The sequence below is a fragment of the Orcinus orca genome, chromosome 2, assembly GCF_937001465.1.
Source record: "Orcinus orca chromosome 2, mOrcOrc1.1, whole genome shotgun sequence".
Lineage (NCBI taxonomy): Eukaryota > Metazoa > Chordata > Mammalia > Artiodactyla > Delphinidae > Orcinus > Orcinus orca.
Genome location: NC_064560.1, coordinates 139,158,305 through 139,228,918, shown reverse-complemented (window position 1 = coordinate 139,228,918; position 70,614 = coordinate 139,158,305). Strand labels below are relative to the sequence as shown.

At 39.8% G+C, this 70,614-nt stretch overlaps 1 long non-coding RNA gene across 2 annotated transcripts; it reads right to left on the bottom strand.

Annotated features, from left to right (window-relative positions):
- Positions 1–11,652: 11,652 nt before the first annotated feature.
- Positions 11,653–45,756, bottom strand: LOC125963495 (uncharacterized). 2 transcript variants are annotated; one of them, XR_007475529.1, is made up of 3 exons: positions 45,619–45,756; positions 27,981–28,120; positions 11,653–11,756 (listed from the first exon to the last, which is right to left on the bottom strand). It is a non-coding gene; the product is annotated as an uncharacterized LOC125963495 (long non-coding RNA). The 2 variants fall into 2 exon arrangements; XR_007475530.1 differs by lacking the exon at positions 11,653–11,756 and adding an exon at positions 20,470–20,557.
- Positions 45,757–70,614: the final 24,858 nt, after the last annotated feature.

Sequence of the window (70,614 nt, the reverse complement as noted above, 5' to 3'; positions counted from 1 at the left end):
CTGACAGGTTTGCGAAGCAAGGGCCAGGTAGTTACAGTAAGAGATGGTCTTCTCCCCCCAACTGCTCTATTAATTATCCATGTGGGCAGGAATTGTTTCTCTTGAGCAGTTACTGATACAGATATTCAAACAGTTAATGAAACTCCATCTGTATAGGGGCTTCCAAGTGGGAGTGCAGGCTGAATTCATTAGTTTCAGACGTGAGGCTTTCTTTTTTTTTTTTGTAAAGCCAGGAGAAAACCCACAGTCCAAACAAACAGCGTTTGTAAAGTCCTGAAAAGACACTGCTACTGGAAATGAGGAGGGAGAAAAAGGAATAAATGCTTTCCAGCAAAGCCTACTTTCTTTAAAATGAAAAACAATGGTAAAGGTTTCCATATGTAATTAAAACCTCATTCTGAAGTTACCATTGCCACTGGCTCCCAAAGGACTCAATTAACAGGAAACTGCAAAGAATATGGTATTTCTTTGAGATGCTTTAAGAAATACTACCAGGAAGACAATAGGTTGGATAGTAGCTTCTACCTCCAAATGATAAGCAATTATGGTTCCTTCCAGGGTAGAAGAAAAGGGAGCAACGCTAAGAAAAGTAGGTTTGTAACGTGAAATTAGATTTTCAAGGGTGCATATTTATCACTAGACCTATACTGAAATTCAGGCTGAAAATGATACGTTCGTACAAAGTCCAAACTTAAGAAAATTCTTTAAAAATAAACCACAATCCCTCCCGTCCCCCGCCGTTCAGAATATTTCACCTGAGAAAGGAAAAGCGCTCACTCCACGCACACTTGACTGAGGTCTCCTTACCCAGACAGAGGCTTCCTTACAACTGAAGATGGTACCCAGTTCTGGTGACCATCTCGCCCCCGGAAGGCGGTTTCCAGGTGTCCCGGATACTATCAGGCTTAATTTCAGAGTACTGAATGAGGCTTCCATATGTGTGTAGCGATGGTAAAAAGAAGAGACAACTTCTGTCACTCTGCATGTTAGTGAAGTTGACAACCAAGCCAGGCAGCCATCTGTGACTTGCTTAAGCCCTGCTTCAGGTGGCTGCCTCTTTGAGTTGCTAAAAATTGGATCTTAGAAATTCAGTATCTGAAACAAGCCGCTGCATAGCCAGGGTACGGACAGACTGGAGGCTCGCCTACCCTGCCGAAACCGGACCACCATCCACACCTGGGAAGAGGCAACAGCAGCATTGCTGTTAGAGCTAATGAGCGAAAGCCGGGACACCTGGGATGAAAAAAATTAAATTATAAATAAATAAGTACCAGCAAACTACCTGTTCGTCTCTACCTGGGAGGACCTTAGGAAGGCTAAACAGCGCCTTCATTTCTGGGCTTTCCCTTTGAAAAGGGAAGCAGACACTGGGAATCATTCCTTCTTTTCTTACAGGCTTTTTTTTTTTTTTTCTTGGTCCTTAATGGAGATCTTGAACTGCAGAGCCGCCGTGTCAGAACTCAGATGGTTAACATTCACTTCTTGCTGTTTTATTGCATATTACTGTGAGCGCCTGAGCAGCGGGAGCAGATTCGGGCAATTACAATCAAGTCAGGGCGCACGCCGCGGCGGAGCAACACGAGCATGATGAGGATACTGATGAGGCACTTATCGAAAACTCCACATCATCCACGCGCATCAGCCACAACATGTCACCCCAAATGAGGCATCAGCTGCCTTCAAAAGGCTCATTGCACAGTGTTTACCGCTTCCCTCGGACCCACTTTTGATTTTATGGTCAGAGCTGGGTTCAAACAGCAGCTGTCTGGCAAAGGCAGGTCTGCGGCTTCTAGCAGCTTCCCCGAGAGTCCTGGGGCTTTGTCTGGGGAGATTTGGGGAGCAGGTCCTGGAAGGGGACGTGGGAAGGCAGAGAAGTTTCCAGGTCCGTTTCTCTCGAAGAGGAATCCCTTTCCCAGAAGGGGCCCTTGATTAATTTCAAGCACTAGCACACAGTGCTGGCATAATGGGGGTGGGGGGAGGGAAGCCAAAGAAGGAGACTTTTACAGATCTCCTTAAAATAGTAACAGGGTGGGTGGGACCTCTCACGCAGACAGAAGTCCTAGAAAGGTCAATCAATCCATTTGGGAAAGACAGGTCCACCCAGGAGAACCGTTCAGGTGGTGACAATTTTTACTTTGTTCATTATCAACTCATTCTTGGGTGGTTTTGGGGGGAGGGGGCGTTTATTAGTAATTTATAGGGAAGCCTTTATTTCAAAAACACTGTTTTCTGCTATGGAGGAAGTAGGTATATTCCTAGTAACACTCCTTAAACTATTCTTGGTCACTTTGGGTTAATGCAACTTGCAGCTAAATACTTGGGGGAATGTATTTGTTTACACTGGAAAAAAAAGAACATGAAAAAATCATTGCCATCTATTTTTCAATCTATGTCATTCCTGGTAGGGAGAGACATCAGGCTGATACATTTTTGTACATTTTTTAAACGGTTGCATGAGTCAATGTTGTTTATTTTGAAGCTAAATGCTCTTGACTTTGCAAATACTCCTCCTCCGGTAAAACATTTTCCAGTTAGAGCTAGATCAGTTGAACCAATACCAATAAAAGCCACCCAGACTTTCCATGTTTTACTCTTTTGGAGACTTTTCAGCACAACCGCACCTCCACACCCACTAGCGTGTGCCATCTCAGTCACCCAAAGCAGTGGGAAGAAACGGCAGCACATGGCTTCCAGCCTGGTATGGGGCAGGCATGGAACAAACGCGGGCTTCCTTTCCCCCAAACCAATGATCTGTCCTGGAGACGGCACCACGTGGAGAACAAGGTTCAGCAAGGTGCTGCGGGGACATTAGGTAGGTTCAGAAGGCAGTGTGGACATGGGGCAGGCCACCAGGCAGAGCCACCAGGCAGAGCCACAGACTGACGAAGGTCCAGGGTCCTAGGACCCAAAAGCAACCCTAATGTACCTGACACTGGTCTAAAATATCCTTCTGTACTGGGTCCTGGGTGTCGGGAACTCTTCCTTTTCAGTTTAATCACAACCATTGCTACTTTCTTTTCACTGTTTTCGTCTGTGATTCTAAAGCAGTTGGCATTAGGTTTTGAATGGGATTTTAACATCTTTACAAAGAGTGGGGAACCAAACTAAATACTGAGTTTGAAGAACTCTGATAATTATGAAAAAGTAATTTACTTTTCCTGGTAAGCCATTTTACCCACTCTTCAAAGTTAACATAAACCAGAGTTCCCAGAAAGTTCAGGAAAGGGGCTCCTTAACCTCCACTCTGTCTCAGAGGTTGTGCTGGTTTTCTTTCCTTCTGGGTCCCTTTGTCTTCTAAACCTTCTGAAACTCCTTTCATGCCCCTCATCCAGTGATATTCCAATTTGGCCCTTTCTACCCGAGCTCTTTGCTAGTTTCTGGGGGTCGTAAGTTTAAGCCCACAGGTTTGGGTTCCAAACTTGTATTCAAGGGAAAACCCCATTAGACACCGTCAAGGATGGTGACCACCAAGCTCAGAGCAGCGCTCAGCTTTGTTAGCGCCAGGGGAGCCAAGGTAAAAGAAGCCAAATGTGAGCCTCATTTCCCTTTATCGTCTCAGCCCCTCGGCCTCCAGCGGGAAAGAGGAGGCTTGATGTCCCAAGAACCTGTGTTTATTAGATGATGCTAAATGAGTACTAAAGGGAATACAAGCTCTAAATGCGTAAAAGAAAATGGGTGGTTTCCATGGGATAATGGAGAATTTTGGAAGGTTAGATTTAAAATTAACTCAAGAATCTTAGGTTCATCTTAGTCCTTCCAGATTTCACCTAGGACTGATTTTCACCCTGTCCTGTCTTACCAAACTTTCAGTTAGCCTTTCTTTTTAGAGCTCTTCTAGCAGGTGACGCGTATCGATGACATAGTGAGAAAATGAGTATCTAGAGGTCGGCAGTAGATTATGGAGAGGATTCATTAAGCCATCAGATGCATTTGTATGGACTTTAGCAACCTTCTCACCATCAACAATGCCTGCCTTGGTCTTTGGTTCTAGGGGTTGCAAACACTTAACAATTCTTCAGTAAATTTTAATATCATTGGTTGTATATATGTGTATGTTTTAAATTTTTATGTGTTGATACCTTTCTATGTCTAGAGGGGTAGGGGGAGGCAGGAGAAGGACTGCAAATTAAAATGCAGCATGATACATTCTAGGCTGTTATCCAAACCAAATGAAAAGGAATTACTCATGTAGCGAATTCAGAGGGAGTCACTGGTCAGATGGCTATTGAGTCTCCTAGTTTTTGACCTCTGGTTTAGTAATCTAGAGAAAAACAGTCCTACAGGATCCTTGCTGGGAGCTCCATAGAAGATCCAGGCAAGAAAGATGCGGTTTGCATGTGTGTATATGCATGCAGCGTGCATGTCTGGAATGCGTGTGTGTGTGTGTGTGTGTGTGTGTGTGTGTGTGTTATCTCTTTGTGGGGTCATCATCTAACGCTCTTTGTGATGCACATTCTAAATTAGGCAAAAGAGATGCATCTTTCAAATGCAGATCATGTTTGCATTAGAAGAGCAGTGAGAACACTTGTCAGTTTCAGAACATTTATGTGCTAGAAGTACTGTTAGCAGAAGAGCAGTTTAGATAAATTCAAGACTTTTTTTGCTGATCACAAACATTAAGCTTCACACCTGAAGCCCTCAACCCCCCGCTGTGCTCTAATCCTAGCACCATTCACCCTTAGAGACGCAGAGTGCTGTGCCTGGGCTCTCAAACCTTTGATTGCCCTTACTTCGAATGCCACCACCTGCAAAAATGCCTTTTGATTCCCTTTGAGCCTCTTGAGAAGGAAGTAAAAATGATAATTCATGACAAACATTAATTAATTGTTTACAAGATGATCTTTTCTTTTTCCAACTTCTGTTCAGCAGACATGTTGAACTGCAAGATTCCACTCCTGACGCCAGAATTTGTCAAGAGGCCTGCATTGTTGTTTCTCACTGAGGCATAGGACCGACTGCGGGCCATTGTTTCTCCAGCTCAAGAGGGCCTGCCTGGTTCTTGTTGGAAGAATGGGGGTGACATGCGTGAGTTCCCAAGTATAAAAGAACTCCCGGTTCTAGAAAGGAACAGGAGTTTAGCCACTAATGCAGAGTAAATAAACATTTTTCACCACCTCTTGCTCCATGTGATTTTTTTTTAAAGGTCAAGAGATGCCATTACAGTATTTTAAAAGCTTCAAATTATGTTTAAAGAACGTATCACTAAACTCACAGAAAACTTATCAGAATTTGGGAACCCACTGTGATTGTTTGGTCCTTGAGTTTTATCATTACTGGAAGGCGGATTGTAAAAGGAATGCAGATGCCCCATTGTTTCTAATATCCTGCAATTTGCACAAAGTGAATGTGGCTCAAGTTCTTCCCCATTTCCCTCAAAATATGGAAAATCTGGAGACCATTCAATTTCAAATTTTCCTGTGGACCACATTGCAGGTCACACATTCTAGACAGATAAGAATAAGCCTTTGGGGACCTTTCATGATGAACATGTTCAAAATGCAAAGAATGGATCATGTTCCTCTGAAACCTCCAATTGTGTGTGTGAAAGAGAGAGAGAGAGGAGTAAAAGGCAGGGGGAGATTTCTCATTCAAATGAAAGAATAAAAAGCTTACTTCAAGGAAGTATAGAGTAACAGCAGAAAGACTTCCTCAGCATCTGAGGTTTTCAGATTTCAAATTAGGAGCCCTTAGATCACGGCTGCTAGGCTAAAAATCAATTCTATATTTTCTGAGTTAATGCTAAGGATTGCACTTAACAGACACGGAGACTAATAAGGTATGCAGAAGGAGTAAAAGTCGCACACACACACGCACAGATTCAGGCCTTAGTCTTGGCCATGATCCAGCACAATGATGTTTCAACCAGATTTGAAAAAAAATCAATAACATCTGTGGTATAATGGTTAATTAAAGCAGCTCTTCAGCGGAGCTCAGGAGGAGAGGCTCGGCCTGAAATTCAGACAGCTGAAGCCTGATTATCAGGAAAGAATGCTTTTTTAGCTCTGAGTGGGTAGGCCAAAAGCTGCAATGTGCCGAAATGGGGAGAGAAATTGCTTTTATTTTAACTTTCTTTAAGTAATCAATACATGCTTTTCACCTGTATTAGGACACTGCTCAGCTTCAAAGCCTGTTACTCCACTTCAGCATAAATTCTAGCTACTGTCTTTTGAACCTTAGGTTTAAAAAGGAGCCCCATCCCCTGTAAAGCAAAAGCAAAAGAAGCAAAAGCAAAGAATATGCAGGTGTGGTTATATGTCCTTGAGAGCAGCTAAAGCTCAGGCTCTAGGATGGTTCGAAGTGTTTAATCCATAAGCTATGAGCAAAGCTGACCTGACCTTGGGGTATACAGAGGTCGTAGCCAAAGTACTAAGGTGGTACAGCAGAATGACTAAAAATCCTCAAGGCAATTGTGAAGGGCAGGGTCAAATTTCCCCCTTCTTTTTGTCTTCTTATTGTTTTGAGTTCTGTGCTAGGGATGTTTACCTTTTGAAGGACAAAGGTCAAAGAATCAACAATGATGCCTCCTGGCCATAGATGGCAAGGTCAGCAGGTGACTTCCCTAAGAAAAAAACATTAGTAACATCCCACCTACTATTTTCTTGGCCCCTTGCTTTGCCTTCTATTTCGGATATTGTTCCTGGACAGCAGAATCTGCGTCTTCACATCACTGGCAAATTTTGAGAAGCACTTGGTGAAACCATATTGCTCTCTCTAGATGACGGAAATCCTCACACGAATACCAGTGAATAATACAGTTTGTCAATCGGTCATTTATTTTTTCATTCAAGTTTTTATCAGTGCCAAGCATGTACCCACTACTGTGCAGGGTGTCAAGGTTCCAAAGGCAAATAAGAGATGGTTCTTGACCTACAAAGCTCATTGCCTGTCTGAGGGATGTGTGCTTGTGAACAAATAATTGCAAACTCATTGGAAAAAGAGCTCGAATAGAAGGGTCAACAAGAGCTAAGAATTTTGAAACTCTCTCCTGTCAACTGAGCTCAGGAAGGGGCAGAGTGAGGGTTTGGGAGCTTCAGCGGGGAGTGACACTGGAGCAGAATCTTGGAGGATGAGGAAGAATTTCCAGGCAGACAAGGGAAAATGAAAGGCAGGGAAGGCATTCAGAATTATGGATACTTTGTGAATTGTCAGGATTAGTTTGGAAGAATCTATATAGAAGAAGTGATACAAATGTCTTATAAAATCTTCATAATTAATCTTTATATTTTACATTGGCTCTCCCCATGTTAAGAACTATCAGGATCAGAGATTCCAACAGCATCCTTTAAAGCTATCACAACCTATTAGTTCTTTTTTTCTTTCATCTGACCATACTCCCTCAGTGGAGGTTGGGAAATTCATTGGTATCTTCTCTTCTCTAAATGCACTTAACCCCTTTGGCTTTTCCTCAGGGCTCCAGTTTTTCATCCTATGACTTTTCCTTTTAACCCTTCCCTGAGTCCTTTCCAGACTCCCTTTCCCCACAATTTCAAAATGTGAACTAGCTTTAAAGGCATCAAGGAGCTGCCCTGCCCATCAGTACATTGTATAGTAAAGTATACTTGAGAAGAACTAGTAATAATGTCTACCACTTTTCATCTTTAAAATGTTGGTCTCTGGGGGCTTCCCTGGTGGCGCAGTGGTTGAGGGTCCGCCTGCCAATGCGGGGAACGTGGGTTCGTGCCGCGGAGCGGCTGGGCCCGTGAGCCATGGCCGCTGAGCCTGCGCGTCCGGAGCCTGTGCTCCGCAGCGGGAGAGGCCGCAGCGGTGAGAGGCCCGCATACCGCAAAAACAAAAACAAACAAAAAAATGTTGGTCTCTGGGTAAAATCTTGCTCCTCCATTTACCGTGTGATCTTGGGCAAGACACATGAATTCTTTGGGTTTCAGTTTCCCCATCTGAAACGTGGGTATAAGTCAATAACTAACTCATAAAATTGTTGTGTAGATTTAATGAACTAATAATCGTAAAGTGACTAGAATAGTGCCTGGCACAGAAGAATTGATAGATTAGTGATCGTTAAATAAATCAGTTCCCAGCACTTTAGCACATGGTTCTCTGACCAAGCTTATTTTTGTCATAATTTTGCTTGTCCATTTTTTGTCTCAAATGCTCCTTACCAGGTATGCAATTCAAACCTTCTCTACTTTGATATGGATCAAATCTCCACTATCACTCTGAATTTGATTTTGGTCTTTTAATATATTATCAACTCATCTTTAGAGCCAGTTATTTACTCCTAATTTTTATTCTATTCTCCGTCTTTTAAAATAATTTTCAAATTATGTTGCCAGCTTTTCTTGCCGGCAAAGGAGTGACATTTGCCTTCACATTTCTCTGGATAACTTCTATGATTTTATTATCTGAGGACTGACTCTACCTTCTTGTATTTGTCTTTCTGATTTGGCTGTTATGCTATTCCTTGGTAAACTGGTATAATTTCCAACTTTTACAGCCATTTATTTAGCACCACATCTTTGTTTTTGGAATAAGGCAAGTGTAAGTAATTAAATACAATTTAAAGTGCATATGTCTTGAGCACCTATCAATTTAGGCACCAGACTCTCTGTTGTGAATACAGAAATATGACGAGTGTTGGTTAGGATTTATTTCAGCTGCTAATAACAGAAACTTGACTATGTGTCTCAGCATTCCAATGTATTCTCCTGTGTAAAATACGGTGGGATTTAGGCAGCCCAGACAATGGGAACTCCAAAAACTCATCAGGGACCCAGAATCTTTCTTTCTCTATTTTGGTCTTCACCCTCAAGGTCATCTCATGGTCCAAGATAGTTGCTGAAACATTCGCTACTACATCTGTATCCCAGGCAGCAGGATGAAAAACGGAAGCAAAGACTCCTTCCGCTTAAGAAGTCTTCCCAGAACCCCCACTTAACAATCCTCCTCGCATCTTTTGCCAGAGTCTAGTCACATAGCTAACCGCATGGAGGCTGGGAGACGCAGACTTTATTCTGGTGTCACTCGTTCAGCCAAAAATTCATGTTCAAGTAACCAGATGAGGCCCAAGACGAAGCCACGCGTGCTAAGACCCACGTCAGCAAACCAAAACTTAACTAAGTTTCTTTGCTCAGCTCTCCCAGGAAAGGAGGGCTCAGGTCAACGAATCAGTGCTCACCTCTCAGCACAAGTCACCAGGCTCAGCTCCAAGACTTCCCTTTGCTCCGTGTAAGGCGCCAACCTTGCAATAACCAATCCTCTCTGCCTCCTATGACTTCCCTGTTCCTGTTCCCTTCTGCCTATAAAAGCCTTTCCTTTTGTACAGCTCCTCCAAGCTCCTTTCCATGTGCTAGAGTGCACACTGCCCAATTCATGAATCACTGAATAAAGCCATTAAGACCCTTAGAATTTACTCAGTTGAATCTTGTTCTTTAGCAGTCAGGATTTTGATGCTAAGAAAGAAGGGGAGAATGAATTTCAGTGTTCAACGAGCAGCCTCTGTCACAAAATGGTCTCTGGCAATGAGGAGCTCAAAGTTTAGTGGCACTGATAAACACACAAATAAATTATTGTGAGACAGTGAAATGAGTGCTAATCCATTTTATGTGAAGTTATTTGTATCTTTTAATTTCCATTCACTGATAAAGGTTCACTCTAATAGAAAGTGTTCCTTACTTCTTCCCACCATCAGCTTTCCGCCAGCCCCTGCCTTCCTCCAGGCTGAGCCAGGCACAGTGAAATGTGGTTTGATCTGATTTCCCAAAGGACAGTCTCCATGGATTTGGGGGGGAGCTAAAGGGTAGGGAGTAGGCCTGGGTTATTTTTACAGAGAGTGATTGACTGGGGAGGCGCTCAACAGGTGCTGGTAGAATGATCTCTTGTACTTAAAAAAGTGATTTTCTAGCTCCTCCTGCCTTCTTTGCTACTGAAGAAAAATGTCCACCTCAGACCATTTCTACCAATGCAGAATGATTTTCCCAAAGTTCTCATCTCATGCCGTTGACCCAATAGCTTTGGGCATATCCTTTAACCTCTCTGGCCTGAATTCTCCTAATATTCCTATCTTGAAGTTTTGAGCATGGAGAAAAATAAGAATGCTATTACAAAAAGATTAATTTTATGTTTTTCTAAAGACTTCATAAATCACGAATTGATTCTAGGATTTCTTTTTCATTTGGCAAGGAAAAGTGATATAAATATGTGTAATGCAGATATTTTTAATACAAAAAATACACACACACACCAATGAAGATCACATGAACCAAGAGATATGAAAAATGCCTTGAAAATGATATTAAGTAGTATTATATAAACATAAACATGAAGGGTTATATTAAGTTTGTTATATTAATAACATTTTCACTAGGATTTCCAAAGAGAATGAAGGTGATAACTTCTGTTCTTGTAGTTAGGGAGGAAACATATATGAAACCACTGGGGAATTTTCAATGCAGAATACAACGAATTTATATTGTGCAGAGAGGATGCTCATAAATGCTCAGGATGCATTTTAGTTGAAAATTCAAGCAATACCTATGATGGAGTACAATTCATTCATTCAATAATGGTTATTTGTAGGAAATAATGGGAAAACAGTAACAAGGAGTATGAAGCTAGAATGAATTAAATAGTGTGACAAAAGTGTTACTGACACAGCACAAAATCTTGCTGCTTGAATATTCAAAGCCTGCAGATCAATTAAACTATCACTAAATTCAGTTCACTTCTAAGTGAAACTCATTTAACTTTTATTTTCTGGATTCATTTCATTTAGGAGAATACTAAAATAGACTCACAACCACTCAGCTAGCAACATCATCAGCTAAGTGCTACCTATTACAGAGAATTGCAACCTTTTATCAGGGTTTCTTTTTTTTGTTTTGTTTTTTTGGCAGTACGCGGGCCTCTCACTGCTGTGGCCTCTCCCGTCGCAGAGCACGGGCTCTGGACAGGCAGGCCCAGCGGCCATGGCTCACAGGCCCAGCCGCTCCGCGGCACGTGGGATCCCCCCTGACCGGGGCACGAACCCGCGTCCCCTGCATCGGCAGACAGACTCCCAACCACTGTGCCACCAGGGAAGCCCCATCAGGGTTTTTTAATTTCATTGGTTTTGAGTTTTTTCTTTGTTTGGTTGGTTTTTGTTTTTGTCTTTGAGATTTAACCATCGTGCACTAAATATAGCATCAGAAGAACTAATATTGATGCCCAGCACTTTTCACCTTACAAAGTCTTTTATGCACGTTAAATTAATTCAATTAACATTTAGCAAGGCAGGTTCTATATAAAATAATTTCCATTTTACAGATAGGAGAACAAGATACAATTACTTAACTCAAAGCAATATTCACTCAAAAGAAAGGTGAGGGTTCAGGTGGTTATAGTCACAATGAGATGAAAGAAACTCTTCAATTCCCAAAATGTGTTCTGGATGATGTGCCTCTTATTTCTGAAATGCTCTTTTACCATTAGACTACATATAGAATCAAACTGAATAAAAAGGAATTTGTCTTACCTGGACTAAGGTGCTGCTGGGCTGTGTCTAACTCAACATCAGTTATCCTTGAGCATCATAAATATGTTCTCACTTAGGACCATCTGTCTTTTTTATCATTTCGTCTCTAGCTCTCTTTACATATCATCATATGTAAAATTTTCAGAATAGTTTCATACTTACTTTTTAACCGTACATACTTACCTCCCATGCTTACATGAAATAAAGGATGTGAGTGTTTGAAAACTCAAGAGACTCCATTTCAATTGTCTTCTGCATAGTACACTCTGATGTATTCACTCCCAACCTCCTGAAAGACAGAGAAAGAAAATCTCACACTTGACTGAAAAACTAACAACTCATTGCCAGCATCTTGGAGAAATTTTTTACTAACTAGAAGACTGAGAAAGTTGTAATAATAATAAAAAAATCAGCATATGATATTTCTCAAAAAGAGAACAGCCCCTTCCTACCTATGGCCAACATTTCTGACTGGCTTGTATGACAGCTATATTTCCAAGTTCCTTCTCCCTTGCCCCAGAAAGACTTGTTTTCCAGACACACCAGTGCAGCCTCCTCCTCCTGCGTCATGCCTTGAATGGGTAGGTGAGAGAGCTGCCATCTTAAGACCATGTGGGGACATGCATGTGGATAAAATGCCAACACTCAAAGGATGGCAGAGCAGAAAGTTAGAAAGTTGTTAACAGTTGAACTGCCAGGACAATCCTGAAACTGCCTACCTCTGAACATGATGGGTAAATGCATGTTGTTATAGTCTATTCACCTGTTAGATTTTCTGTTACTTGCAGCTGAAAGCATTCCTAACTCAAATACCAAACACAAAATGGTGAGGAAGTACATGGTCTCATCATGGCTCTCTCCTCTCTGGCTTGGGACAAAGACATAACTGGGCAGCTTTCCACTACTGTCTAGGTGCTGCATTTTAAAATAAATCATTTTTATTCTCTGATGACAAAAGTAATTAGTGTGTCTTGTAGAAAATACATAAAGTCAAGAAATACACAAAGGAAAGATGAAATCATCTAAAATCTCACCACTTAGAGATAAATAATATTTTAATTTTTATAAATAATATTATTTTAAAAATAATATTTATAATTTTAAAAATATATAATTATTTTAATATTTTAGTATATATATTTTTTAATTGTTAAAAATTAGAAGTATATATTTCTAGCTTGCCTCTATGAACTTACAGGTTTGTAAACCATACACAAATATGTACACAGGTTATTTTACAAAATGGAATCACTAGAATATAATCTATGCAATTGTATTTTTTCTTTTAATATATGTTGAATGTATTTCCATGCTAATAAACATCTGTCTGCATGGATATATATTTGGCTGTATAGAGTTTCATTGTATGCTGATACCAAAATTTATTTTATCATTTGAAATTTCAGATATTAAAAAATAGCTTTTAACATTTGATTATATATGTATGTTATAAATATACATTTGCTTATATATGTATTCCTTGGGACAAAAACATAAATATATGTTCCTTTCTATGCATAAGTACACATATATCCTTTTAAATTTTTTAACAAATTTGGGATAATGATGTACAGGTAGGTTTGATATCTTTCTCTACTTTTCTATATATAATTAATTATTCCTATTTAGTTAAATATTTACCTATTACATTATTTTAATGGCTATATGATATTTTACTATCTAGGGATATTAGCATTTATTTAATCAGCATCCTACTATTAGTCATGTGGACTATTTCCAAATTTTGTTATGAAACAATCATCAACTCAAAACAAAATTATTTGTCCAAGATTATTTTCTTAAGGTACATTCCTGAAAGTAGAATTACTGGGGTCAAAAAAGACCATTTACATTTTTAAGCATTTAATGTGTATTTTGAAATGGTCTTCCAAAACCACTGGAATAATTTGTACTCCTGCTAACAGCATAAGAGAGTATTCATTTCCCTGAAACTAGAATGCATTTGGAAGAAGCCAAAATATTGTCCCGCATTGAGCCCATATTTCCTCAACTATTTACATTTAGAAGGTGCCTTTGCAAGAAACCAATAAGAAAGAAACAAAGTGAGGGTTTTGAAAAGGATGAGCAGTGGTACACAGGGTCCTGGTAAGGGCACTCCCTACCTATAAGCAGTTAGGCTACAGCAGAGCTGGGGAAGTGGGTGTATCAGAACTTGCTGCAGAGTGTAGATTTCCGCAGGTTTCACAGGTTTGAAGCGTCAGCAAATCAGGCTACAGGGTGGTGGAAGATGCCATGTAAGTGTATCATGGCCAAAATAGGGCCACTACTTTGAATGATATCCAAAACACTCTTCCCAGCCTGTGCATCCTCAAATTTAAAAAAAGACAGGATATTCTACAGAGATGAAAAAATAAGAGCAACCTCAGATTTCTGCTCTTCAAAGTAAATGCCAAAATTATACATAGTGAGAGGGGACAAGGTTATGGTCCAATCAGGTTATACTCAGTGAGAACCAAGTAGTTGTTCATATGTGAAACTGATAGAGATTATGATGTGGTATAATGCAGTGCTGCTCTAGTAGTAGTACATCCCAAATTCTATGAGCATGCATTATACTTTATAATATATGCCTAGAATCATCTTTATCAATGAGAACTTCCTATATGAACTCTATCATGATTCCTACCAAACAAACAGATTTTTTAAAAAACCAATAAAATTATAAAGTTCTAATTTTAAAAAGTCTATTGAGGAACCAAGCTAGACATGATACCTGAAAGCAAGAGGCATTACTGTAGTTCACCAGTGCTGGGGGCCACTGGAGGAACTGGAGCTGGATTCTTTGGAGGCTCAGTCTAATTCTCTTTATAAATCAAAGCTTCATGGGAGGAGTTTAGGCTGAGCCCCAAGACGCTGGATCCATGCTTCTGAGCTCTCGCCTGGTTGGCAGGGGTCCCTTTCCACCAGAAGATTGTATATAGCTCCTAGCCAAGGCTGATTTACCCAGTCAGCATAGTAGGCAGCACAGTAGGGCCTTGGGCTCACCGTACTTTAGGGACCCGCAAAAATACTAATTTCTTTTAAAATTAGAAAAAAAAACCACCCCAATTGGTTCATATTTATACCCATGGAGTCATAACATTTTTAATTTTTACTTTTTTTAATGGAGAAAGCTACTCACAAAAGTGCAAGTGTATAAAGCCCATGACAGTCATCGTAAAGCTAGAGAAATAAGCCCTGGTCAGCCAGGCAAAAGCTGCAGCTCCCCAGGCTCAGCCTAGCTCCCAACCTCAGCAATCCTCCTCTTCCCTGAGTTGACAGCTGCAGGGTCAGTCCCACTCCTATTTCAAATACCAATTCCTCTTTCAGCCACAGGAAGGGCTGGGCCCTGAGAAGAGGACCCTAATAAGGAAGAACCTAAGGATACTGAAAACTCAGACCTCAACTACCCTGTGAAGTACTTTAATGTTCCAAGTGAAAGCCAAGTCCTTCAACAGGTAGTGGCACTGCTGTATAACACTGGTATTGAGGGCAAGTATTAGGTCTTGGGATTCTTCAGAACTTCATATAGTATAGACTTGATAAATATTAGATGGCTGGCAGTCTGGCTCACTGGCTGGATATATGGCTGGATGGATGGATTGATGGGTGGGTGGATGGGTGGATGGATGGATGGATGGATGGATGGATGGATGGATGGATGGATGGTTGGATGGGAGTGATAAGGATCAGAAGCCATCTTCAGAGGCCTGAACTCTTAAAGACTTAAGACAGGGGTTAGCAAACATTTCCTGAATCACATAGTAAATATTTTAGGCTTTGTATTCTCTATGGTCTCTGTTGCAACCATGTAACTCTGCTGCTATAGCACGAAAGCAACCATAGACAATATGTAAATGAACGGTGTGACTCTTCCACTGAACGCTGAAAGTTGAATTTCATACAATTTTCACTTGTCACAAAATATTACTCTTTTGATTTTTTTCAACTATTTAAAGATAGAAGGACCATTCTTAGCTAACAGGCCACACAAAAAGAGGCAGTGGGCCAAAGCTGGCCCACAGGCTGTAGCTTGTGGACCTCTGACCTGACCAATAGAACACGGCTGACCATGAAAGACTTGCTCCAAATGAAAAGGCCATAGTTGCTACTGAGGAACCAGTCATTGGAGCTGCCCTGTCCATCACTCTAACAGGGCTTGGGAATGTCATCCAAACCTGCCTAGGCCACTGAATTAAGCTTTATGCTCTCTTCATTACCCAGGTTAAAACTTTTATCCATCATTCTACAGAGGTTCCTGGCCTTTACACAAAGCTTCTGGCCTTTATCATTCTAAGAACCCTGAACCAAGCAGACCAAATTGATGTGATGTTCTATCATTTCAAACTCAACATGTTTAAAAATGAAACCCATTACCTTTCCTTCAAAGTGAGCTCCCCATATTTTCTAAGAAACCCAGGTTCAAAGCCTTAGACATCTTCGAATCTTCCTTTTTCACCCCCCAGATCTGTTTTTTCCTCCAAGCTACAAATTTGACCACCCCCTACCCCAGGACTAGGACAGGATCTGGAGGAAAAAGAACAGTCATGGGTTCTAGGTCCAAATCTTCAATGAACTGGCCAGTGAACTCTGAGTTCTCACTGACTTCAAGCTCACTTTAAAGATGCTTTAGGAATGCAGAGAAGGGAGGGCTGCATCCTCGTGAACTAGGAGTGTTCAGGAAACATGAACACTTGCATGGACCTTGAAGAAATGGTAAACATCTAAGTTGGTAGCTGCTGAATGGCATTCATCTATGGCAGCGGTCTCTAACTTTTTTGGCACCAGGGACTGGTTTTGTGGAAGGCAGTTTTTTCATGGACTGGGGGTGGGGAGATAGGGGAAGGTTCAGGTAGTAATGGGAGCGATGGGGAGCGGCTGTAAATACAGATGAAGCTCCGCTTGCTTGCCTGCCACTCACCTCCTGCTGCGTGGCCGGATTCCTAACAGGCCTGGAGGCCTGAGAGTTGGGAACCCCTGATCTACGGGATGGTCAGCCTTCTAATTATCTGGTTTATTGCTCTTACTCATCTTCCTTTGTCAATACCTAGTCTTCCTACATTGGATCTTGACATTACCTATGACATTATCTATGTATCTATGTATTCTAAGAAAGGCACTTTAAAAATGAAGTCTTTCACCACCACTTATTCACTAAATACTAGACTTTAAGAATATCTCCTTTTCATTGAAAAGGAACATTCAGTTCTCTGGATATTGTAGCCTGTCTGAAATGAAGGAGAACAGACTGACAGCAAAAAGAGGTAATTTAGCCAGAATTCCTGTGCTCTGTACTTGAACTATAAGCAGGGTCTTCATAAGGACCTTGTGCACTTTTAAACTTTAATAACTCAGGTTGTGCGTGTTAGAGAAACAATCTGTAAACGGTACTCAAAAGTAAATGTATTAAAGTTTAGGACAACTATATTATGCAATTGCATGCAATATGTACTCATTTCAGATCCTGTGATAAATGAAATATGGTAGAATTGAAGTTCATGACAGCTCTAAGAAGAAAATGGAATTTGCCTTTAAATTCCATTTACAGTTTACTATCATGTCTACCTCATATGCTTTTGAAGTTAAAAGTTTAATAACGGCACAGAGACTTTATAAAGAGCCTGTACTTGAATTCAGCGATAAGTATAGTTAGAGAGAACATCACACCATCTCTTAGCAAAGATAATATCCCTGCTTACTTTGGTGGCTTTTAAAACAGCTTCAGAAATAGAAAGTATGGTGAGTCTCTGCAGTTAGTACAACTCAGTAAACAAGAATAAAACAGAATCTCTGAAACCGGAGTCTAGTTCCAAGCTTTGCCAACAGCTCAGCCGAGTGATTCAGGAAAATTAGTTCTCTCTCCTGTCCTTCAAGGTTTTTCATCCTATGCTAAAAATAGGGTTACATGGGCCACCAATTCATGGTCACATGGCTTTTATAAGCCTGTGTGTGTGTGTGCGTGTGTGTGTGTACACAAGGAAAGGAGGTACCCTTTATATTCTCCCAGTTAAAATACTATTCCAATGTATCTCAGTAGAGGTCAAAACACTGTGAAAAAGCACAAAACAGATGGAGTGTTACTATTTTCTACTTGTTCCCCAAACTGGGGGTTGCAAAATCAAAGCCCGCAAGTCCACCCAAAAAATCTGGGCGTGTGTATTTGAGAGGGTGAACAGGAATGAGGTTTCTCTTGAAGTTCTTGCTGAATACATAGTGCCAAGAGCTGGGACAGAGTTACACAATTTGCAGATTGCTTTGGCTGGTCTCCATGTGCTTTGCAAAGTGATTCATTTCCTGTATTTGGTCAAGATAGAGAAAAATTGGGCACACACAAATTTGATGCGGTTTTTGATTGGGATATTTTATCGGATAAGTAGGTAAGATTTCATGATAGGGATGGAGAGCATTTTACCTCTTAAAACCAAGGCTGGCTGGAGCAAACGGTGTAATCTAAGGGTGCGCATATTCCCAGCCTCCCCTTGGGGAAATGTTTTTTCTTCCTCGTTGCTTCCTAGCCTTCCCAGAGGGGCATCGAGGGTTGTTCTGCTCAATCACAAGCTTCTTCATAAGGGAATCTGATAAACATCTTCACACTGAGTTGAAAGTTGCTATTAACTCCCCTAGGGGTATTGCATTTTAACAGAAGCCAAGTTCAAGAAATAAACCTCTAATTGAATGATTTCAGGCAACCCTGGAGTTGGAGAGGTATTTAGGGCAAGTGAATGCAAAGAGGCAGGGTGGCTTCTGAGGGCCCTGAGATTCTGGAATGGGCACCCTCCTCCCCGTCCCCTCTGCCCTCAGCCGTCAGGCTTTCCCTCACGTCGGCCAAGGGTTGCATGCAGAGTTTTCAAGATAATCTGGAAATGCAGATTTGGGGGTGACCTGATGGGCTTCAATATTTGGAAAAATGGGATGACATTGCTCCTCTGGAGTTTTTTCTTGTCAGTATTTGGTGAAGGCTGAGGCAACCTGAAAAGTTGGAAAAGCACTTAATACTTAAATCACTGTTGACACCAGAACAGGCAGTGGGCTTGGCCTCTTAGTTCCAAGGCTGAAACACAAGGGACCGTTGGCTCAGTAAAGACAGGATTTACGTCACTTAATAGAACTTAGTCAAACACAGAAGTATTCTAAAAATTTTTTTTAAATTTTATTTATTTTATTTTTGGCTGCATTGGGTCTTCATTGCTGTGCGTGGGCCCTCTCTAGTTGCGGCGAGCGGGGGCCACTCCTCGCTGTGGTGTGCAGGCCTCTCACCGTGGTCGCCTCTCCTGCTGCGGAGCACAGGGTCTAGGTGCACGGGCTTCAGTAGCTGTGGCACGTGGGTTCAGCTGCTCCGCAGCATGTGGGATCTTCCTGGACCAGGGCTCGAACCTGCATCCCCTGCATTGGCAGGCAGACTGTTAACCACTGCGCCACCAGGGAAGCCCAGAAGTATTCTATATTGGACTATTTTGTTTGCTTATGAAAAACATACATTAGTTTATTCATTCAAAAATTGCTGATAGAGCATTTAGCCTACATCATGCACTGTTCTTGGCTTTGGGCAGGGCTGATCGTCAGCTGGAACCCACTGGTACAGCGTCCTGACAATCATGGGCTCTGACTGGCAGGGACCTGCTGTGCCATCCCAGCGGTGACACAGTTTGAAAATCATCCTTCATGTTCAACATACAGAGGTAAATGAAACAAACACGGTCCTTTCCTCATGGAAAATACAGGCTTGGTAGTAACAAGAAAGAGCTCTCAGATGCTTTCTTCTTCTCATTTCAATTCATTTTTCTCATTTCAACTTGGAAGGTATGAATTGGAAAAAGTCACGTCTGCTAGTCCTGGCTCTAAAAGATTTTGTCGAAGGTTCTCCAAGATTTGGTGTAGAATATCTTTTCAAAGTAGAGATTTTAGACTCCTGAAATACGTTGCTGCCTCCATCCCATTCTGGTTCTTCATTGGGAAAATGTTTCCAAAAATGTTATATAGGTTATTATATTGTTATTCAATTTGTGGTAATGGATTTGCACACTCACTCTAAACTCTCTTGCTTGGTCTATCTTCGATGCAATTGCCCCTCTTCATGAACAGGACAGGTAGCCAGAGTGTCTCAGACAAAAAAGTCCCAGTTTAAACACAGTGTCAATCAAAAGTGCAACAGCCAAAGCTCTTCTTCCAGCCCTCCGCTGCCATTTGGGAGAAAGAGAACACCTACTGCATCACCTCGGCCGCATGTGGTCTTGCCCTCACAGGGAAAAGCTTTCAGAATGCTCAGGGCAGCATTTACGGCATTCAGAAAAAAATTTTTTTAAATAAATTTATTTATTTTTGGCTGCGTTGGGTCTTCATTGCTGCACGCAGGCTTTCTCTAGTTGCGGCGAGTGGGGGCTGCTCTTCGTTGCAGTGCGTGGGCTTCTCATCACGGTGGCGCCTCTTGTTGCAGAGCATGGGCTCTAGGCATGTGGGCTTCAGTAGTTGTGGTGCGCAGGCTCAGTAGTTGTGCCTCGCGGGCTGTAGAGCACAGGCTCAGTAGTTGTGGTGCATGGGCTTAGCTGCTCCATGGCATGTGGGATCTTCCCAGACCAGGGCTTAAACCTGTGTCCCCTGCATTGGCAGGCAGATTCTTAACCACTGTGCCACCAGGGAAGTTCCAGAAAATTTTTAAGTTTTAAATAAATTCAAGGTGCTAATTAGTAATCTTTTGGTTTATTTTTTATTTATGCTGGTAAACCTAAAGGCTTTTATAGGTTTGAGTGGGAAGGCGTTTGAGTAATGCTCAGAAAATGGAGATCTCATCTAGGCTCCCCCAACAACACTGGTGTCACACATTCTAATTCTTCTACCTAATGTCTCCGAACTTCAGTTTCTTTGTCTACAAAACAATAAAGACAGAAAAACAGAGACCATAGTAATAATGTGCATCACTGACGATAAACTCCTAATCGACAGGAAAAGCCTCTCCACACCAACATGCCCAGCTGCTCTCATGCAGCCACGAAGGAGAGACTCACCCAGACAGGGGTGAAGGCAGCGCACCTTGGCTCAGCTTTTCCTCTTTTTCTGGATTCCTCCCGGGGCATTTAGCGAACATCAACACTCCTTCCACATAGTATGCAAAGGGATTAAGGAAGAAACCACATTGCGATTATACTACTTAACTGGAAAAATATACTTGAACTAATTTGGTGTATCGCTTTAAGGAAATGTTTAGAAATACCAGGATCTCTTAGTTCTTAAACCAAATGCAGCACATCCACAAAAGAGGGAAGAAAGCAGAGCTTGTGCCCAGGTGCACCTGAGCCATCTGGCTGCCTTCAGCTTTGGAAAGCCCATCTCCCCCCAACACGTCTCAGGGTTATCATGGACTTGGATGAAATAACATATGCTGAAGCAGGCTGCTCACTCTCACTTTGCAAATACGAAGTATTGTTATGACTCCACCATACCTATAGCACAGCTAAGATCATAAAACAACTCTGATTTGGTGCCTAGAATGACTTTCCTGTTTTTTATATATATATATATATATATATTTTTTTTTTTTTTTTTTTGCTGTACACGGGCCTCTCACTGTTGTGGCCTCTCCCGTTGCGGAGCACAGGCTCAGTGGCCATGGCTCACGGGCCCAGCCGCTCTGCGGCATGTGGGCTCTTCCCAGACCGGGGCACAAACCTGTGTCCCCTGCATCGGCAGGCAGACTCTCAACCACTGTGCCACCAGGGAAGCCCTCCTGTTATATACTGAACCAGATGTATATGTGCTGGTACAGGAAGTCTTGAATTAGCACTTTTATTTTCATGGAGTAGTACTGAGTTTGCAATAGATTAGGAAAACTCAAGAAATCTTTTCATTTCTCTAGTACTTTCAGTTTCACATATATGTCTCAGAATTTGAGGATGCCCTACAATCCCCCATACCTTGTTTACACCCTTTCTAAAATCTTTTTAGTTGTGGTCTTCCAGCCTGGATAGTGGTCCTTGGAAGATGGGAAATCATACCGCCTGAGAGGTCCATTCTATCTAAATGTAGTTCTGACTGTCAGAAAGTGTTCCTCTGTGCTCTAAGTTAAAACCTGCCTCCTTGAAACTATTTTTAAGAATGTTAGGTGGGGCTTCCCTGGTGGCGTAGTGGTTAAGAATCTGCCTGCCAATGCAGGGGACATGGGTTTGAGCCCTGGTCCGTGAAGATCCCACATGCCACAGAGCAGCTAAGCCCGTGAGCCACAACTACTGAGCCTGCGAGCCACAATTACTGAAGCCCGCGTGCCTAGAGCCCGTGCTCCGCAACAAGAGAAGCCACCACAATGAGAAGCCCTCACGCAGCAAAAGCACCAACGCAGCGAAATATAAATAAATAAAATTTATAAAAAAAGAAAAAGGTTAGGTGATAAAATGTATTTTTTCTGATAATAGTCATTCACACTTCTTAAAAGTTTAGAAAATGTAAAGAAAATATAAAAAAGGAAATAAAAACTACTCATTATCCCAACACTCCAAGATAACCACTATTCTTTTCTCTGTCTTAGTGCTCTCTTTCACACCCTCTCTGAATGACATCATCTCACATATGCAATGTTCAATCCTGCTTTTCAAAAAATTTGACAAGGTATCTTAAGTAATTTCTTTGAAAACATGATTTTTTTCCCATGTCACTACAAAAATTTTCACTGGAAATTTGAAAGTTGAAAGAATTTTATGGTGGACAGCCATATACCCAGCACTAAGATCCCACCATCAACACTTTACAATGTTAGCTTTATCACATATTTAGTCACCTACTCACCCCTCTAACCATCCATTAATCCATTTTATCTTTTTGATGCATTTCAAACATTGCAGGTATCAATACACTTCCTTCAAAATACTTCAACGTTCATATGTTAAACTAAAGTTCAATATTAGTTAATACTTTATTTCAAGGTAAAATTTACATACAATGACATACACAAACCTTAAGTGCACATGCATTGAGTTTTGACAAAAGCAACACCTGTGTAACCCAAGCCCTTATCAAGGTATAGAACATCATCCATACCCCAGAAAGTTCTTTGATGTTCCTTTCAATCACCCCCTCCCCTCACCCCCTCCGCGACCCTGTTTTGCTGAGTCTTATTGCCTTGTCTTGAACTTCATATCGTTGGAATCATACAGTATGTGCTCTTCTGTGTAAGGTTCATTTCTTTCAGCATAATGCTTTTGAAATTTACCCATTTTGCTACAAGTGTACACACACAAATAGACAATCAGTTGTTTGTACCTTTTTACTGTTAGTCACTGTTCCATTGTACAAATATACCCACTTATCCATTTTCCTATTGAGGGGCACCTGGGCTGAGACCAGTTTTTGACCACTATGAATAAATCTGCTATAAACATTCTTATACAACTAATTTTGCAAAAAGTTTTTATTTCTCAGGAGTAAATACCTAAGAGTGGAAGTTCTCCATCTAAGGTAGGGATATATTTAGTTTTTAAGAAACGGCCAAACTTTGTCCCAGCTGGTTGTACCATTTTATGTTTCTAGTAGCGACGCGTGAGAGTTCCAATTGTTCTACATCCTGTCAGCATTTAAGGTGTTTCCTCATGCTTTTAATTTTAATTGCTCTGATCACTTATGATAATGAGCATTTTTTCATAGGCTTATTGGCTGTTCATATTTTTCTTTTTGTGAAGTGTCTTCTGGAATCTTTTACCCATTTTTAATTGAGTTATCTTTTTATTGTTGAGTTTAGTAGGAGTTCTTTGTATATCCTGGCTAGCAGTCTTTTGTCAGACATATGTTTTGTGAATATTTTTTCCTGGTGTCTGACTTCATTTTCTTAATGGAGTTGAAAACACAACTGTTTAATAGTTGCAAAAAATTCAATTCTATGAATTTGCATAATTCATTTCACCATTTCTCTACTGTTGTATAAATTTTTTTTCCATTTTGTTTTTAAATAATATTATGATAAACATTTTTGTACATCCTTATAGATTTCAAACATAAACTCTTTGTCACATTTGTTAAAAGTCTTTTCCCGTCATGTGCCAACTGTATTTCCATAATTTTAGAGTTTTGAACTCTAAAAATGCTGTGAGCAGAGGCTTTCCATTTAGACAAGTCTAAACCCAATAAATTGGCTAGCGACTTGAGCAAAATAAGTTCTCTGAACCTGGATTTCCTCATCTTCATGGGATTGTTGTAAAGGTAAAATGAGTTATAGAATTATAGTGCTTGACATAATGTCTAGAATACAGTATGTGCTTAATAAATGTTAGATATCTTTATGATGATTTCTACTGTTGCTTTTGTAGTTTTTAGCATTTTGTTTTGTTTGTTTTACCAATTCCAAGATCAATGAAATATTCACTTATATCTTCTTCTAGTTTTTGGTTTCTTAAAAAATTTTAATTCATCAACCCACTTCATACAATCTTCAAAAATTATTGTTTTTGTCTTCTCCATTTCCATAGTCACAGATCATTTTATGAATCATTTAATTGATTTGATACTGATTGGCTAGAACTATCTGAACAATGGCATATTAGTCAAGCACTGCTGTGTAACAAATTACCCCAGAACTTAGCAACTTAAAGCAACAAACATTTATTATCTCAGTTTCTGAGGGTCAGGAATCCAGGAGCAGATAGTTGGGTAGTTGTGACCCCGGGTGTCTCATGAGCTTGCAGTTGGGATGTCAGCTAGGGCTGCAAGTCATCCGAAGGCTTGACTGGACTGTAGAATCTGCTTCTAAGATGAGTCTCAAAGAATTTATGGACATATTTAAGACCATTAAAAGTGGTGGATAGTGTTAATAGTAAGCATTCTTTCTGACTCCTATCTTTTATAAAAGTATTTCTAGAATTTTTGTCATGTCCTGTAGTTTGACAGAGACATTCTCTATCATGTTAAACACAAAATCTTCCATTCCTATATTTCTAATATTTTCCTTTTGTGAATGGATGATTTTATCAGGTTCTTTTTTGACACAATCATGCTGTTTTCTTCTTTAACCTGTGCATGTGACAAGTAGCACTGATCAGTTTCCTAATGTGACACCATTCATGTATTTTCAAAATAAACAGCACTGGATTAAACAATCCTTAAACATACTGCTGGCTTTGATTTGCTGGCATTTCAGTCACGAATTTTGATCTGACATTGATATGTGAATCCATACGGAGGGTCACCTATTTTGTTTTACATACATATCTTTTAAGCAGCATGTAATTAAAATTTGATATTTGTCATATTGTCAGTACAATATATGCTTTAGTTATTAATATTTTCTGTGGCTTTAGGCCAGGATTTATATTAAAAATCATTTTTTTGAAATATTTTTCTTTCCTAAAATATTTTCTGTATTTTGTTCATTTCAAAAAAAAAATCACATTTTCATTGATCATTTAAACTTAACTGTTTAAATGGTCCACATGTTTACCTCTCGTCATTTCATAGCACAATTTCTCCTATTTTTAAGCTATTTTTGATTCACATTTTGTTAGTTGTAGTTCATTTTCAAGCAAACTTTTCGAAAAGGATGATTCATGTCTAGACATTGCTTGGCAGCACGGTGAGGTGCTCTCTGGGTCAGTGAGCTCTGAAGGGCCATAACAGCTTGGGGCCCATAACGCAAGGCTTTATCTTATCAATGGGTAACAACTGTCAAGTGAGGCTTTGTAGGGTATGTAGGAAGGTTCTAAATGGTTTAACTTTTGCTAGTTTGGGCAATTTTTAAAATAACTGGAGAGCATTATGCTAAATGAAATAAGTCAGACAGAGAAAGACAAATACTGTATGTTATCACTTATATAGAGAATCTAAAAAATACAAAAAACTAGTGAATATAACAAAAAACTAGTGAATATAACAAAAAAGAAGCAGAGTCACAGATATAGAGAACAGACTAGTGGTTGCCAATGGGGAAAGGGAAGGAGGGAGGGGAAATATAGGAGTGGGGAGTTAAAAGGTACAAACTGCTACATATAAAATAAGCTACAAGGAGGTATTGTACAGCACGGAGAGTATGGCCAATATTTTGTCATAAGAAAAATGGTGTGTAACCTTTAAAAGTTATGAATTGCTGTACTGTACACCTGTAACTTGTATAATATTACTGTACATCTACTATACTTCAATTAAAAAATAAAAATAAAATAAAATAAAATAACTGGATGTGTAAAAATCTGAGCTTGGTGCCAGCAGGCTTTTGAGCTAACAGGTCAAACTTTTGAAATAAACAACCTAGGGGCCAATATACAGAGACCATCTTCAGCTCATTTATGTAACATCTTTTAGTGATTTTTCTGAACTAATTTTGTAAAGTCTGTATTCTTCATCACGTGTGGCCACTGAAGTCTCTGCTCAGTTGCTTAGTGGTCGAGCTAATGACTGGACAGAGATTTCCTTAAGGGTCTGGAAAAAAACAAATCTCCAGCTTTTGCTTTATTTATTTGCTTTATTTCTTTTGCTTTCTTTCTTCTGGGTTGTTATTGTTGTTCATTATTGTGTTTTTGCTTCTACTTTCCCACTCCTGTCTCCTTTGGTGATTATTTTTCATCTCTCCAACCTCTATATACCACAGGGTGGGAGGGCTCAGTCCTTGGACTATTTCTCTATCCACACTCACTGTGTTAGTGATATCGATTTTTATGGCTTCACATATCACCTTCATGCTGACAACTTCCCAACTTACATCTCCAGCCTAGATTCCTCCCCTCCATTTGACATTTGTATATCCAACTGCTGACTTGACATGTCCACCTGGGTAACTAATAAGCAACTCGCACCAAACTCTCTCCCTTATCCCCTCCTCTCACCCAGGCTTCCCCATTTCAGTGAATGTCAGCTCTATTCTTCCAGTTACTCAGATCAAAAATTTGACATCATCCTTGGCTCCTCTCTTCTTCTTGTATCATAGTCAATATGTGAACTATCAGTTGACCCTGACCTTCAGGATTTATTCAGAATCCTGTCAGTTTTCACTACCTCCATTGATATTTCCCTGGTCCAGGCTACCACTATCTTTCATCTTGACTATTTCATCAACCTCCTAACTAATCTCCCTGGCTCTGCCCATGCTTTCTCCCTCCAAAATCTATTCTCAATAAAACAGCCAGAGCAACCCTTTAAAAATCATATCAAGGCACTCCTCTGTCCCAAACCTCTCAATGGTTTTCCATCCTTCTCAGTAAAAGCCAAAATTCTTTGAATGATCTGCAAGGTCTACATGGTCTAGTATTCCATTACACTGCTAATCTCATTTCCCAAATCCCCCTTTTCACACTCTGCTCCAGCCACACCTACCTCCTGGATGATCCCGGGACACCCCAGGCAGACTTGAACTTGCTGTTTCCTCTGCCTGGAAATGGTGCCCTGGATACCATCATGGCTACTTCCAATCTTAGCTTAATATTAACTTATCAGTGAGGCTTTCCCTGGCCATCTTTTGAGAAAGTGACCTTCTTCTTCCCTTTCCAGGTGCTCTTCATCCTTCGTCTCCTCTTTATTTTCCTTTGTTGTTCTTATCACCATCTAAAATACTACAGATTTTTGTGTTTATTTTCAGTCTCCCCAATCCAAAATTTAAGCTCCAAGAGAGCAAGGATCTCTATTTTGTTTACTGCTCTAGCTTTACTGTCTAGAAGAGTCCCATGTAAATATTACAGGTACTTAATAAATAACTGTTCTAAAACTGGCTTTCAAAGCACATATCTGTAAGAGAGTTGGATTTTAGAAAATAAAACCACCTCCTACCTCACCCTAACCCATGTCAGTCAGCCTCCTTTCTCTTCAGCTTTCCAGGCAACATAACTTATTTAATGTGTGCAGGTTAGTCTTTGATTTCAGCAAAAAGCAGGTGCCCAGCCTTTGTACTGCCTGGTCCCTGTTATGAGGATGTATTTAGATAGCTTGAAGATATACTATTTTGCTTGTATTTATATACATCTATACATATAATCATTTTTTTAAGTTCACTGGCACTAATTTCCTACTTTTCAAATAACACCTTAAAATTTTTAAAAAGGTAAACTAATAAACATTTATTTTAGAAAATTTTGGAAATCAAAGAAAATATAAGAAAAAAATCACTCAATCTCACTATGCAAGTACAACCATTGTTAGCATTTTATATTTCCTTATAGTCGTTTATCTACCCAAAGCATTTTTTTTTCACGTAATCATACCTATAACTAATGTCTACATTTTTCACTTGAATATATCACAGGTGAAGGTTACATTTTCCAAGTACTGTGAAGTAACTACAACAATTTTGAGGGACTTAAACACTAGATTGGCAAACATTCAGCTAACCATTCTTTTGGAGGAAATCTGGATTGAGCAAAGTGTTTTCCCAGAAGCTGTCTCTCTAGGACAGCTGCTTAAGCCAAAGACGCTAATAATTACATTGAAATCCATACTGGATGGTCTTGTAAAAGGGTATCTGGTTTGCCATTAAATATTATAATTGCATTAACTTCATGTTTCCGGGAGTTGGAGCACTAAGGCTGACGGGTTCCCACTCTTTACCCACACCTACCTGTAACTGTGGCTTTGCAGGGACGGGGGCCTGCCTCTTGAAGGTGAGTTAAGAGGGGACTCTCCAGCTGTCATGAGTGGAATTACAGGTTGTCTTCAAGGGGCCGGATGTTGTTAAAGTGAATCTGTCTGTCGTTTCTCCTGAAAGTTTGCGATCAGTTTAGTTAGTCCTGAGAATATTAATAGTCTCTTTCTTGATTCTAACTGAGTGACTAGTACCTAAGCAAAATAGCCATTAAGAGCTATGGAAATGTAATTGCTCCACCAACTGGTCAGCTATAATATTTTATGACAGCAATAGAAAGGAAAATAATGTTGTTTACCTATGGGAGAATTTATTAAAAAGTAACTACACCTAAAAATAGGAGCAGGTTTTTAAAAGTAAGTTATTCTTTGAAACCCATAATTGTAAAATCAATTGCTTTTTTTCTTCATGCTGATGAATATATTTTATAAAACTTATTTTCCTTTGCAAGTTATATTCCAAATTCCAATGTTTATTAAATCCACATTCTTGCTCCTTGTGTGAGCTAGCGACTGAGGGACACTTCCCAAGATTATTTAATATTAAAAGGGAATGGTTCTGAAGAACCTAGGGGTAGGACAGGAATAAAGACCCCAGACGTAGAGAATGGACTTGAGGACATGGGGAGGGGTAAGGGTAAGCTGGAACGAAGTGAGAGAGTGGCATAGACATATATACACTACCAAACGTAAAATAGGTAGCTAGTGGGAAGCAGCCACATAGCACAGGGAGATCAGCTCGGTGCCTTGTGACCACCTAGAGGGGTGGGATAGGGAGGGTGGGAGGGAGACACAAGAGGGAGGAGATATGGGTATATATGTATATGTATGGCTGATTCACTTTGTTATAAAGCAGAAACTAACACACCATTGTAGAGCAATTATACTCCAATAAAGATGTTAAAAAAATAAAATTAAAAAAAAGTAAAAGGGAAGCCTTAATTAACCCCAAAGTATACCGAATTAATTAATTAGTTAATCTAAAAGTCAAAGCAAGCTCCTCCTAACAGTTTAGATACATGTGTAGTCTTTACAGACACTGCTCACGGCAAATGTTCTTCATTTACAATTTAAAAGAAGGCATATTTCTGATAATTGTCTTTTTATCTCTCTATTAATTTTGTTCTCAGCCCTTTAAGTCACTAAGCCTCTTGTGTGGGAAGGAAATAATCCAAAAGGTGTTCGTTTCCTGGAGCTCATCCCAAGACCTTGACCTACTGTCAGCACTGTGACAATCCCCCATAAGGGGTGAGCTGCTCAAAGATGACTGCACTGGGATGCAGGAACCTGGGAGACTGGTTTCTCCTTTGCCATTGGCCTCCTGTGTGGATTTGGGAGCCTATGGAACTCTTCTAGGCCTGAGTTTCCTTATCCATAACTTGGGGCCCTACTACAAATCACCCTACTTCCTATACAAAACAGTCTATGACGTCGTCTTGTCCATGAGTTGCAATTACACTTATGAATGAAAAAGCATTCAATTCCACATGAAATGTGGATGCTTTAGAGCTATGTAATGAGCACTGATTATTAAAGAATTTATGTCAAATATCGTAGTAATGTGAGGAATGGTTATATTTATGTGTGAACGGTGGAATGCATAGTGCACGTGCGCACGTGCACACACACCCCCATTTACACAGGCCATCCTTCCCCCAACTCACTTCCCGCAATGCTGACAATGAATTACAGTATACTATTTTTTTTTTTCCTGCAAATTTTTGGTTACAAGAGAGTGTAACTGAAGGTGGTGGTGGTGTTTCAGGGTATCTAGGACACTATGATATTTATCTGGAAAATAGAAGGCGATAAAATGTCACTTAAATATGAGGCAGTAAGTAAATTGCTATGTCTAGGAGTCAGATGGGAACAGTCACTAAAGAAGAATAAACCTGGATAAACCAAGAGTTAGAATAAAGGTAACTGTCCAAACACAAAGCGATTAGACCTTGAAAAATGTTATTTCGTAACAGTGGAGTGTCTTAGATAGCAGAGGAGAATTCAGGAAGGCCCAAGGCCCCAGTTTCTTCCTATCCTTTTGTTGCCCAACTTATTCCCCACAGAACATGAGTTTCACCTCTCCCCACCCACACTCTCCCTCACGCCCTCTTGTAGTTTCAATGTACTGGCCCGGACTCATCCTACACCTCATTTTGCTCTCAAGCTTCCCTGCACAATGCACTCTTGGCACTCTTTCAGGCTTCAGCTGAACACATATAAATCAGGCTGCTTCCATTTTCCACATTTATCTCTCACCACCTGAGGACCCTCGCCTGCCTGCTCCTTGGCAGCCGCTGGCTCGGGGTGAATACCAGGGCCACGGCGTGAATGATTGCTTCGCTTTCTTGCTCAGTTCTGGGACATTTCTAATGTTCCCACAGGGCTCAGCTTGCCTTCTCTCAGTGTTTTGCCACAGGGTAAAATGTTAAGCAGACATATTTCAGGAACTGCCTTTGTAGAAACCAGCACTGAGGAAGGCATGAAGCCCACTGCAAACTGCCTCAGAAGCCCGCTTCTCAGGGGCCAGTGCGGTCTAGGTGTAGTTGCCCTGCTTCTCTCTGAGCCCACGCTGGCCAGTGGGAAGGTGTGCTTATGCTTTTTATGCTTCTAGGTGTGTCTGTATATTCTTATCTGAGCTTCGCCCTTCAAAGTAGTCACTCCAGAAGATTATACATGTATTCTCATGATGCTAAGCATATTTTTGAAATTCCTCTTTGGTAATTTTGGAGAACGAATTTATATCAAGAAAACCATGATCAGTTTACAGCTGTACCCCTTTTCAAAGCTAGTCTTACTCAACTGAGCTGGCCTCTGCATGAATTTCTTATTTCATAAAAAAATTCTAATTTCTCAGAAGATATTCAAAAGGAAGTGCTACAGGCTTTGAATACAATTCCAAGAAAGGGGTTCCAAAAGTTTGCCGACATTTACAGTACCTAGGTCTCCAGGGATACCGCTTTAAATCATTTGGCTAGGTTAAGTCTGGGATATTTATTTTAAGAAAATCAAGCAAACCGCAATATTTGGTTTCCTGGTAGAGGGTCTCTTTTCTCCAAGGAGTGTCACACATCTTGGAAAAACCTCCCAGTTTTTTCATTGTCTCAGAATTCCTTACACTGAAATTTGATCACCAAGTAAAATGGAAGTTTATTTCTAATCAGGTTGGTTCATTTTTTAATTTGTTCAGGAACTTGACCTTTGAACTTTTGCAACTTGAACTGAACATTCATCTCGCGTTTACTCTGCCAGGTATTACGAGAGACATAGAAATGAAAGTGGCCATTCTCCTTCCTTCTTTTTGATGCTGGGTGAACTGCTATTCATCCTTTGGGACTCAGTTCAAATGTCACTTCCTTTCAATTTTTTCATACTACACAGGAGAAAATTACAGAAATATCTTAAAAGGATAAAATTAATATATGATTAATGTCACAGTGATTATAGGAAAATAATTAGTACTGTGGATGATTAAATGTTGCTTACCCCCGACCCCACTTCAAAACTAGTGTTCTCTATCAATGCATGTACAGTGGAAGAAAGGCATTATTTCCATAAAGAACTATTTTATCCAGAGGCTACAGGGCCAGGTGATGTTTCTTAAATATAACATTTAAAATGTTTCTTAAATAAAACAGTAATGGGGGCTTCCCTGGTGGCGCAGTGGTTGAGAGTCCGCCTGCCGATGCACGGGACACGGGTTCGTGCCCTGGTCCGGGAAGATCCCACGTGCCGCGGAGCGGCTGGGCCCGTGAGCCATGGCCGCTGAGCCTGCGCGTCCGGAGCCTGTGCTCCGCAACGGGAGAGGCCACAACAGTGAGAGGCCCGCGTACCGCAAAAAAAAAAAAAAAAAAAAACCCAAAAAAAAACCAAACAAAAAAACCCAGTAATGAGCTGTATAATAACGTTGGTTTTGTTCATTAGCCAGAATAAGTGGGATATTCCAAAATGACAGCAGTTGGCTGATAGTGTAAATTTATCTCAACAATAATTTTTCCAACATTTGATTACTAAAATTTTCAAACATAAAACAAAGTTTTAACATTTTTACAATGAACACCCATTTACCCACCATCTGGATTTTACCATTAACATATTTCTATAGTTTCCTTATCATGTATCAATTTATTACCCATTCCTCAAACCATTTTACTTTTTTGAAGCATTTCAAAGTAAATTGCAGGCATTAGTACACTTGCCTCTAAATACTTCAGCATGCATGTCATTAACTGAAGTTCAATATTTATGTTTTTTTCTTTTGAATTAAAATTTATACATGATCAAATGCACAAATCTTAAATGTACATGCACTGAATTTTGACAAATGCAGACACGTGCATAACCCAAACCCCTATCAACATATAAAATACTGACCCTTCCTGCAGAAAGTTCCCTCATGTTCCTTCCTCCTTAACCTCTGCCTGCATCCCTAAAGATTAGTTTTCAACATGAAGTTTAAAAAGAAATTCAATGTAATTTTAATAGCAATATATGCCTCTCCTCTTAATAATAAGGTTCCTAAAATATTTACATCAAACATGATGGGTCTTGCTTGGAATTTATTAAAGTAAGAGACTTTAAAGTTTCACTTGGTATTTTTGGTGGTGTTTGTCAAGGAAGAACAAGATTAGCTTAGTGGTTTCTGTCATCTTCTTTGCAAGATTATCTACCAAGTAAAATATACTGTCCCCATACTGCACCATGTCTATTGACTTTATTTGTAAAAATGATTGAGTGAATTCCCTGGTGGTCCAGTAGTTAGGACTTCGTGCTTTCAATGCTGAGGGCCTGGGTTTGATCCCTGGTCCAGGATCTAAGATCCCACAAGCCGCATAGCACAGCCGAAAAAAAAAAGATTGACCCTGGATCTTTGTGGTGTAGCTGTTTGGGGGCCTCCCATAGTTACCTCCCCGTTGCTTGGGGGCCACGAGGGGAAAGTGAAGCTATCATATCCCTTATCCCGTTCTTCCTTGGGATGGCCCATGCATCTCTGCCAGCACCAGGATTTTTGCCTTCTTCCCTCATTCTTGGAAGGGAAGGAGAGGACAACACAAGGAGAATTGCCTCTCGGTTGGGTTATATGAAAGGTTCTAGGAAAGGGAAGGGCTAACATCAAGAAAGCTTCTCTAGCTGAAATGGAATGAGGGAAGGAGAGGTGAGTGTGTGCCTTGGTGTGATTTGGGGCAGGTGAAACAAAGGTGAGGAAGGTGAAGGTGGCCACAGCAAAGGAGCAGAAAAGAAAAGGGAAAGAAAAAGATGAACGCTGAGAAAACCTTTGGCGAGAATTCCTAGTTGTCTCTTTACAAAGTTATCTTTCAGTAGACGATGTTCAGCCCTGAGGGCTGCTAACTGCTGGGCTCTGACTCCTAAGATGCCTCCCAGTGATCTCTGTGTTCGTCCCCTTTGTGCAGGACAAACCCACTGAAGCCGGGAACTCTGGTTTCTCCTGCCACCCTCAGGGAGATGGGGTGACCTGACTGACTGAGACACAGAGCAGGACAGATAAACAAAGGAGTTGAAGCTTCCTAGCAGTGCTTGGAGCTCTAACACTGGAATGGTTTGCCTTTATGGTTGCAGGAAAAGTTGCTTAGAATGAGCAAAAATATAGAATCCTCTTATACCCCCATTTTCTATATCTTAGCTGTAACACGTATACCAGTTCTAATGTAGAAAAGCAATTTCTAACTGAGCTTTGAATTGTTTGCCTTTGTAACCATTCTGTATAGACGACACCATGAATACAGACACTCATAGAAAATGTCAACATCTGAATATACAATGGTATAACTCTTCAAGGAACTTATTCTTTATTTATAAATTGCTTAGGTTCATTCATGTGCCAATTCTAATTTCTACTTTTTCAAAGATGAGAGAGACTCAGGAACAGAGATGTTACTCGAAGTCATGAAACTCCCAAGCCAGACAAATTCAGAAACCCACTCTCTTGGATTTCCACTACTTACTCAACCTCTGCCTATTGAAAATACAATAGATCTGCCCCTGCCTGAGGCACAATCATTGAAAATGAACCCTTTCCTTTGATATTTGCCAAAATGATCCATGATAGGAAATGTTACACAGAGCTCAGCAAGGCTCGCCTCAGCTCACCATCTCCAACCCAGTCCCCGCTGCAAAAAAACCATGCCTTCCCAGCAAGCCTTCTCCTATCTCCTTTCCTGCCCTCTATTTCAGACTTCCCGACAAGTCATCGGAAGGAACTCACACCTCCCCACACCCAAGTCCAGAGCTCTAGAAGGCTCCTGAGCAGTGCAGGGCTTATGAAAGCAACCAAGCTTCTACTGAAAGCAGCAGGGTGGGCTCACTGCCTGGAATGGATGAAGAGCTCAATGAGAATATGAGGAATGAATGAATGAATAAATGAGATCCACTGGGCACGTAAAAAAGAAACACAGACAATCTGTGCTATCAAAGGGCTTATAGTCTGTTTGGGGAGATAGAAAACACTAACTGAATGGCTGAAGAATACTTACACAGAATAACTTTCTTTCCAACACGTATAAACTAATTTAGTACCAACTTGGTCCAGTAAGGCCAGTGAGCAATACCAGAGTTAGATGAAGTCGATCATGAAAGATGGTCTAGGGGAAGGGGATTTTGAGTTGGGTTTGAAGGTGGAGAGTTATAATAATTGGGAGCAGAAAGAGAGGAATAAAAGAAAGCAGGAGTAAAATGTTCAAAGGCTTAGGAAGAACATATTTGCTTACCGGAGCAAAAATTTCATTAAGGAATAATGAAAAGTGAGGGTGACAAGATGAGTGACAGAAAGAATAATGATGTATGTCTTGAAAAATCTTGAATATGCCTCTGACAGCTCATAAGTTGGGGAGAATCTTGTGGAAACATTGTCTGAGGAAAGAAAAAGTTGCTATTGTGTTGGTTATCAGTAAGGAGGCAAGCTTAGGGGTGGAGAACCAGGTGGCAGCCTCTGGAATATGGTGAGTGGCAGGGGCGAGGTCCAGAGCAAAGAAATGGAGCTGGGAATGGAAAGGAGGTTCCGCTTCTAGTCACTGAAGACAGATAGGGGTTAATTTAAACCAGACCTGAAAAATACCTCTGACCTCCAGTTTCTATCACTTTAAAACTTGAAGCTTCCAGGAGAATAGACACAGTGATGTGGAGTTTTTCTCTCTGCTTACCAGACCTTTCTCAACCCGTCAAGAAAAGGACTTGCATAGACTTGTGTCTGATTTTAACCAATCCACTTTCATCTTGCATGAGAAGTTTCCTTTTGGAGTCAACCTATACACATTCTTTTTGGAATCCTTTCTTTTTCTGTTTTTTCTTTCTGTTTCTTGATCAAGATTTTCAAACTGGCATTTAATAAACTCAGATAATTTTAGATTTTAACATACTGAAACTTACTGAAATAACCATTTAGAACAAGACCGTATGAGTAGTTACTTAAACCAAACCAGCGTGATCAGAAAGGTTTGAAGTTATCTTTGATTATGGGCTTGTAATAATGTTTGATTCTGGCAGTGTTACTTAGTAGTTTGGGGTCAACCAACTTGGACTTGAATCCTGGCTGCACCACCTACTGGCCATGTGACCCTACTCACCTCTCTAAGCCTCAGTTTCTTTGTCAGTAAAATGGAGAATAATAATGCTCACCTAATGGGGCGGTAGTTCTTCAGGTGTGGTCCCCAGGCCAGCAGCAGTACATCTACACCTGGGAACTTGTTAGAAATTCAGATTCTCAGGCCACACACCAAATTTACTGAATCAGAACCTCTGCAGGCAGGGTCCAGCAATCTGTATTTTAATAGCCCTCCAGGTGATTCTGCTGCTAGTGAAAATTTGAGAACAACTATGATAGGGTAGTCATTACATATTTATAGCGGTTATAATAAGTAAACACGGTAACACACCTAAAGTGTTTGGTGCAGGTTTGGCATAGATTCAGTGCTCCATCATTGCCAGAGATGATCACAGAGGTGGTAGGGGTAACTACCTTCACGATGCAGGTTAAGAAGGTCCTTTGACGCTGGGCCACCAGTGGGAACACTGTTCTCGGAAAAGGGAACACTTATCCAGGCACCTCACAGGTAACCAAGCAAATGCTTGATTGTTTTCTAAAATTACTCAAACATGAATCTGGCCACAACTTCTGTATAGACACAGTCATATCAACTTCTGTCTGTTGATGGTTTAGCATGTTCTCTGAACACAAGCTAATTCGAAATTCCAGAAAACAAAATTAAAATAAATCAGTTACACTGACTTTCACTGGTGATTCCAGGTCACCACTCTATCCTTGACCTCCTCTAACATCTATTGTCAATTTAGGTTGCTTATTATTGTTAGGACTTTGAGAAACCTTGATTTGCCTGTTTCCATGGTGGTGGATAAAAGCTTAGCTTCTCTCTCTTTTTTTTTTTTTTTCAATAAAACTTCCTTTAGTCCATTGTGGACAGCATTCCTGCAGGAAGGGTCGAAGGCAACCCTGGTTTCTGCATGAGGGATCAAGGCAACAAAGTATAGACAGCTTCTGTGGCTTCTCGGTCCACTTATTCAGAAAACAGTTTCGAGCTTCTACAATGTTCCAGGCCTGGTGCTATGGTGAACAAAACAGCCCCTCATGAGACTGACAAGTGGGGGAGAGAGATATTAATCAAATAGTCATATAACTAGGTTAAAATTAGAACTGTGATCAATTCTGTGAAGAAGAGATGTATGGTATTATGAGAGCCTGCAGTTGGGATTAGTCCCAATTCTTGGGATGGGGAAGGTTTTCCTGAGGAAGTGAGTTAGAGTTGAGATCTAGGATAGTCAGGATTCAAAGATGGATCCATGACCTTGGCTCCCTGGTGTTGTACTTTCATAAACTCCTCCCCTTCAGTGTGGGCAGAACCTATGACTCGCTTATAACCAATAGAATATGGCAAAGGTGATGGGAAGTTAGTCCTGTGATTAAGTTGTAGCATATATTAGAGAGGTAGCAGTGAAAATAAAGAGAAACATGAAACTGAGAAACATTCAGAAGGCAAAACTGATAGGACTATGTGAAGGTTTAGAGAGGAGGGTATGGAAGAGGGAAGGAGCAAAAATAATTCTTTGGTTTTTATGTTGGTCATTCTTGAGCATGGGTAACATTGAAAGATGGTCAGATCTTTCATTGAAAGATGGTCAAAGATCATGATTTTTGTTTGGGTATGTTGAGTCTGAGACGTAAAAAAGATATCAATTGGTTGTATGTAGTAGTTCAGAGCTCAGAGCAAAGATCTGGGCAGAAGAGATATATTAGGGATCTCCTTAGCAACTAAAGCATTAGTGGATATGAACTTTCTTGCCCAGGGAGAGAGATAAAGGAAGAAGAAAAGGGGCCTCTACTCAAACCTGGAGGGACTCCTCCAGTTAATAAAGACCTGGTAAATAAACCAAGAAGACTAGTTATCCATTCTCCCTACTTGATTAACCTGGAAGCACTTGTACTCTTCGTCTTTCACTTTTGTTGTAACCCACCCAGTTCTAATAGTGTCCAGGGCACATAGCAGGCACTGGTCAAATATTTCCTGAATTGGATTATTACCTTGCTGTTCAAGAAAGGGTGGAATGAATATATGAACCCGGTTCCTCCAAACACATAAACAAATGAGCAGAGTACAGGATACTGTTTCATTTCTTAGAAGGTAAACATACAGCTACGTGACTAAAATAGTTCAAAAGCCATTTCAGTAGTTTCTGTTGCTGAAATATGTTTAATCAAATGTTTAATCTCTTGGAGATTTGAGAACCGATAACAAAACGGGAGTTTTTGGCAGTACATCGCAATCAGGAGTTAATTATTGTCCATGGCTTTGGTGCTCCTCGCCTCAGGTTTTTCAAAAGGTGAACTCGCAGTGGAAAAGATGTCAGGGACTATTTGTTTACTTATTCAAAAAATGCATAAAGAACTTACTGCATTCCTAATCGGTTCTTTACCAAAAACTACCAGCTGCGTACTGGATTTTGGGTTAAAACATACTGATGCCTCATCAGATGCCAACTGAATGATATAATCCTAACAAACCAACTAAATCCAGACGCCTCAGAAAGCAACCCTAGGTAACACATGCTCCTAAATCATTATGCCACCCTTTAGAGCACTTGTGGTCGTGAACCTCCAAGAATGTGCTTACATTAGTTTCCTAGGGCTGCTGTAATCAATTACCACACACTGTGTGGCTTAATACAACAGAAATTTATTTACTCAACAATTGTGGCGTCCAGAAGTCTGAAATCAAGGACTGGGCTTGATGAGTATGGGCAGGACTGAGCTTCCTCTGAAGGATCTAGGGGAGAATCCTTCCCTGCCTCTTCCAGCTTCCAGTGGCCCCAGGTGTTCCTTGGCTTGTGGCAGCAAAATTCTGATCTCTGTCTCTGTCTTCACATGGCATTCTCCTCTGTGTCTTCTTTTCTGTCTTTTATAAGGTCACTTGTCACTGGGTTTAGGGCCCGCCCGGATAATCCAGGATGATCTCATCTGGAGATCCTATCTGTGAAGACCTTTATTCCAAGTAAGGTCACATTCTGAGGTTCTGTGGGGGAGGGTTTACCATTCAATTCACTACACCACTAAAACTTCCTAAGAGCCCATGAAGTAAGCAAGCTCAGTTACTCCCATACTGAAGGAAAAATACCAGGCTTTCCAGAATGTAGTTTAAAATTATCTAGAGTAATAATCCAGCAATCCCACTCCTGGGCACATATCCGGACAAAACTGTAACTTGAAAAGATACATGCACCCCTATGTTCATAGAAGTACTGTTTGCAATAGCCAAGACAAGACATGGAAACAACCTAAATGTCCAACAACAGATGAATGGATAAAGAAGATGTGGTATAGATATACAATAGAATACTATTCAGCCCTTAAAAAAGAATGAAATAATGCCATTTGCAGCAACGTGGATGGACCTAGAGATTATCATACTAAGTAAAGAAAGTCAGAAAGAGAGAGACAAATACCATATGATATCACTTATATGTGGAATCTAAAATGTGACACAAATGAACTTATCTACGAAACAGAAACAGACTCATAGATATAGAGAACAGACTTGAGGCTGCCAAGGGGGAGGGAGGTGGGGGAGGAATGGATTGAGAGTTTGGGATTAGCAGATGTAAACTATTATATATAGAATGGATAAACAACAAGGTCCTACTGTATAGCACAGGGAACTATATTCAATATCCTGTAATAAACCATAATGGAAAAGAAAAAAATTATCTAAAGTAACAGGGAGCTTGACTCTGGACTTTCTGAAAGACCTACCTGAAAATATAATTTTCTGATGTCAGGTAAGGAGCTATCATAGGAAGTCCCTTCAAGAGTGGGATCTGGTGTCTCCTAAGGGGCCTTCTGATCAAAGATATCTTCAGGGACTTGGAAGCCCACCATTACATTAGCATCACTCCTTAAGCGTCTCCTTAGACACAGGCACAGACTAACTAAGCCTGCAAAAATACATGCTCGTGAAAGATGATACTTTAGTTGGCTAATGCATTAGTGGAGACTAATTTAATTGATTAATTTATCTCCCCAAATCAGTTAACTTACTACCAAATAATAAACTATACATTTGGGACAATCTAGTTCATGCTATCACTAATATATTTTTTTTTTTTTTTTTTTTTTTTTTTTTGCGGTACGCGGGCCTCTCACTGCTGCAGCCTCTCCTGTTGCGGAGCACAGGCTCCGCACGCGCAGGCTCAGCAGCCATGGCTCATGGGCCCAGCCACTCCACGGTATGTGGGATTTTCCCAGACTGGGGCACGAACCCGTGTCCCCTGCATCAGCAGGCGGACTCTCAACCACTGTGCCACCAGGGAAGCCCACTAATAATTTTTTAATGAGATGTAAAATCTAGTCAAGACTAGCTCCATTTATAAATTTCTCATGTCTTTGAGACCCACTCACTTCTTCCTACAGTACTGTCTCCCCAACAATTAGTTTTTGCCAGAGAAAGAGCTTTGTGGTGGCCTGAAGGGGTAAGCCTATGATCCCCATTACGAGCATAGGCTCATAGGGTGAGCCTATGCCTGTGATCCCTGAGAAGCCAAATTACCTACTGGCCTGCCATTGAACCTGCACTTGGGGCACACCTGTCATCCTGTGTAGACCAACTGACAGCATGATGACTTAGCAGGCAGCTTTCAAAATAACCTGTGGGGTCAGAGGGAGAAGAATTGGCCTGAACTTGTTCTTCAGTGACTCACAACCTTTATGGTAACATCACAGCCCAGTTTGGAAGCAACAAAGTTCAGGTCTACAAAACACACCTCCATGCCCCATCTAATTGTGAAGAAGAGATAAGAGTATGCAGATCATTGCTGAAAACACCAGTTATGGGACAGTTAGTTGCCGCAGAGGACAGGAGAAAGAATAAAACTTTCAAGCCATTATGAATGACATTGCTTGCAAACTAAGTATAATTAGGTGTCTTGGCTCCTGTGGATTGCACATATCAGTAAGCATTTACACCAGGGTTGGGGGGCGAGGGAAATAAGTCACCACTCTGAGTGATGGTACAGAAGGTTAGATTACAGGAGAGCAGAGTGTGGGACCTTAAACGTGGGTTAAGAGCATAATCTTTTTGATCCCAGTCCAATGGGACTGGTCATGCCATCCGCCTACATGGAAGGCTGAATGCAATAATGGCTTCAATGAGCTGAGAGCTCCATGAAAGACTGACATAATTTGTACTGCAAAGGCATATTAACTGTGATCTGCTCAGTGCCTGGAGAGTGTAGGGCAGGGACGATGCTGCACTCCACCATTGTGTTGAACTTCCGGGGGCTCCTGCTCTCATCATGTCACTCTTTGGTCAAGGAATACCAAGCTCTTCCATTAATTGCTGTTAATGTTATTAATCCACAAAATTCTAAAAGCACAAAGAAAAAAATATCACCTCCAAATCCCAGCACCCAGAGAAAACCATTGATCCACATTACATTTTGGCAGATGTTTTTCTGCTCCTTTGAAAAGCAGAAATGTATCCATTTCAAAGCAACACACAAATAAATGGAAATTTGGGGTCACTTTTCATTCTTTCATTCATTCCACGATGCTTAATGAGCACTTACTGTATGCTAACCATAAAAGAAACTAAGACGACAAAGATGAGTAAAACCGTGTCATTTCCTTGATGTATTCCCCAGTCTAAAGAGAAAGATGGGGGCTTCCCTGGTGGTGCAGTGGTTAAGAATCCACCTGCCAATGCAGGGGACACGGGTTTGAGCCCTGGTCCGGGAAGATCCCCCATGCCGCAGAGCAACTAAGCCCATGCGCCACAACTACTGAGCCTGCGCTCTAGAGCCCGTGAGCCACAACCACTGAAGCCCACATGCCTAGAGCCCATGCTCTGCAACAAGAGAAGCCACCACGATGAGAAGCCCATGCGCCACAACGAAGAGCAGCCCCCGCTCGCCGCAACTAGAGAAAGCCCGCATGCAGCAATGAAGACCCAATGCAGCCCAAAATAAATAAATAAAATAAATTTTAAAAAAATAAAGAGAAAGATGGACACAGAGGTTGATGGACTCCTATGTGAGTCTCAGGAATCAGAGATGCTAAAACTCAAGTCTTCAGAGTCCTTTTCTAGGGGCCTCTTTTCCTGATAACATTCTATAAGGTCATACATGTGCTCCTGAGCACAGGACATTACTCCATCTCTGTTCCTGCACACCCCTAGTGTGAACAGCTAAATTATGACAAATGTTACCTTAAGTCAGAGCAAAAACCCTGACGAGCCATGGGGCAAAGCCAGCCAGGGAAGGAGGGGAAGAGACTTTAATTTTAGGTGAAAGCAAACAGCCCCAGAGGTCCTTCAGGGTAAAAGAAAGCCTTAGAGAAGATGATAATCAAATTTTACACCTACTGAGCATTTACTATGTGCTGGGTGCAGTGCTAAAGGCTTTTGACACAAAATCTCATTTAAGCTTCAGAAGGTAAGGATGGGGTTGTTATTAGAATTCTTGCTTAGATGAAATTGTTGAGGTTAGAGAGGTTGAATAATTTTCCCAAGATCATCCAGCTAAGATGTGGCAAACTTTGCCTTGAGTCCCAAATCAGTGCTCTTAACCTCAGGAAACTCACAAATGTGAAGCTGGAAGCCAGTCGAGAGCAGCAGCACCAGTGTGGAGGAAACAGCAGGAGCTTCAGAATTACACAAACGACTTCACATTCAGATTCTACTCCTTCCTTGGGGTGATCCCCTAGCCTCTTTGCGGATTAGTTTTCCCATTTCTGTGCAGACAGCCATATCTTATTTATCAAGGGACCTCAATATCTAGCACTGTGTTAGCTGCCCTGTAGCATATGTCCTCCAAAACTGTGTTGAATGAACGCCAGATTAACACAGGAACTCAGGCAGGACAAGAATACTTATTTTCATTGGGCTGCAGTGAGGAGTGCCTAATGCGAATGAAGGAACTCACCTGGCGCCTGCTCAGGGTAAATACCCTGTAAGTGTCGGCCTCGTTATCCTACAATGAAGGCTTGGCTTGGGGGAGGGTGAACGGAACCAGTGGGCTGCTTCTCCCCTTAATCTGAAACCTCAGTGAATTCCTCCCCTTAAGACATATTCCCGAATGTGTGAGCCACTGAGAGAAGTAAAAGAGAGAGAACTAGACAGGAACAAACTCCGTTTGGGAGCCTGGCATAAATTATCATACTGTGATGAATTTCCTAGACTATAAAGACTTGCTTTGATGCACGTGCATGGTGTCACTAGTTCCCTAAAGCATTTTCAGAGCTTTAGGGAAAATGACTTAGAGAAAGACCTTTCTGATTCTTGCTTCATCCATAGGAAAGGAAAAAAAATACACGCTAGAGAAATCCTCAGTGGAAACCGCATTTTCACCAAGCATAATAGAAACATTTTAAAGATAAATTTCTCCTGATTGCTGTGGTCTTTTATCTGGCAACTCAGAGAAGGGTGTTAACACTGATAAACAGATTTCTTTGCAGTTCAGTAAAATATCAGAGACAGTATAGAAAGAACGAGCACACTTATGTTGTCTAAAATAAGATCTGGCTTTTGTAAAGTGTGGTCTACTCAACATATCACTGTTTATCTCCTACAAGGCTGATTTAGTTGTTTTCTCACCTGTTCACAATCATCTCATAGAAAACCCTCATTTTTCATTCGAATTTGGCCTGAAATCCGGCAGTAGCTCAACTGGACTTCAGGGCGGAGGCCCTCCCTGGCCTATGAGCCCCTTCTGATATCCAGTCACCGGCTGCTTTACCTTTAAAACAAGGTCATTGGTATAAACAACTACCACGGTAGCCAAATTCAACTCCTCCTCTACATGGTGGTTTCCAAGTAAGCTGCTGGTAAGTCACTTTCAGAGGACCTGAATCTCTTCTTTATGCCCAGGAGAGTTTGTTCCTTTCTCCTTCCTCTTTCCTCATCCCTGCCTGATCACATAGAGGAAAAGAATGGCCCTCCTCTACTCCTCACTCAGAATGCGCATCAGACAAAGTCAGAAGGCCAAATCCTCCTCGGGGGGGGGGGGGGGGGGGGGGGCTGTCCCCAACTCTGCTGAAAGCCCACTTCTTGTGGCAATTCATTGGCTGTTTCCACACGCCACTCCCCAGGACAAATTCCACCTGGAGGACTTAGGGACAAAAAGGTTACTTCTCTTAAAGAACCAAAACAGTGTTTATGATTAGCCAAGGAGGGCTGTGTACTTCATAGGGTTTCTCTCTTTGGCTGCTGGAAAGCTCAGAGCTGGAAACTGTATTTGGTTTTGGCCAGGTTTTCTTGACAGAAATTTCTCTTCAACTACCACTTCATGTTTGTTTGTTGTCTTCTAGCTTCTATTAATGAGCCTCTGTTTTATTAGAACTCCATTTCTAGTGTAACTTGCCTCAATTTCTTTTCGAGAAGCAGATGAACTATGAATAAATGAACATTTTAAAAGAGGCTGTCATCATTCTAATCATGCTGGTCCTCTCACCTGAGCAACAGGAAAAGTAACCCAGGAAAAATAATTTAGAATCATCTTCCCAATGAGCGATTTCTACCTAGAAATTTTGGCCTCACCAAGACCAAAATAAAGAGGATAACTCATTCATTGATATAGAAAAGTTCTCATCATTAATACCCATTTATTTATAGGCTCAAAACAAATTCATTACGCTGCCTCCTCTCCTTCCCTGCCCCCGCCACTTAAAAAAATAGTGGAGAGTAAAAAGCAGCCCATTTTAGATGGGTAAACCGAGTCACAGAAGTGAAAATAATCAGACTAAGAAAATATACTAAGTTATAGGACAGGTAACAACCGGAGATGCTATAGTCTATGAAATCTGTGGAGACAAAACTAGCTCAAAGTCTGCAGCCTGGAGCCTTACAACCACACCCAACACAAATAATTTAAACTGGGCGACTTACAAAGTTAGGTTTCATTCCTCCTCTATAGGGATTTCTCTATAAAAATGACAAGATTTCAAATCTTTTACATTTTTTCGGAGAGGAGGATATCTGTTCTTGTTTATGATTTAATAAAATAATCCTAATTAGAACTTTTCTGCTTAGGGGAGGGGAAGAAAATTTGCTTTTGATAAATCAAAACCAGATAATGTGATTCACTAAAAATATCCACCAAATTAATTAAGTTCAACACATAAAGAAGTACAAACAGTGTGAAAAAGTTTAATCAGAGAAATCAAGGCAGAGGTCAGCATATGCAAAATCGATTTACAACCCAATGACCGCATCTGCAATCCATAAGTGTTGCCAGTGTAAATGCCATTTAAAAGAAATACACATATACATTATACTAACCTCCTCAGGGATGGGGGGAATTCTGAAGTAGGTAAACTGAGGCAGTTTTGGAGGCAGTAGATGAGTAGGATACACTCCTCTACTCCTGTTATCTAACCTACAGAACCATCCTGCCCCTTTCAGCTTAACTTCCACCAGACATTAGAACTGACACAGCTAAAATCATGGTGCTTGAACTCACAGACAGGGAGAAGAGACTTGTGGTTGCGAAGGTGAGGGGAAGGGATGGACTGGGAGTTTGGGATTAGCAGGTGCAAACTATTATATATAGAATGGATAAACAATAAGGGTCTACCGTATAGCACAGGGAACTATGTGCACTTTCCTGTGATAAACCATAATGGAAAAGAACATGAAAAAGAATGTATGTATAACTGAATCACTTTGCTGTACAGCAGAAATTAACACAACATTGTAAATCAATGATACTTCAATAAAACAATTTTTAAAAGTCATGGTGCTTGATTTTGTCAATAGGAATCAATATAGCCCAGAACCACGTTAGGGGAGGTGAACCATGTATGTTCCTGACGTAGAGCGGGGTTTAAGGCAGTGTCACCACCAACCCAGCAGCATTCTCCCTTTATTTGTGCCTACATATTTGAAAAAAGGGGTGGTGGGGGGACATACTCCAGTTTACTTTTTTAAAACTAAATAACATTGCCTTGTGGCTCTCATATTGTATCCATTACACATTTCACTTCAAAACCTCATCTGCCCTAAACCCTCTTCAATGCGCTTTAAGTAGCACAGCCAAAGGAAAGGAATTTTCTATTTAACTAGAGCACTGACATTCTGTTACACAATTCGATCTTGTCTATTTACCTGCTCTCAGAAACACAAGACACTAAACACAAAATGCTGAATGTGTTGAGTCTGCAGTGCCATAGGTGTCTGAATTCATCTGTAGCTTCCCTCTTGCTCATCAGTGTAATTGTTGCCATGTTATTCCATTTTTTGATTAGTCTAGTCCCTCAAGCTCAATGCTTTTTTCTGGCCCAATGTTCTTCTGCTGGTTGTCATGGTGACTGAATTGTTAGCGAGGAGAAAGGCTCTGTTGTCTGTCATTGTTCTGTTGTGGTTTAGGTAACACAGGAGGCAACACAAGTGAAGTGGATGGACCTTTTTTGCTCTGCATCATTTCATAGTATTGAAAAATCTCACATAAAAAAGGAGCAAATAGGCCCAACCAAAGAAATAACCAAGCTCCTTCTAAAGGAAAGTGCACATCATTATAAAGAGGCAAAATGGCACTAATGATGAACTGAGTAATCTGTGAAAAATGCTGCTGAATATTACATTTATTACTAGAACAATCACTGCAACTTAAACATCACATACAATACTTACCATTTTGCAATTTAGAGTAAATATAGTTTTTAACTATACAATTGTAGCATCAACTCTTTGATTCTCAAGCCTCTGCTACTTTAACCTTATGTTCTGTTTAACCCAAAGATAGCATGTTGGAAGTTAGGACTGAAGCCAAATGAAGAGTTGGGCAAATTTTCTTTTGGTGGTAAGGTAACGTTAGGGTCAATTTCTACTTTGGGAATGTGGAAATAATTTTTTAAAGATTAGAGCTGACTACAAAGGAGAACTTTTAATTCAAATGGTAAAAAATGTTTTTGAAATTAACCAAAATGAATATAAACCTTCCTCAATTTAATTTTTAATTTTCCAGATTTTTCAACCAGTAAATGGAGAAATATAGCATAGATATGTGATAAGTGAAAGGATATATCATAGACAATGACCAAATTAATAATAGTTCCTATTAAAAAACTGCTCTTAATCTTCTTTCATCATTGCATTGGTAGACATATATCTGCCCTAATCAGCAATTATTTTCATTAGTACTGGTATAATTTTTTTCACTGTGAACTTTTTCATTTGTTTTATTTGATTTTGAAATGATCTAATTTAATTTTTATTTAACTATTTCATTTCATTTTTAATGATACAAAGTTTTAAGTAGGTAATATTTTGTAAAATATAACTTAAAAAAGATTAAAAGGTTTAGTATGACCAATCTCCCTCCCACCCCTGAAATCTATCTAGTTCTCTTTTAATCCTCCACAGCTGTTGTTGTTAGATTCTTTTGTAGTTTTCCAGAATTTCTTTATGCAAATATTAGAAAATACTGACGGAGATTCTTATTTTATCTCTTGCATACACAAATGGTAGCTTGTTATTCACACTGTTCTGCACTTTTCACTTAACACTATATATCTGATTGTCTTTCTGTATCAGAACATAAGAGATCTTCCCCCTTCTTCTTTTTACAATAGCATAGTATTCCATTGTATGGGTGTTCTATAATTTATTTAATCAGTCTCTGTTGATGGACATTTACAGTATTCTCAATATTTTGCTTTTATAATAAATAACCTTGTGTAGTTGTCATTTTATGTATGCAAATTTATGTGAAAGATAGAATCCCAGAAGTGAAATTTCTAGGTTAAAAAGTATAGTTCCATTTGTAACTTTGATGAATATTGTCAAATTGCCTCTGTAGGAGTTGTTCCAATGTACACTCCCATCAACACTGTACAAACGTACCTGTTTACTCATACCTTCCCAACAAAAGGTAATGTTAAACTTTCGAAATTCTGCCAATCTGATAGGCAAAAAATAGTGCCACTCTACAGTTTTAATTTAAATATCTGTTATTAGTGAGGTCAAATATCTTTTCGTATGTTTCAGAACCAATTGTATTTATTTTCCCGTTAATCCTCTCTTGAGATACTTTGCCCATATTTATATCAGGGTATTGATATTTTTCTTATGGATTTCTAGGAGCTCTTTATATTTTTGTGAAATTTATGCTCTATTGTGTTATGAGTTACAAACATTTTCCCCAACTTGTTGTCTTTTGACTCTGCATATGGTGTTTCTTCCATTCAGAAGTTCTGGTTTATATGTGGTCATACAAATCTTTTATGGCTTCTGCTGGTCTTTTCTCTCCCATCCCCAAGTCAAGGCTGTAAAGAAACCCTCCCATGCATTTTTGTAGTACTTCTCTGGTCCCTTTCCTTTTTTCTTTTCTTTTCTTTTCTTTTTTTTTTTTAATCTTCACCCTAACTTTATCCTTGATCATAGTATGAGGGACAGATCCAACTTTAGATATTTTCAGATGGCTATCCAGTTATCAACAATAAATCTCCGACCACCAACACACACTGATTTGAGATGCTTCCTTTACCAGATGTTTAAGTATATTGGGTTTTTGGTTCATTTCTGGACTTCCTTTTCTGTTACCTTGGTCTATGTGTCTGTTCATACACGGAGCCCTAGCACATTTAACATAACAAATATACAGTCGACAATATACTACAAGAACTGTACTTAGTCTGTAAATGCTCTTAATTATATCTGTATTTTTACACTGCAAAATGTATCTTTGTATTTAGAAACTGCTCAAACTCACTATCTAAACATAAATTCTTTCCTTGACTACCCCAGGAAGTAAATCCATTACTATGTTATACCAAACTTTGATTGTCACTCAAGTTCTGGGAAAATACAGCTGAAACATCATCAGTTTTTCAACAAAGACTAAAATTCAAGAATAGATGCGTGGTAAACACACTACTGTATATAGAATGGATAACCAACAAGGACCTACTGTAGAGCACAGGGAAGTCTACTCACTATTTATAATAACCTATAAGGGAAAAGAATCTGGAAAAAAATATGTGTGTGTATAACTGAATCACTTGGCTGTACACCTGAAACTAACACAACATTGTAAATCAACTATATTTCAATAATAATAATTAAAAAAAGAATAGATGTGGCAGAGGGCTGTTTTCCCTTTGTGAATATGCCTTTAAAGCACATTCTGTAGTGTGTGGGGTGTTCATAAATCTCGGCGCACTTTCATTCAGCACCTCATGGTGGTTTACAGCCACAGAAATCTGCAAAACATGCCGCTCTTGCTTTCTAAGGGTGCTCCACGACGACTTTAAAGCCTAGCCATTAAAGAGCGTTTGAAAGGGTACTTACTATTTAGTACGCTGTAAACATATATTTTGATTTTCTTTCATACTGTTTAATGATATAACATTCAGCAAGGATCTGTGGAAACCAGCTAGCAATCACAACAGACACACTCCAAGGAGGAGTACCAGCCCTTCCCAGACTGTGCTTCTCTGCCCGCCACAGCACGAGGGCTGCAGCCGATTTCATCATCGTGCCAAATATTCACAAGCTTGTCGTCTGTTATTGGTTTAATGTAGTGCATTCACACAGCAGACTGAAGTTGATTTTCAGTAAAGGTCTATAAATAATGCTCTTTGGCTGTGATCTTGAGGCTTTCGAGATCATTTTTCCCGCTTCCACCCCTCCTTCTTACCGAGCATTTCACCACTGGGGAGAAGATTAATGTCTTCCCAACAAAAGATGACTTTTGGAGAAGGATCTACCCAATAATCAGAAGTGGCAAGTGAAAGAGGGAAGGTGGTGACCTCTCTCAGTGACATGAACAAGAAGAAACTGGAGGGGCCTTTTCCTTTGCTTAGAAGGTGCCCAAACCACTCATGGCAGTAAGCGTTTGGCTACTGGTCACTTCTCCGAGGCCCACTATAAAAGGTGAGCAAATCTCAAAGTGCTCCCCGTCTCCTCCTCAATTAGTTCAGATGGCGACTGACCTTCAAAGATATCCATTGTGGGGGTGTTTTCCTGGTGATGATGCTGTGAAAATCCTCTTCTTTTCGAAGGGCTTTCTTTCTATTCTCTCCCCACGGCAGTTTTTGAAAATTTGTTAAAACGCGCACATGCACATCAACCTCTCAGGCTATCCAGGAGCTCTCTAGGTGAGTGGGAACAAACGGCAGCCTATCCAAGACATGCACCCAGGACAACCACACCATTTTGATCACTTCAGGGTCTCACTGCACTGTTAGGAATTTTTTTTTTTTTTTTAAGTACAGAACGAGAGAGTAGGTTGAGACCAAGGTATTTGTTTGTTTGTTTAAGCAAAAAGTTTTCGGTCCAACTGTTTTCCAAATTGGCAAGGGAGATTTCCTACTGAACCAGTAGCTGCAGAGAAATAGATGAAAAAAGCTAGAGTGTCTAGACCTTCAGGGCATCTGTGCATTGGTTACAGGCCTGAACTGAATAGCGGATACTGGAAACCAACAGGAGAAGAAATTGGTGGAAAAGATAATCTCAAGGGTTTAAGAGAACCCTGGATGATTCAGGACTGTTGGACAGTCTGGTATTAGTCACAGCACCCAAGTCATGGAAAGACTCACCGTAACAACAGAAACCTCCCGCAGATAGACGCACATCTCATTGACCCCACGTGGTGAAAGAAATCAGGTACACCTCAGTTTTGGGTTAAGCGCTTGCCCCATTTCAAGCATCTTAACTTCCCAATGATATCCTTTTTCTGGGGACTCTTATTTATTTATTTATTTTTTGCACTATGCGGGCCTCTCACTGTTGTGGCCTCTCCCGTTGCGGAGCACAGGCTCCGGACGCGCAGGCTCAGCGGCCATGGCTCACGGGCCCAGCTGCTCCGCGGCATGTGGGATCTTCCCGGACAGGGGCACGAACCCGTATCCCCTGCATCGGCAGGCGGACTGTCAACCACTGCGCCACCAGGGAAGCCCTGGGGACTCTTATTTTAAAACGCTCTTTAAATTAGGTATAAATACAGAAGAAAACAAAAGCTACATTATACTTTAGTATAATTTCTGGCAGAGAAAAAATAAACAGCTGTTTCTATTGTATCTTTTCTGCCTCATCACAAGAGAGTCATGCCGAGAGTTATGCTGGGGCCAGGATTTAATGGCCATGCCAGGAATTGGAAGCAGCACCTGTGGACCAGAATTTAAATCCCACGGATGGTTTCTCTAGATGCTTTCATAGAGCATGAATGAGGATGTAATTTAAAAATAAGCCCTGCATTCTATTTAAAAAGATAAGAAGGAGCTGGATGTGTGTAAATGTTTGGATTAAATATGACCAAAGACTGAACTGTATTTAAATGGCTTGGCACTTTGAAAATGATGGAATCAGGCTTCATAATGGTACAAAACGGAACTAAATTTGCAATATAGGTGCATACTGAAAAAAAAGGGCAGACAAGTGGTGCTGAGAATCTAAGTGAGACGGGACCAAAGAATGAAACATATTGAGTTTAATGATTGACCTTATCAGAGGCTTTCTGCTCTGACAGTGAAGATGTGAATTATCCTATTATTATTAGCAGACAGATCATCTTATTAATGCACCCTAGCCTTTCACAGTTTTATTTAACTTTAAATTAAATTGAATGATTTCAGTAACATTCTCCCATCCCTTAAAGGAAACAGAAGCTGATGCCCCCCAATATTTTCTGTGTAGCTTTATATATTTTTTCTTTCCAGAGACACACTTCCAGTGCCACACTCTAATGCTTTGGCTTTCATTTGGATATAGCTGAGGTGTCTGGAAGTTTCTCTGTAAATTCCTTCAAATCCAGAGAAGCTAAAAGAGACTTTAGGAGGCTGTGCTCCTCTTAGTGACTCCACATGAACAGCATCTTTGGAATTCTGATTCTGACATCGTCAGCCACTTGACAGGCCCCGCTACAAGGAGCAGCAGATGAACCATCACCAAATGTTTTCTGAATTCATCCCTAGTACAACGCTCCCCTTAAACCAGAATTAGGCAGTGAAGTAATATTTGTTTAGAAACACTTACCAGGCACCTGCTTAATACTATAAATGCTATCCTGTCAGAGCCTTCACACACAAAGGAAATATTTCACTGGAAGGTCAATATCTGCAACCACTGAGAGGAACGGAGCTATTTCAAACTCACCGACAAAGGCTTCTGTCTCAGCCCCCATTCCACTCTTTTTTTTTTTTTCTTTTTGGTTTTGTTTCCTTTCAGCATATTTCAGGAACTAATCAGCTTTATAAAAGGTACCACTGTTAATCTACTGTTTGTCTTGGTCTTCATTGCAGCTCCTTAAAAGATAGAGTGCAAACAAAGCGAGAATTAAGGTCATTCCATTTAAATCCTTCAGAGAGGAAGACAAGGGCTAAGTTATTGCTGAGGACTGCAGAGAGGAGGGCTGGAGGAATCCAGGACAAAAAAAAAAAACCCTCATTGTTTATTATTTGCCAGTCTCAGAGCAGCCCCCATTCCCATATTTGTGAAGGGATTACCCTTCCATCTTCAGAGATTAATGGGAAGCCCAGACAAGTCCCCAGACCACAGTTACTGTGCTCCAAAGCACATTCTCCGGGAAGGTGGACCTCAAAGTGCACTCACTCGGGGCGGGGGTGGGGGGGGCATGAGTGAGACACGGCTCACACCCTAGAGCCTGATGTGATTCTTTCTCCACTTGCTAGAGATGCGTAAGCAAACATAACTGTCAAGGGGATTCCACGCTCATACAGACGCAAGCCCGCATCTTAGAAGGTGGTAGCTACGGACATGAAAATCTTAGCGTGTGTCAGATTTAAAACACAGAGGGAAACAAAAAATAAAAATCATAATCTGTGCAAAAGCGTCACAGAGGCGTGTGATACTGGCCCCTTTCTTTCTTCTACAATCCCAACTGCAACACTACTTACTACCCATGTTTTGAGACAAATCAGTTGAAGTGTACTTGAATTTCTTTATTTGTTGTTGCTGTAGCTGTTCATTAAGCGTAACTAAAATACATGAGTCTCAACATTTTTTAATGTGGCAATGGGTTGATCTGTAAAAGTGAATGGTGCACCATAAAGTGTTGCCTTTAAAGTAAGATCAGGAAGCAGAAATTGACATCTGTGGCCAACAGAGATGCAGTCTTGATTCCCAGTCTCTAGTAAGGTTTCACATTAGTACTAATAATAATTATTAGTACTAATCATTAGTACTAATGATTGTTAATGTTCATCAAGCATTTACAATGTGTCATGCAGTGTGCTAAGCACTTATATGATCTCACTTAATCCTAACATCAACATCATGAGGTTATTATCCCCATTTTACAGATGAGAAAAACCAAAGCTCATTGCAATTGAGTCACTCATAACTTCACTTAAGCCCAAGGTCACACAGGTAATCAGTAGCAAAGCCAGCCTTTAGGCTTACGTTGTCTGACTCCGGATCTTCTCTTCTTGTTGCTATCCTACTGCCCTGCTTCAAAGCAGCATTTCTTAGCTTGAGTTTAGAGAATACTCAGTGATTGTTCAAGACACAAGGCCATTTTTTCAGATGAACAAATTCTGCTCAGAGAGAATAAGAGTGTCACCTTTAGTCAAGTATGAGATGAGAAGAGGCTGTCTTCATTTTGGCTTCAAACTTTGTCCTCAGCTCCCAGAAGAATTTAGCTACTCACACAATACAATGACAACTTTGGTGATGCTTTGTTGAAAGTCATATGAACAGATCTTCTGAAAGGAGTAATGATCCTTCCTTAAGGGATATCTTACCTCCCCCAGTTACCGCACACACACACACACACACACACACACACACACACACACACACACACACAGTGTCAGGCAGGACGAGATCTGTTTACAAAACCCTTGGCATATGGTGAGTCTGCCTGGTTTTCTGCAGTGTTTGATTATGACTGGCCTAGTTAATTCATTTCATTGTATGTTCACCCCTCTTTGGAAACCGAACAGGATTAAACTGCATTTTTAAAGCCTTAGCAAATCACCATGTGATTTAAATTAGAATAAAGATAAACATTCAGATCGTTTTTTTGAGGAAATTCTGACAGCATTCCCGGCCCAACAAGATTTTGTCCAAAGACTCTTACATTTTCTCTTGGTCATTGGGATGCCCAGTTCTAAGTACACTGAACACTCGGTAATAAATGTAGAAACCATAATCAAAAACTAGCCAGAGTGAAATCCATATGTGAAAGTGTTATTTCCTCAAGCATAATCCTAAAACCCCATTTAGCAAATAATTCACCTTTTTCTTCCTCCAAACTCTATCTTACAAGCTAGGCCAATGTGGACTGAGTCATATTCATGTATTTAATAACTTCCTTTCCTCTGAGGAAAGTGCTAGAAATATATTTTTAAGTCAGTAATAGTAAACGAATAGGTCCTGGAACTAAGGGATATTTGCAATATTTGCAACTAAGCTAAGGGATATTTGCAATTATTTTTAAGTCTGTTGTACCGAGCTATTCAATCATTTCTAGCCTGACTATTTTCTCAGTCTCATCTGCAACATAGGTTATAATACTACTGTCCCTTCCAAATAAAATAAATGAATAAAATAAGTAGAGAGAATTAAGAAGGTGTTCTCATTTGTGGAATCTTTGGCAATACTATATTTGAAAAGCTTTGAATCATAGATGCCATTTAACTTTACTAATTTCAGGGCATGGTGTTTTGTTTAGAACCTTTGGATGCTTGTTTCATGTGGCACAAGTTTTTAGCATTTTAATATGATGAGCATCAAGTTTTTGAGGATGAGAAACCAGAGCCCACCATTGAAACAAGCATGTTTCATCCCTTTTTATTTTCAAATATAACTCTACACATTCTGCCATGAGTTTATGGTGATGACAACTTGATCCAACATTCCACAGTCAACAAGGAAGTTAGTCCTCATTTTGCAGTGAAATTTATCAATCTAGTGATTAGATGAGCTTCCAGGGCTTTCTTGCTGGACAGGCAGTCACCTCTGGAAGTAAGCTGAACATAAAATAAAATATATTGCCATGATAATATAATAGCTTCCTTTAACGGACAATTTCATTGCTGAAGAAAACAAAAAATTCTTCTACCCCCATCCGAAAGAAAGGAAAAGAAAGAACAACAAAATACAGTAAATTGAACTTCTTTCGATGATTCCCGGGCATCAATGTTATTTAGACATCACGTTTAGGAAATTTTGTATTGTCAGAAAATGCCTACTTAAAAAAAATTTTTTTTAAAGAAATTGTCCCCAAGGGGGAACAAACACACAGAATGCAGACAAACACCAATTTGGGGTGGGGGAAAACACTGAGAAATATTGAATTGGTGCTTTAAAGTATCAACATTTATTTCTTCAAAATAAAGCTTAAAAATGCATCATTATACATCAAGCTGACAGTGGTTTGGGGGTTGTTTTTGTTTCTTTGTGTGTTTTTTTTTAAGAAAATTGGCTAAATTTTAGAGGTGCGTGAGATCTAGATATAGAATATTGAAGATGAAGTTAGATTATTTTTTTTAATTGAAGTGCAGTTGATTTACAATGCTGTGTTAGTTTCAGGTGTACAGCAAAGCAATTCAGTTATACATACATGTATATCTATTTTTTCAGATTCTCTTCCCTTATAGGTTATTACAAAATATTAAGTATAGTTCCCTGTGCTATACAGTAGGTCCTTGTTCGTTATCTATTTTATATATAGTAGTGTGTATATGTTAATCCCAAATGACATTGTTTTATTATTGAAAGATTTACAAAGTACAGAATGGTTACTTAACAATTAATCACCACACAGCTGTATTTTGTTTGCTTTGTGAAGGAGAGCCAATTGGCCACATGTAAATGATTTCCTAAGTATCTCTCCAGAGAAGTGTGGATCAAGATGGCAGACCAAACACATGCATCTACTCCTGGCCGCAACCCCTGAAATATCTAAACAACAGATATTTTAACAGAATACATTCATTAGCATACTAAAATATAAAAGAAATTTTTGTCAGCAGACAAGATATTCTGAAGAATCCTAGAAAATAGAAAAGCAAAGGAGATGGATGGTATTGACTAAGAACAGGATCTGAGGGAAAGAACCACAGCCCAAACCAGGAGTAGGAGAGAAGTACAAATTCAGAGAAGTCTCACTCTTAAGAGGAGGCCCTGGAGGGGACTTGAGGGTTCACTAAAGAACTGCCCTTGGAACAGCAGAGGCTGGCAGGTGTCCCTTTTCTCCTTGTTTATGCAGAGCTGTTGGCAGGAGCTGCTTTTAACCCCTGGCTAAACCCTCCGAACATCTCTCTTAAGAAATATCCTGACTGTGGGCTTCCTGTGTGGGTGCAAGGCACTGAAAAAGGAGGAAGGTGGAATGTAAGCAACTCCAGACCTTTAGAACAGGCGGGGAAGGGGAAGGTGTAATGGGGAGGTAAATGCATCGCTTGCCTCAGCATCAGAACTTGGCCCTCCTCATTTTGGCCATGGGGAGTGGTTGAAGGGGCCGCCCATAGCCTGCTGCTCGAAGCCTGTGCACCTCAAACAAAGCTTGCCAGTCTTGGTCAGCCCCCCAGGCAGGGGAAACAGGTGGATACTTCTTCAGAGGAGACCTGTATTAGCTGCCTATATTAATGAACCTAGTCTTTCCATCATTATTTATGTTAAATAAACAACTGAGATTTACCAGATACTGAAGGAAAACTAATAGCATTTAACAACAGAAACAATGATGAAGAGATTCCCTGAGGATTAAAGATAATTAAAGGAATGAAAGAAAACAGAAAAAATCATTCTGATGAAAATCTTCAAAAAGACTTAAAAGGCGATTGCACCCATAAGACGAAAATCGGATACTACCCAGTACAATAAGAGCAAAAAGAAAAATATTTTTAACACAACGTTGTAAATCAACTATACTCCAATAAAAAAAATTTTTTTTAATACAACAACAAAAAAAAGTATTTTTAAAAATGAGGTACAGCTCCTGAAAGGAAGAGACAGACTGTCAGTAGACATACAATCTTCTACCTAGACAATGTAAGGGAGTCAATTGAAATGTTCTTAAAATTAACAATAATGTTTAGTACAGCAGCTGATATAAGATCAACAAACACAAATCAATAGCTATAGAACAAGCCAGGTGTGGAGACACTGTTGTTTGGCCAACCTAACCCTCATTCTTACCCCCCTTGGCCCCTATAGCCTCCCTTGCCACCTGGAGGTGGTGGAGTGACACACCTGGCCAGTGAGAGGTGAGCCATGTCTCTAGAGGAGCTTATGCATTCCTGATACAGACTTCACAACTTTCCCTTCTCCTTCTTGTCAGAATGCTGACATGGGGCTAGCACTGCAGTGGGCATCTTTTGAAGATAAGGGTACAAGATGCAAAAGAGACAGATCCCCTGCTATCATCAAGCTGCTAAACCAACACTGGCAACCTTTTGGGGGGAGGCAATCAGCTATATCTCTCTATGCCAAAAATAGACATGCGTTTTGACCCAGCGAAACCATAAATTCTCTATCACTCATCTTACCGTCACAGTCAATGTCCTTGGAGGAACAGTCCATAGTCACTTTCTCATCTCCCATCCACTCTGTCTCTCAGTAGTGTGGCTTATTACCTTCACCCACCCCCAGTCAACCCTTAGTCAAGAGTTCCATTGGAACTCTTCTGACGGGAGTCATAAATACCTAATTGTCATCTACAATGAAATCTTTTAAATACTTGTCCTCTTTGTCCTTGAAATATTTGATGATGTGGACCATTTTTTCCTTATATTATTTATTCCTTTGGCTTCTAAGACTCTTCACTTTCACTTCTCATTCTACCTCTCAATCTCCTTTGCTCACTCCTCTTTCTTTGACTGATCCTTCCAAGTTGGTGTTCCCCAAGGATTATCACCTGGCCTCCTCTTCCTTATGCTACATGATCTCCTTGGGTGAGCTCAACTTATGGGTTTAATTTCTATTTACAGACCTGAGACTCTAAAATAATCAGTATCTTTAGTCTAAACCCCTTACTAAACTCTAGCTCCTTATTTATACCCACCTTCTAATATCTCCACCAGGATATTCCACAAGTATTCCAAAAACATACTCCTCTCTCTGCTGTATATTATTTGTCTCCATCAAAGCTCTACTGTCCATCCAGTCAACATAGCTAGAATCCTGGGAGTCATGTGAGACTCTTTGCTGTCCCTTACTCTCATATTCAATCTGTCAAACAAGTTCTATAAATTCATAGTTATACCTCTCCCATCCACTTGCTTCTCTCTATCTTCATGCTACTGCATTAGTTTATTCCCTCATTATCTATTCAAGAAGTTCTTAACATGGAATTCACGGACTCACATGAATCCATGGATGGATTTCAAGAGATCTGTGAGCCACTGATGTTATATGTAAAGTGTAGGTGTGTGTATACATATATGATTCTAAAAAGGGGTCTCAGGCCCCGGAATGGTTAAGAACAATGAGCTCAGTCTAGTTGCTGTTATAATCTCCTAGTTATTCTTCCTGTTTCTAGTCTCACCCTTCTGGCCTATCCTCCATCCTGCTTCCATAATGTCTTTCCAGTGTATAAATCCAATCATGGCCCTGCTATACAAATGTTATAATATCTTACCATTTTAAGATAAAACACAAACTCATTTGCAAGACCTTTCATGATCTGGTTCCTGCTGACTTCTGCAGCCTTTTGTATACCAATGTTCTTTCCTCCTTACATCCCAACTCCAACTCATGATAAAATTTTAAGACTTAAGTTGTCCCTAATGTCCTGTTGTTCTGTTTCTTCACCTTTGCTCATACTGCTTTCTTTGCCTGGATGGTCTTCTTCACAAAGCCTTTCCTGTGTTCCCTTTGCCTCCAAGCCCATTAGACCATCCAGCCCAGGTAGAATTGACCACTTCTTCCTCAACACCCATAGCCCATTATACAGAACTTTATCATAATTCCTATATTCCTTCATGCTACTTATTTGAGTTTACAGGTCAACTCATGTTCTGAACTGTGTATTCTCTGAAGGCAGGGACAGCATCTTGTTTTGGTCCCTTCCAGCAAATGGCACATTGCCTGGCCCCTCAGGCTACTCCATAACTGTTAATTGAATGACTTAAAGGGAATACCAGTCTGGATGTTTTATCACCATTGACTCCCTTTCATGTATAAAAAAAAAATGGAAAGAGGGATGGAAAGAGAAAGAACATCTTAGATGAAATCAGTAGAATGTGACTGGAAAAATTTGCTAGGTATAAACAGAATCTTATAATATCAAAACCTCCTTGCAAAGGCCAAGGATTCTAAAATAACGTGAAACAAAGGAGATGATAGAGAAATTTTCAACTTTTGCTGGGAGCTCAACATAACTTTCTCTTGCCTTCATTCAAATATCAATTTTATAAGATTTATTTCTCATATCCTTTGAGTAATGTTAAAATATGTATGAGCTTGAGGCCCATACTAGAAAGTAGAATCAAGACACCAGTGTTTTGAGTTTACAAATCAACTAATTGAAGATTAGAGAACAGAAAATAGGAATAAAACAAGCAGCTTCTGTATTTAAGGTATAAAAATAAATCTGATTCTAAGATTTTGACATATTGCAGGCAAGATCCCAACTTCATCAAAATTCCTTTACATATAAATCTTGAAAAATAATGTGGACTCCTCAAGAATATGTATCATGTTGCATTTGTGTATGGTGAAATGTTGAAGGCAGGAAGGAAAAATGGAGAGATGAAAGAAAATATGCCATATATGTACCTGAAGGGGGGAGTGGAGAATTTCTAAAAACTACACTAAGTTCTTAAAAAGGAAGTTTCCTACTTGCTTCAGTGAAATAACAATCTAACATAAAGAAGGCATTATCATTGCATCATGCAAATATTGACTGACTTAGCTAATCAGGGCTGTATATCCACAGCCTCTTTTTTCCTGGAGTCTGCAGCGACAGCTTTGTGTACTCTGTAGTCTCTTGTGCCTGAGCCAACAACTGATAGAGTAGTAGATCAAAGCCCTGATACACAGATGCCAAGCAATTTGGTATTAAACAAGCGATAAGAGTACAAAAGAAGTCTCAATGTACTTTCACCACAATTTGAACAGCAAATAGTTAATTAGGTTGATAACAGATGTCAACCTTTCATGTGATGTCATGGTTCTACAAGGTATAAACTTCTCCTGCCCCGAGATGGAAAGCTAAATTATTTTATTTTTTAAAAGAAGCAAAGATGAATTCCATTTCCTATTTATGATTTTTCTCACCTGAAGCATTTGGTTAAACAAAGTTTTAATTGTTTATTTCAGGCTTTTTTATAAAGGGAGAGAATATAATTTTTATCTGCATAATTTAAGTGAGGTGTTTAAAAGGTATTATGATGAGCCAGTAAAGTTTGCATTCAATGCAAATAATCAAGGCCTGAATTCATCAAGGATTACGGAGATGATGCTATTTCCAGATTTTTTTGAGGTTTCTTAGGTGTGTGATTTATAAATTACCTTACCCACTCACTCTAAATAAAACAAAAAATGGTGTCATGAAATGTAAAACACATATCTTCATGATATTTTTATCTAAATGAAAACTACCAACTATCTAGTTATCTTAAATTAAAAATCAAATATTTAAACCAAATAAAACATCAGGAAAATTGAATACATTAAATTTTTTTTCTATGTAAGCATCATATAAACAGGTCAAAGGTATGAAATGCTCTAAAGTATATTTCTTTAGCTAAGAAATATATAAAGGTTATTAGAGAGATCATATATGTTCCCAAGTCGCCAGTACCAAGTGTGAGGTAAATAGTAAAAGCCTCCCCAATGCCAAATGGATTACTAAACTCTTGGAGCAAAGTTTAAAAATTACATTATTTGTGGTGCCAAAACAAAACGAAACAAACAAAAAACATCAAAACCTTCACAGTTAGATCATGTTAGAGAAGAATAAAATAAACATTAGAGAGATCATAGAATTGCTGGAACTTTACCAAGTAAGTGAAGTGTCACTAACTTTAGTTGGAACAACCACATAGTAAATCTCTGGAATACTACTTCCTTTTTCCAGATTTTATAATGAAATCAATGTATATTAACAGTGCCATCTACTGCTTGGCAGTAACAATACAGTGCCCCAAAGTGACCCAATGAATCCAAGGTAGTTATTTTAATTTTCATCAGGGACATCATCATTGGAACTGGTCCGTGGTGCTATTCTGAGTGCACTATGTAATATGTTATATAGTCATTGACTAACCACTTTTTCTTTCTTTCCTTCTTTTAAAGCCAGATGTGCTTCCAAATAGTGATTAATGGGAACAACAGTGTAGTGAAAAAATATTACAGTAAAGGTCAGGAGAGCTCAGTTCTTGTTCTTCTTCTTGTTCTACCATTGTATGACTTCAGTTTCTGGTTAGCCTTCACAATCCTGCCTGGCATAATGTTAGCGAGGTGATCTTGAGGATTCCTTTCCTTCAGGAAGATAAATACATCATGTGGGCTCCTGCATGAAGGCATCTGAATCATCTTCAAAACACTTTCCAAATACTTTTCAAACTTACTGAGATTTCTTTACTTGAGAATATAAATAGTTATTTTAAGGCTCTCTAACATGCAAATAAAATTATTTTGATGAAAACTAAAATATATAGGCAACCAACTTATTTAATCTAGAGAATTCCAGTATCTGGATAATTTAGTAAATATTTCTATTTGTTTATAGTCTTGTAGATAGATCCCAAAACCAATGAGAATGGAAAAACTACTCCACTCCATTAAATTTACATCTTAAAAATTTTTTGAACTTCATGGCATCATGTACCTCCTGATGTGATGCACTGAGAAGAACACAATATTACTGAATGTAGTATTCCTCCCAAAGAGACATAGCCTGAATCTAATCAGGAGGAAACATCAGAAAAAATAGATTAAAAGACTTTGTACAAAAAAAATTGTCCTGTAATTTTTGAAAATGTCAAAGCCATAAAAGGCAAAGAAAGGACTGTTCTAGATTCAAAGAGACTAAAGGACATGACAACTAAGTGCAATGTGTGATCCTGGATTGGGTCCTGGAGGAGGGGAAAAATTGACATAGAAAATATTATTGGACAATCGGCAAAATTTAAATATGGGCTATTTATTAGATCACAGTATTGAATAAAAGCTAACTCTCTTGAATTTGATAACTCTAGTGTGGTTATGTAAGAAAACATCATTGTACTTGGAAACTATTTCCGAAGGAAATTCTCAACTAATGCAAATGTTTCAAAACATATATATATATATATATATACACACACACACATATATATGTATATATATAGATAGATAGATGTATGAATGGTGAAGCAAATGAGGCAAAATGTTAACAATTGGAGAATCTGAGTGAAGGGTAAACAGGAGTCATCTGGTACTATTCTTGCAACTTTTCTGTAAGTTTTAAATTATTTCAAAATAAAAAAAGTAAAAAAAGAAATAATGGCAGATACATTTTAAAACATAAATTTTAAAGCCTGAAGAGACTGAAGAAAACCATGTAGCCCAAGCATTTTACTTTATCTATTAGGGAATTGTAGCCTAAAGTGCTGAGGAGAACTTAAGATCCCAGAAGCAATGAAAGAACTCCTATCTCCTGACTCCCCATCCAGTATCCTTTTAGCAAACCACACTGACTCTAAAAAGATAGCACATCATAGGTGCAAAAGTTCCATTTCAACAATGTAAGACATTACTGCCCAAACCTCCCAAGTTCCTCATAGTACAAACAATTCATCCTCAGATACGCTGTGCCAGCAGCTTGCTGGGCATGAGGAGATGGTAATGAAAAAAACTGGTGCTTTCCTTAGGGAGCTCAGACGGTGGGGGAGGTCACTGTGCAGACACAACCCAAACTGTGGCCTTTGATCTTATTTTAAGCCTGAAATTACATGTAAAGGGGTCAACTCTTGGGTTAAAAAAACAATTATAGGTATTTTCTGTAGATAGTGCGTTCTGTTGGTTTTTATGTCTTTTGTTACATGATAAAAGATGATAGAGTCAAAAGTACAAATGCTGGGGCTCTTAGAATCCAACATTAACACTCCTCTCCAGACTACAGGTTTTCTTACACTGTACAATCAAAGCTCGTTAGAAGATAAGATGAATGAGTGTATTTTCTACATTAAAGTGCCAGCAGTTACAGAGAAAGAAAAGAGAGAAGGGAGAAAGAAAGAGTGGAAAGAAAACACATCAGGAAATAAGGGAGAAGTCTGAGAGTTTTTTTAAGTAATCCACATGCTTTAATTTTTGAAAAAGTTAAAGATTGAAAAGTGAACTGTAAATAAATTGGTAAAATCCTTTTTAATGTGTGAATTGGTCATTCTTTTTGTCTATACCATAATAGCATATGTATTTATGTTACCTATCGCAGCCTCTCGTGACGTCTCAGTTGTTACTTTCATATTAGTTTATCCATTTGAAGGGCAATAAGTAACTGTTAAAGGAAAATGACTGTTTTCATAATGCTCAAATGTCTGATTAATGTAGTCGGAATTCCGTCAATCAACCAAAGTTTCATCTGTATTTGTTTCAGCAGCACTAATGTTCAAAGCCAACTAGTTCAATTCCAAACAATCTGAACAATAACACCCCAGCCAAGTGACTTTTTTCCTCCTGAATTGGCTAAAACTTTAATCAATGTATAAATCAAAAAATGGAAAAGCAGTAGACTGGCTCATACCCATGTTTCCACCTGCTGGGGGTCAGCTTATAATCTAGAAGTGTGTGCTATGTTATGGACCTGCCTGTTGGTGCCCCACAGGGCTCTAACACCACAACTCCATTTCACATTCTTTAAGGACTTTCCATCTGTATTTAAACCTGAATAATAACAGAGACGACAGTGCTAGGTAGAATTCCTGGAAGCATCAAGTTATCACTTCGTGAGTATCTACTGAAAGCTGAGTAGAAATGGGAGAGGCAGGATAACGTACGGTCAAGAGAGTGGACAGTGGATCAGACCACTTTGTGCTGAGTCCTGGCTCTGCTATCAACTCATCTCTCCATGTCTCAGTTTCCTCATCTGGAAAGTGGGGTAATAAGATGACCTAAATCATGAGTCTGGGGCAGAAGCTGCTCAATAACTGTCAGCTATTACTATGCAAAGTTTACTAACAATTAAAATTTTCTTTTTCACATGTTTTACAAGACTCACGCACCCAATGCTTCCTAAAGTAAGATCAATGGACCTTTTGCATCGAGCACTTGCATTCGTTAAAATGCAGATTCCCGGGCATTAACCCAAGGCTGAATAAGAATTTTGGGTCAGGGGCAAGGAGATATAGGGCCCTGGACACTGCATTTAACATTTCACTCAGGAGTTGGAGAACCAGAATGTTATTCACTTATACATGTTTCACTTATTTTGCTCATTTATAATTTGAATTCACTGCCTCACAAACCATAATGCATAATGATATGAAGACAAAATGTAAATAAACCATCCTTGCCAAAGAATATATGTAGTGCACCCAAACCTACAAAATGGTGCTCTGGGGCTGGCCAATATTTAGATGATAGACTGCTTAAAAAAAAAAATCAGATGAATCTGTTTCTGTGGAGCTCTGCACCAGGCTATAATAATAGTTGGTGTTTACTGCCCCAAATGAAATTCTTCCTCAAAGTAGTTGTGTGTTGCCTGCAAAGTAGCAAAGCTACACTAAGGAATGTGACACTGCCAGTCCCCACCAGAAAGTAACAGAACTACGTGAACTACGGAAACCCAGAAGCCTGGTCTCTGGCTCCTTGGGGGCACATTTCATGTATCTTGCAAATAGGATCCATTCGTTCATTCACTGAATAAGTGTTTCTTGAGCATCACCTATATGTGAGGTACTAGTCTTACAGATGGTGGATTCCTAAATTTTTTGGTCCAGCCCTTCTGTCACCACGTTTGTAAATGCAACTTCAGTTCTATATGAGAAGTTTGGGGGTGTAGGAAGGCGGTGAGTAGAACAGTAGATAGAATATTGTAAAAGAAAGCATTTGCAGAACTGAAATCCAGATCTGTTGTAATAACATGTACTCTCTGATGGGTTCTCGTCCTTTCTCCTTAACTGTGAAAGAAAGAGAACAGAGATACCCGGTGCTACATGGAGGGTACACACCTGCAACTTCAGAGAGGATATAGTGGGATTCTGCTGTTAGCATCCTCGGCCAGGAATGAGGACAGAACTCCAACGGGGATGTGTATCATGTCTGTCTTTCCCACATTTTGACCAGATTCTCCTGCTGGATTTCCTTCATTCAAACAAGGACTCATGAGACCATTCTTGTTAGTCAGAAACAATAGTCTATCCAGCCCCAAATTCTGACTCTGACAGTGGCACCAAGGGATGTTTGGAGGGACACCTGATATTGACCTGGTATAGACCCCAAGTACTCTAAGTTCTTGTTAAGGGCAAGTTTAACTTGTTTTTAGAGAATAGTTTGCTCAGTCTACAAGAAACAAACAATATCAGGCTTTGACTGCTTGCTTGTGATTTTCCCTAGGTAAACTCATTTGTCTAAGCTTAGAGTGCATTGTCTTTGTTCCTTCAAAAACATGAAACTGTGGTGCTTTCATCGAAAGGATGATTTAGATTCCATTTACCACAAACATTAAGCACTTTTCCTATCTACTTTTTTCAGCTGTATTTTTAGCTGTCACTGCAAATCACCAGTGTTGCCCAAAACACTGATGTGCCTGCCCATAAAAAACAGAAACCACAGTCCAGATAACTTAAGGTTCATGAATTTCAGAAAACACATTGGAGAGGTGACATTTCCCTCCTGTCTCAACTTCTGAACTCTTCTGACAAATTTGCTCTGGAATTCATAGGAAAATTCTAGAAGGGTATGCTGCACTAACTCTTGTTGGAAATAAGAGGGTTAAAGATTATGTAAGAAAAGCCAGTCTCCGTATTTTGTTACCACATAATTCTGTCGGGGGGTATTTATAATCCAGACCATGAGCTCTGAATTAAGCTCATGGTTTTTTTCCCCTTCCAAATTCATAGATTAGTCTTTATCTGACATCCACTTCATGCTTTCTTCTGTAAAAACTGGCAGCCAGTTCTTACTCTCATCACCATGTGGTGTGTCGCAGAATCACTGCTCGACACATGGCAGCTCCAGCTGTATTTGTTCCTCTTGTCTCATTATTCTTTAAGGGATAGATTTCACCTTCATTTCACCATCTCAGTTTGCTCATTTCTTTATTAACAACACTAAGGCATTTAGTCAAATCATGATTCATTGTAGACTATCTTGTTTTACAAAAAGAGTATAGGAGAACAGTAGGATTTTAGAGATAAGCCAATAAAATTATAGAATTGAATCTCCACATTTTAAAAGTGTTATTCTCTTTGTATTAACAAAATGAGATCTTCTAAAATTTATATTTGAAAAATAAAAGAAGTTGACAATTTAATTAACCTATTAAAGATATGATTAAATCCTTCACCAACAAACTGGTGAGATCTTCACATAGAAGGGGTCTTCCTTCACCTGTCTAGGAAGATATGACCTACAGTCTGTCTCTATCGTTATTAGCTGATCATTAGCTGATCATTGCCAGTGCAGAGAATATAACTGACTTGCTCATGCAAGTCACCATCTTCCCCAGTATTCAACGGTCAAATCACATACCCATTTGCTTGGAGCCCAACTCAAACCCTTCTTTTCCATGAAACCTCCCTTGATTATCCCAAGCAACATGCCTTCTCCCTCCTTTGTAGTCAGATTTATTGGCACCTATTAGCAAAGTGTTCCCAGACTTGGTAAAGGCCTGCAGGAGACCAACATCAAAGAATCTGTGAGGAATCATTCCAGGAAGAAAGATGGCAGCAGAGAGGTCCCCACTGTCAGCAAAACTGCCTCAAAATATGCCATCATTTTAAATCCTAGGAGTCAAGCCTCCACTATGGAGAACAGAGGACTGTGGTACTGGGTGTATTCACATGGCACACATTTCTGAACACACAATAACCAGGGTTTAGCTATGGATCTACATAGCTGACTTGGTTTCTTTTCCTCTCTTCTAGCCTGTCAAAGATAGCTCTTTTTCTGGTCTACTTGGAAATCTTACTTTCTCCCTTATCATATCCCTCCACCATTTCACGTCCAAGGAGGAAACAAAGAAAGGGCTCCAGCACCTATTCCTCCTCTCCTGATCCACAAAGAGTTCAAGGGTATTTTGTCATGTCCTGGCAGAGCACTGACTGACAGAAGGAACCTGGTCCTTCATACCTTCATGTATTTTTCTGTTGGGGATGGGATACAATAGGGACATGCCCCAAGGACTGTGAAAACAATGGGGAAAAAATGTGAAAATGTCACCCATACGTACCCCAAGGAGCTGTAAGATCTCTGCTTTAACCTATTTCTATTCTTATTCCAAAACACTTGATGGTTGTTGAAGATGTTTTTCAGTTATACCTCAAAGGAAATGTGACAGTCAACCGCCCTGAACCAGTTCCAGCCTAACTGCAAGAGCAGTGCCTGGCAGAGGAAACCTAGAAGTGTCCAAAAGTTGCCTTTGCTTCATTACCATGCTAAGATCTCCACCCAAAGTGGGGACTCGCACCTTGCTAGGCACAATTAGTACCGTGTGCAAAGGAGCCTGAGGGACTGCGCATGCGCCAGCTGTTCTTGGAACTCTCCATACCTTTCCCCAGTTTCTGATGATGCACCTGCCTCTTACCCCTTAAGAGTCCCCCACTTTCCTCCCTTTGGGGAAAAGGTGTCTTTAGAGCACAAGCTCTCCCTTCTCCATTCCTTGATCAACGAATAAACTTTCTCCTCTGCTTTGCTGAACGTGGTCTTATTCAATTGACCTTAACAGCACCAGGCAAGGGAAGGACCCAGTTGGAGTCCACTGGATGCAAGAGTGTCAGTAACAAAAAGAGTGATAGAAACTGAGGTTTCCTAGCCTGGGGTATGGAAGATCAAAGAGTAATTGAAACATAAATTTTAAAAATTAAAAAAGTACATTCAGATCATTATTCTCCACCAATATTAAAGCTAGATCAAAATGAAGTAAGTTGGAACAGTGGAATAAGAAATTAAAGAAGTAATTTTCATAACTGGAATAGAAATAAATTACCCAAGAAGGTAGAACAACCTTCATTGTTGGTGCTCAACAGGCTGAGTTTTCATCTGCTGGAAACAGTTTAAATAGAGCAATGTGCATGACAAAATTTTGAGATTAAAATCTATGATTCTCTGATGACAGACTAATCAGAACTTTAATATCTAGTTCAACATATCATGCTCACAACATTAATTCTAAAGCTGAGATTAGGAATAAAAGCATAATTACTTCCCTGCCAAATGAAGTCAGTCTGTATACCACAGTTATGGCTTTGACATAAATGGGAGTGTCAACTGATTCTATCTTTATTAAGTTGAACACTAGTACCTTCTATTACCTGCTACCTAGTACCTCTATTTTTATTCTTTATACAGGATAGAAAGCAAAGGAGAATGCTTTTAAATATTTTGATGCGAAGTCCTTTTGGACATCAACCAAATACCATTTTCAAATAAAAATGAAATTTATTGTAACATGGTCTTAATAAGCACATTTTATGAAACATAAGGAGTAAATCAGTATAGGAAAGAAATGATGGTTACCATAAAACTAGTGTACAAAAAGTTCCAACTAATGGCTTCTGAATAAGCTTGGCCAACAAGTATATCTGACACTTTAAAAATGTACATCATTATGAGTTAGCAACTAGTTTATCTTAAAGTCCCTGACATTTATTATTTTTATTTCCTTCTGGCTACATAAGTAATAAGGCTTATTGTTAAACTTGGAGAATAGAAGAAAGTATAACAAATAAAATAAAACTCACCCATATTCCTATTACCCAGAGGTAACTACTGTAAGCATTTTGGAGTCAATTTCCTCCCAGTCTTTGAGATCATGTTTCATCAGCAGGTGTTTTTTTCCTTTTAAAATCTCATTCCTCTATTCCTCCCATGGTATAAACATCCATATCATTACACTTCCTTTCAAAACATTATTTTTAATATCTGCAAGATGTTTTATCAAAGGCATGCACTGCAAGATATTTAACCTTTCATTATTACTGGAGATTTTAGTCAGTCCTAATCTTAAGAGTCAGGAGACAGAGGCCTCTGTTAGGCAAAAAGGCACTTGATACAGGGAATTAGGAGCCTGTAAAGCTGTAAAGATTTGAAAGAGTGGACTCTAGCCTGGATCCCAGGAATGATTCCTAGAACACCACCAATGCATGTGGGAAAGCAGGAGACCCCTTGCTGGGACTGCTGACTTCACACTGCCCTGGCTGTGATCCAGGAAGCAGGACTATTGCCACCACTGCCACAGCCTCTCTTGATACACCCCAAATGAGTGATGGACACTGGGTTCTTCTTCAGGAAAACCCAGTGTTTCCACCACCATGTTTGCCAAAAACAAAAACAAAAAACCAAAAAATCAAGCAACAACAAAACCCTGGGTCAACAGGAAAATGAACTCTGCTTCACTTTCACTCTCTATATATCATGTGAGTGTGTCTACCTGATTTGCATGTGGATCCTATATGTAAGGAATGCTAGGTTGTGTTGATTTTAGCTTTCCAGGCCTTGCAGAGCAGAGAGGCCAACAAAAATAAGCTTGGAAGGACGCTGAGCCTTAATCCACCACATCAACCACAACTTTTGTCAATAAGGTGGTGAGGAACATCTTTCACATCAACCTATGTCTGAATCACAGTTTGCCTCCTTAGGGTAGATTCCTGGAAATGAAATTACTAAGCCAAAGAACAGAAACTTTTTAGACTCTTGATAATATATATTGTCAAATGGATTTCCAGAAAAGTCCTATCACTATACAAGATGTGAAAGTGCCTGTCTCACCGTACCATTTTTTTTTTAAGTGAAAGCGAGTTTATTTAAAGAGATACACATTCCATAGACAGAACGTGGACCATTTCAGAAGGTGACAGCGGCCCCTGTCTCTCTGTACCCTTACGAATATTGACTGTTGAGTCTCTTTTTAAAATCTTCAAGATCACCATCAGTGGTGGAAATCTCCTCATGACAATCTGGTCATCCCTGTGTTAATAAGAAAAACTGAGAATATCCCTAGACTGACCAAGAGATTTATAAGATTATATCCATCCCTAAAGATCCATTACAAATGAGGTCCTCCATAGTAACGGGCTATTCATATTGTTTGCCTTCAGGAGAGGTACATCACAGAGAGCCTGTGCAGGGCCTCTGGAGTAGGAGGACCTCAGTGTGGGATGGCAGCAGATGCTCTGCAGGAACGGTAACTTCTGAGGTAAAAGGCAAGGGTAGATATCTGAAGCTGTTTTCCCTGCTAGAAACAAATGGCAGTGCCCAGGTGTCAACTGGGGCTTCTTCTTTATCCATCCACCTGTCATTTCCATGAGCACTTCTAAGTCAAACCTATTAGGCAAACAATTGAAATAAAAAGTCTCTTTCTAACCAAATACTTCATAGCAAACCCCTCTTGTTGTCCCAGTTCTATTCAGACTGTCGCCCTGAAGCTCTTCCTATACAAATTCTGTAGCTGGGCTCTTGGAACCCACGTTACCACTTCTACCCCTTTCACAGTAAGAGTGAAAAAGGAGATGTGAAAAAGATTCCTTAAAGAACCCACATCTCCAGCCCTGGGTGGGTTCCAATAGCAACAAATATACGCAGTGCAGAGAACTAACACCATTATCCTGAAAAACGATAATTATCATTTCTAGGTAGGGTGGGTTCATTTCGTTTCATGAAAGCCCCTCAGATGTGCTTGATCACTCTCTCTCTCACCTTTCTCTTGGTGTCCAGACCCTATTCTCCTCTTGCTAATCATTGGCTAATCCCCTCTCTTATATATCTACCTCTGGATCAATCAGAGGCCACTCCTTCCCTAAGGAAGGTCTACCACTGCTTCTGAGCTGAGAGCTTGTGGGGAGTCTGTTCAGGTAGAACAGTGGTTCTCAAAGTGTGGCCTGGACCAGCAGCTGTGGCATCTGGGAGCTTGTTAAAAAAGCAAATTCTCTGCCCCACAGCAGATCCACTGAATCAGAAGCTAGTTGTGGCCCAGCTCTCTGTGTTTTAACAAGCCGTCCAGGTAATTCTTATGCACACCAAAGTTTGAGAACTACTGGGCTAGAAGATATTGGG